At 40.7% G+C, this 60,948-nt stretch overlaps 1 protein-coding gene across 2 annotated transcripts; it reads right to left on the bottom strand.

Moving 5' to 3' along the window:
- Positions 1 to 4,528: 4,528 nt before the first annotated feature.
- Positions 4,529 to 41,550, bottom strand: DIPK2B (divergent protein kinase domain 2B). Of its 2 annotated transcripts, XR_009155460.1 has the most exons (6): positions 41,228 to 41,550; positions 31,710 to 31,974; positions 17,060 to 17,233; positions 14,246 to 14,534; positions 12,045 to 13,226; positions 4,529 to 7,419 (listed from the first exon to the last, which is right to left on the bottom strand). XR_009155460.1 is itself a non-coding variant. In XM_058186117.1 (5 exons), exons 1-5 carry the CDS (start codon positions 41,431 to 41,433, stop codon positions 12,886 to 12,888), a joined length of 1,275 nt encoding a protein of 424 aa, XP_058042100.1. In that variant the 5' UTR covers positions 41,434 to 41,550; the 3' UTR covers positions 11,922 to 12,885. The 2 variants fall into 2 exon arrangements, 1 of the variants encoding a protein (XP_058042100.1); XM_058186117.1 differs by lacking the exon at positions 4,529 to 7,419 and having other exon boundaries at positions 11,922 to 13,226.
- Positions 41,551 to 60,948: the final 19,398 nt, after the last annotated feature.

The following is a 60,948-nucleotide window of genomic DNA, read 5'->3' as shown; positions in this document are numbered from 1 at the left end:
AGCACTACACCCAGATAGAAAAAAGCAAGAGTGGCCAGTGGGCTGCAGAGGCGAAGGTGAGCTCTGGGGCAGTGGCAGCACTCCGGGAGAGAGGGCAGATGTCCTGGGGCTACATATGTAGTGCTGCCACCACTGCCCCTCTTGGCCCCAGCGTAGCAGCTGTGTCTCCCACAAGGCGTGGCTGCCCACCTGCTGGCCAGGCCGGGCCAGGCCGGAAGTGGCACGTCTCCAATCAAAGGCTGGATGTGGGACTGGACCTCGGAAGGCAAGCGAGCATGGGGGAATGCTGGGAAGGCTGTGTGAAAGGCAGGCAGGTAAGCATGGCAGGGCTGCGGAGAAGGGAGTAGGCTGCTAGCTCCCTTCAATGCGGCCGGGCAACCCTGACATGCTTGCTTGCCTGCCTTCCATGGAGCCTTACTGGTGGTCCCCATGGCCAGCTTGCAAAGGCAGGCATGCACCCAGGAGAGCAGATAGGCACCAACCAGGGGTTCACATGCGCTTGGACCCTCTGCACATGTGCAAAACTTTCAGGAAGTAATGACGTCTGGGTGGGTGGGTGGGTGGAGCCTTGCGCTGCTGCCACTACCAGTTCTCTAAATCACATGCCACCGTCGCTACCGGTTCAGCTGCACCGGTCTAAACTGGTAGCATTACACCCCTGTTCTAAAGTCAATATTCTTTAGTTCCTCAAATTAACCCATTGTTTCATGTACTGAGGCCTGGTAGTACAACTGCAAATCAGATAACCCAAATTCCCCCTTATTTTTAGCTTCCTGTAGCATTTTCAATTTTATTCTTGCTTTTTTCCTTTGCCAAATAAACTTTAAAATCAATTTGTTTAAATCCTTAAAAAGCTTTTTTTCTAGTTTTATCAGAATTGTTTGAAACAGAAATAACTTCAGCAAAATGTTCATTTTATTGTAGCTATTCTTTCAACCATCGACAGCTGTAGATTTTTCCATTTTTCCAGGTTATTTGTTGTATTAATTTAAAATAATTATCCTCTTTAATGGTTGCACATCTTGCTGTTAACCAAATTCCTAAATATTTTACTTTTTTGTTATCTGAATGCCATCTTTTCCATCATTTCATTTTTCTGTTTATTTGTAAGATTCTTTATCAGCATCTTAGTCTTTTCTTTGTTTATTTTTAATCCTGCTACTTCACCAAAATCTATTTTTTTTATTAATTTAGATCCCATTTCTAGTGGTTCTTCTGGGTTAAATACTAGATTGTCCACAGACGCCTGTAATTTGTAATTTTCTTTTTTTATGTCCATACCTTTTACTTTTGGGTCTTGTCTGATCTTGCTAATCAAGACTTCCAAAGTTAGTATAAATAATAGGGCGGACAGAGGACATCCTTGTCTCACACCCTTACTTATGTTGAAATTCTCTGTCATATCCCCATTTACTATCACTTTTGCCATTTGTTTAGAATATATTGCTTTAATCATGTTTATACATTTTTCACAAAGTCCATATATTTTAGTTGTAGTATCATGAATCACCAATTCAGATTATCAAAGGCTTTTTGTGCATCTAAGAAAATCAGTGCTAGGTGTTTTTCAGAGTGTACTTCATAGTATTCCAATGTATTCAAGATGATTCTCATATTTTTAATTTGTCTTTTGGGTAAGAAACCATTCTGGTCTGGGTGTCTAAATTCATTCAGGAATCTTTTTAGTCTCTCTGCTACTACTGAAGCATATATTTTGTAGTCTACATTTAATAATGATATTGGTCTATAGTTTTTTATCTGCTGTAAATCTGAGTCTTCTTTTGGTATTAGGTAATTTTTGCATTTTTACTGTATCTATAGTCTAGTTTGACATCCACAATTGCATTGAAGTCTCCTATCATACGTACATTTTCCTAGTACTTTTTAATTATCTTCTTATAGAGCTTTCAATAAAATTCTTGTTTGTTATTTGGTGCATATATTGTGATCAAAAGAATCTGTTTCTGATTTATTACAATCTCAACCATCAATATTCTCCCTTCTTCATCTGAATATACTTGTTTGGCTTTTAATGTTTCTTTAATTTGTAATACCACCCCTCTTTTCTTTTGTTGTGCTAATGGAGAATATAATTTCCCAATTTTGGGGTATTCCAATAAATTGCCATGTTGTTTTTTAGTATGCACTTCTTGAAGACAAATTAGGTCCAGTTTTAATTTTTGTAGTTTCATAAAAAGTTTTTTTCCTTTTCATAGAGGGTTCAATCCATTTATGTTAATTGATAACATCTTTATTTCTTCTTCCATCACTTCATTTATATATAGGTTTTACACTCCTAGTTGTTCTTATCTCTCTGTCTCTGTTATTTTGCTCTTGCATCTTCTCATTCTGCTCATTCTCTTTTTTCATTTTCAATCTCTTCTTGTTGCGAAGTCTTTTCTTCTGCTTGTATTTCTTTTTGTCTTTTACTTTCTATCTCTTCTCTGCTTTCCTGTTCTTCACTTGCAATAAAATGATGATCAAAAAATTAATATGCTTTATCTAGTGAATCCAGTCTAAATTTTTTATCTTGCCAGATAACCAGGATTCCCTCTGGTATCAGCCATCTGAAAATCACATTATATTTGATCAGTTGTGTTGTCAGAAATTGATATTATCTCCTTTGATCTCTAACTCTCTAACTCTCATACGGATCTGTTTCAAAGTCAATTTGAAATTTCTTTTCCTTTATATTTCAAAGTCTCGTTTCTTGATCTTTTAAGTATTTCATCTCTCAATGTCTTTTTAGTAAATCTCACATACCTCTCTTAGGAGTTTATATCTTCTTGCATAGTTTGTATGAATTCTAAATATTTGATCTATCTCCCCTTGAACCTCTTGTTTAGTTTTCTATAGAGCTCCAGCCAACATCTCTGTCATCACGTCCATCAGGTCTTCCCTTTCTCTTCTTCAATATTCTGGAATCTCAGGAAGTAGACTGCCTTTTCCATCTCCAGGGCAATTACTGTCTCCTCTAGGCCTTTATTAACTTATTTATTTATTTATTTATTTATTTATTTATTTATTTATTTATTTATTTATTTTTATACTTTTATACCGCACCATCTTCCGTAGGACTCAGGACAGTTCACAGGCATATTAAAAATACAACAATAATAAATAAGCAATTTAAAACCCAATTAAAACAAAATATTATAATCGCCAAATCACTAAAACGGTAAAAAACCGGTTAAAACCCATTAAAATTGACTAAAATATTTTATTCTAAATAAATAAAATATTTATTTATGTCTATTTTAAATATTCGGCCTATTTAATAAGTTTTTTAGATTAATGTTTTACTGTGTATATTTATGTTGCTTTTAGCTGGCTGTACACCGCCCTGAGTCCCTAGGGAGATAGGGCGGTATAAAAATATGAATAAATAAATAAATAAATAAATAAATAAATTCTTAGGCTAGTCCAGCTCGTTGAAATAATAAAGTCTTCAGTTCACGCCTGAAGGTCCAGAGGTCAGGGAATTGCCGTAACCCTGGAGGAAGCTCGTTCCACAGGGCCGGTGCTGCCACAGAGAAGGCCCTCCCCCTGGGGGTCGCCAACCTACATTGCTTGGTCGATGGCACCCGGAGGACGCCCGCTCTGTGGAAGCGCACCGGTCGTTGGGAGGCTATCGGTGACAGAAGGCGGTCTCGTAGATTCCCCCGTCCTAAGCCATGGAGTGCTTTAAAGATGGTGACCAGAACCTTGAATTGCACCCGGAAGGCTACCGGCAGCCAGTGTAGGCCGCTCAGGATAGGTGTTATATGGGAGCAATGCGGTGCTCCCTCTATCACCCGCGCGGCCGCATTCTGGACTAACTGGAGCCTCCTGGTGCTCTTCAAGGGGAGCCCCATGTAGAGAGCATTGCAATAGTCCAGGCGGGAAGTGACGAGGGCATGAGTGACCGTGCGTAAGGCATCCCGGTCAAGGAAGGGGCGCAACTGGCGAATCAGGTGAACGTGATAAAATGCTCCTCTGGCGACGGCTGTCAAATGTTCCTCTAAGGACAGCCGATCGTCCAGGAGAATGCCTAAGTTGTGCACTCCTCCCCTGGGGGTCACTTCCCCCCCCCCCACAGTCAGTGATGGTATAAGCTGACTGTACCGGGACGCTGGAACCCACAGCCACTCTGTCTTGGAAGGGTTGAGTCGGAGCCTGTTCCTCCCCATCCAGACCCGCAAGGCCTCAAGACACCAGCCCATCACCTCAACGGCTTCGTTGGGGTGGTTCGGGGTGGAAATGTACAGCTGTGTATCATCAGCATACAGATGATAATCCACCCCGAAATCACAGATAACCTCACCCAGCGGCTTCATATAGATGTTGAACAGGAGAGGCGAGAGAACAGACCCCTGAGGCACCCCACAAGTGAGGCGCCTCGGGGTCGATCTCTGCCCTCCTGCCAACACCGTCTGCGAATGTCAGAGAGATAGGAGGAGAATCACCGATAAACGGTGCCTCCCACCCCCAATCCCCCTAACCGCCGCAGCAGGATACCATGGTCGATGGTATCAAAAGTCGCCGAGAGATCTAATAGCACCAGGACAGAGGAACAACCCCTGTCCCGGGCCCTCCAGAGGTCATCCACCAACACGACCAAAGCTGTCTCGGTGCTGTATCCGGGTCTGAAACCGAACTGGAACGGGTCTAGATAGACAGTTTCCTCCAGGTATTGAGGAAGCTGATATGCCACCACTTATGCTACTTCCTCCAGTTTTTTCTGTTTGTTCTGCTTTTTTCTCCATTTTCTTTATCCTCTGTTCATTTTTTGCTATCATTTGCTGAAAATTTCCTATTTTTTCATCCATCTTACATATCTCCCCCTTCATCTCCCCCATTTCATTTTTGATCTCATCATGATTTTTTGCCATGTCTTCTTGGTTTTCAACCATAGCTTCTTGAATCGATTGAAGCATCAGTTGCTTATTCTGAAAAGAGTTTAATTTCTCCAAACCGAACATACTTTCTATAGATCTTTGACTGGATGGACTGGCTGCTGCTGCTGCAGAAGATGGTGTAGATGAGGCATTCTTTCTTATCTTAGATATATTTGAGGTACTTATCATTTCTGTTGATCAAAAGGTCTTAAAAGAGGGAGAAAAAAAATTAATTTTATCTAGACATCAATGGATCAATGAAGATATGTCTAATTTTGTAAGGACTATAACAGAATTTGTCTCCTCCTTAAATTTTTCTGGCATAGTACCCTGAGACATTAGCTAAAAATCTAAGATTCCCAATCACCCCTGTTTTACAGTCATATGTCTGCAATATACCTCTATAATCCACAAAATTAATCAATAATTAATCAAATAAGTCCATCAACAATTTAAGATTTCTTTAGGAACAGCTGTTTTCCTCTGTCCTCCTTCTTTTAACAATTTAACTTTGTAATCCACATTGGTCTATCAGTTCTCTAATTTATTGTAATCCACAGTATCTGACAGTGTCTGGGAGCCCTAAATGTCTGCCCAGGCTGAAAAAAAGAGATATTCCACTTGTATCCAATGTCAGTCCAAGCTGTTTCTTGATTTCGCCTTACCAGACGTATTTGTATTTGTAAGTCCCCTCATACAAGAGTCAATGTTTTCACAACCTGTGTTTATATGTCCAGTGAAAGCAGTTGCAAATATAATCTTAGTTTCTTCTTCTTTGTACTTTATACTCAGTGACCACCACTATTTTCCTTTTGCTTTGACAATTAATATTTGTAATCCACCAGGGCCCCAAATCCCACTGTATATCCAAATCTATAGACTTTCACTTCAAAACCATACCAAGATGAAAAGACTGCTTTCAGGTTCACAATATTCATTACTCCTTCTTTTTTCAGTATTCCACAGCTCAAGGTATTTAGTGTTCTCACAGCCTGTCTCTAAACATCCCACAGTTATGAATAGCCAGCTGTAAAAAAACACTTTGTAACTAACAGTTCCCAAGGGCCTCTGTAGTCATAACAATAGAGGGCACCCTTGCTCTTTACTTTTTTTTGGCAGCTGTGTTAAAAGTTGTTTTCTTGATGATTTCAAATCAAATAACACTCAAAAAGCACTAAAAGATATATTCTAGTAATCTTTAAACAGTTAAAATCCTTTAAAAATAACTAGTCCAGACTATTCTTTAATTTAAAATTAACTCCTTTATAATCATTTCTTCCATTCTTTTCTGGATTGGTCAATGGCTCTGAAACTTAGTCACCACTACTTTCGAAGAGCAGTAAATCCTGCTCCTCCCTTTTCTTTTGAGTTCCACTTTTCCAAACTCATTATAATTTAAATCAGGATAAATTCCACAGCAGAAAGTTTAAAAAGTCTCACCCAATACAGCCATGCTGCTCCTTGATTTCCCCCTTCCTTTCTCTTTCCAAGCTGTCACAGCTTTGGTTCAGCCTTAATGGCCGTCTTCTCTCCCGCCAGTTTCAAGGGGCTTTCCCTGGATCTAATGGGAGATTGCACTTCTCCTCAGGATCTACGGGGCTTCCCCTCTATCTTCATCAACCTCTCCAGGGTTAACTTTGGCCCTTGAGGCCATCCGGACAGCCAAAATTGGATGGGTACAATGGAGCTCCATTTTCCCCGCTCTGCTCTGCTATGATATCAGCTTCCTTCAAGTGTATTCAAGTTACTAAAGACTTGGAAAGCCAACAGGACCAGACTACTCTATGTAAGAATATTTTTCTGAGAAGTCAAGCTTCCTTTTTGAAATCAGCAAGATGTTTACATCATGTAACTGTCTTTGAATTCCAAAGAGTACTAATTTTAGCATGCTTCAAAGCTTTTCCCAAAGCAGTCTTGGAGGACTGATATAAAGAAGTTCCCTATGAGCTACAGTTGTGCCTCTGCAGACAAGGGGGATATTAAAACTATACCTCATGTCTTGTTATACAGTATTGTACCCTCTGTAAGGATCCTAGGACTCATCTTGCAATTCCTTACCTGATAAAACACTCAGGAAATCCTGAGCATTTTTTCTGTACAATTATTGTTATCCGATTAGTATGATTTAGTTTCCTTGAACACAGCCAAATTCTGTTATACTCCTTATAAAATTAGACATATCTTCATTGATCCATTGATGAATCCATCCCCAATTGTAACATGCTTACCCTGTTTTTATTTTATTTTATTATTATGTTTTATTTGTAACTCTCATCTGGGACCATAATAAAATTCTCTCTCTTTCTCCTCCATACTTATGTTTCTATTTGTGTACTGTCTCTTTCCTATCTTCCAGAAGAGCAGGACTCAGAAATTTCATTTCCATACATTTTGTGATTGAAATAAAATATTTGTTATCAGAATTTGGGATTACATTTGTAGATTTCATATGTTAACAGATAAATAATATATGCATTATCTAATATGTTAAAAGTGAAGAAAAGAGTAAGAAGAACCCTGGAAATGTTTAATAATGGAAGACCTCTGTTATGTTTGGGTATTGACGAGGCAGGAGACCAGGTTAGTGACAACAGCTCTTTAATATAGTGTGACCCAGCAAAACTCTGGAGAAAAACCTCTCCTTATATACACTTCAGCCTGAGGCTGCATCCAATCAGAAACGAGATATTTCCCGCCTAAAACTCCCGCCAAAACTTACAGTAATACATTACACTCCTTCCCTCCCAGAAGGCACTTTGCCAATATTTGCATATTACTTCTCTACGTAGTCCTGCAGGTACGTGGGGCGTCTCCTGACTCTCCCGGACCTGCGCAGTTCACTTTCTGGAGTTGAGTCGAGCTTGCCGGAGGGACTTTTCGTTCCTCTGAGCTCCTCCTCCCGGCCATCCGGCCCTGGATTATTCGCCGGCTCGGACCTGCTGTCCTCTAGAGGGACCGGAGGGTGTCGCTGGACCTCGCCTGACTCAGATAAGTCTCTGTTTGGTTCTTTGCTTACGCTTTCTGTTTGTTCTTGGCGCCGGTCAGCTGTGGGGTTAATTAAATCATAGTCAGGGCTGTTCTCGCCTAATTCTGCCTTATCGCTCAATCTGTTTCTTAATTGATCTATGTGGCGCCTCCAGATTCTGCCATCGTCTAGTTCCACTAGATAAGATTTGGGGCCCGTTTGTCTATGACTATCCCCTCTTCCAGTTAGGGCCGTCGCTGTAATTATGTGCCCACACGAGTCTCCTATGTTTAACTCTCGGATTCTATCTGGTTTTGTTTTGAACCCGTCCTGTCGTAGTTGGTGTAGCCGGTCTAGCGGGCACCGTAGCTTCCGCCCATTAATAGCTCGGCTGGGCTGCGGCGGTGGCCACACAGGGGTCCTGTGTTGACGGTTAGGAATGCGTCGATTTGTGCCTGCCAATCGCCGGGCCGCTTCGTGATAGCGCTTCTTCGCACTCCGGACAAAACGTTCAGCAAGGCCGTTCGGCGCAGGGTGGAACGGCGCTGAGAGGGCATGTCGGATGCCCTCTTCAGCCAGGTACCCTTCAAATAATGCTGCGGTGAACTGTGGGCGTTATCGGACACGAGGGTGTCCGTAGCCCGTGCGTGGCGAAAAGGTGTTTTAGTGCTGAGATGACAGCTCCCGCGGTTGTGGATTTCATTAGGATGATCTCCAGCCATTTGGAGAATGCATCCACCACAATTAGAAATGTTTGGCCGTGGAAGGGGCCGGCAAAATCAATGTGTATGCGGGACCAAGGGCCTTGGGGTTTCTCCCACTCCAAAACTGGGGCCGTAGGTGGTAGTGGTCTGGATTCCTGACATACTTGGCATCGGCCAACCCTGTCACTGATTTCCCTGTCCATTAGGGGCCACCAGACATAGCTCCTAGCCAAACCCTTCATCCTCACAATTCCTGGGTGACCCTCATGCAGGAGTTCCAGAACTTTTTTTCTCAGCTTCTCTGGAACTACCACCCTATCCCCCCAGAGCAGGCACCCCCCTTGCACGGACAATTCCCCTTTTTTCTTTACAAATTCCTTGAAACGTTCGCCCGGTAGCGGCCATCCCCTTTGAACCCAACTGATTACAGTCCTTAAAACAACGTCCCGGTAGGAGGCCCGAGCCACTTCCTGCGATGTGACTGGCCCCGAGTCCAAAGAGTCAATTAGTAGAACGGGTGTGCCCGGGGTGGGGTCCTCGATTTCCCCTGGCAATGGGCATCTGCTCAATGCGTCCGCATGCCCCAGCTCCTTTCCAGGCCGATGCTGCAGCTTGTAGGAGTATGCGGTCAAAAAAATAGTCCATCTGGTCAGTCTAGGTGAGAGTGCTACTGGCGTTGGGCGGTCGCCAGCCAGTAACCCCAATAGCGGTCTGTGATCAGTAACAATTTCGAAATCACGCCCAAAAACGTATTCGTGAAATTTTTTCACCCCTGACACTATTGCGAGAGCCTCCCTATCTAGCTGGCTGTAATTCCTTTCAGCCGGGGACATCGTTCGTGAATAGAACGCTATAGGGGCTTCAGTGCCGTTTGGGAGTCTGTGGCTAAGTACCGCTCCTACTCCATAGGGGGACGCATCACAAACCAATACTAATGGCAGTCTGTTGTTGTATTGTATTAACAGGCTATCGCTTGATAGCAAACTTTTTACTGCCTCAAATGCCCTATTCTCTGACTTCCCCCACGACCAAACAGTGTTTTTTCCAAGCAATTTATGCAGCGGTTCAGCAACGGTTGCCTTGTCTTTTAAAAACACGGCGTAAAAGTTTACCAGACCCAGGAAAGCCTGGAGTTCTGTCTTGTTTTTGGGTGCTGGGGCTCTCTTTATCGCCTTGACTTTGCTCTCAGTGGGGTGAATCCCTTTTTTGTCTATTCTATAGCCCAAAAATTCAACAGATTCGACCCCTATCTGACACTTGCTTGCTTTGACTTTTAATCCTGCCGACCTAAAAATGGCCAAAACTTTCCTTAATCGCTTCCCCAGTTCTCTTAAATCTTCCCCTGATACCAACACATCATCGAAATAGGGTACGACTCGGTAACCCTTGTAGGAGCCGCTCCATCAAATTTTGGAATAGCCCGGGCCACACTCACCCGAACTGTAACGGGTGCACTTAAAGGCACCCCGGTGCGTTACAATGGTCTGGGCCTCAGCTGTGCTAGCATCTACGGGTAGCTGTTGGTACGCTTGTGCCAAGTCTAATTTGGCGAAAACTTGCCCGTGTCCTAGTGAGTGCAATAAGTGTTGCACTACTGGAACTGGGTAGGCGCTCTTTGCAATGCTTTGTTCAAGGTAGCCTTGTAATCAGCGCAAATCCTTATGGACCCGTCTGGTTTTATAGGGGTGACGATTGGCGTCTCCCATTTGGCATGGTCAACTGGCACTAGTATCCCCTGGCTGACTAATTTATCTAACTCTTTGTCGATTTTAGGTTTGAGTGCAAAAGGAACCCTCCTTGCCTTTAACCTAATGGGAGCTATTTGGGGGTCTAAATTGAAGGAGATAGGGGTCCCTTGTACTTGCCTAAACGGTCCTCGAATCGTCTGCGAATTCCTCCAGTAGGGCGTTTTGCAGGTTGCATCCGCTCCGGTGGACGCCAGTCACCCCATTCCCAACGCCGGAACCAGTCTAGCCCCAGCAAGCTTGGCAAGGTTCCTCGACTAACGTGATGGGCAGGGTCTTTTCGTATGTCCCGTACTTGACCTCGACGGTCGTTGTCCCTCGAACAGGGATGCGGTTGCCCTGGTAATCCTGCACCCGGAGCCGTTGTTTCTGTAGCTTGCGCTTTGCGATGTGCGGCAAGGCTTTCACAAAAGTGTCCCAGGACATGATTGTGATAGCTGATCCTGTGTCTACTTCCAGTCGGCACGGTACGCCTTCAATTGTCGGGTTTGTGAAGATCTTTTCTTCGATGCGGGTAGCTGCGTGGTCTATGGTAACAGTCATTCGGTTTGACTTCGCGCTCTTTCTTTCCTGGCCAATCGCGGTCGCCTCGCCGATCTCGCGCTCTGATTGGCTGGTTTGAACTTCCGGCGGGAATGTGGGGTTTGCATCTCTGACTCAGAGCCGCTCTGATTGGCCGATTTGAATTTTCGGTGGGAAGGTTGGGGTGCTCGGCAGACTTGAGCCAGGTGCCCCTTCCTTTCACACCGCCGGCAAATGGCGTCCCTGAACTTACATCTTTGGCGCTGATGTCGCCCCCCGCAACTTCCGCAGTCCTCCGGGTCTTCCCTTGTCGATTTTCCGGTGTAGTGGACTTCTTCCTCCTCTTCGCTGGTTGACTCACGATAGGTTTCTTCGTGGTGGACTGTGCTCGGCTTTGCGCCCGCCATCGGCGTGAGTCGCTTTTGTAAGGTGTCTGCTGCATGGTTGGACATCTCATGGGCTCTGGCTTCGTCCAGAGCGTTTGCCAATGTCAGGTTGCTCTTGGCTAGCAACCGTCTCCTCAAACGGATGTCTCTGACCCCCCGTATAAGTTGTTCCAGCAGCTCTTCGTCCAGATCGCGGTACTCGCAATGCTTGGAGGCTTGTCTCAGGGCTGCCATGTAGTCGCTGATAGACTCGCCTTCTTGTTGCCTGCGCTCCCCAAACTCGTACCGTCGAACGTATTTGGACGGGGCTGGTGCGTAGTGATTCTTCAGGAGGGTCTGAAGGGTCTGCCACGATACGGAGTGTAGCGGTGTTGGCTCCGCTAGGGCTTCTGCGACGGCGATGACTGCTGACCCACAGTGGCTTATGAAGTAAGCCCGTTTGCGGTTGTCGGAGACTCCCTGTAGCTCGTTTGCCTCCAGGAAACTTTCGAAACGGGTCATATATATTCCCCATGTCTCCTGGGCAGGGTCAAACGGAGTGGGTGGCGTGTAGCCGGTCATCGCTGCATTCGCCGTCACCTTGCTGGGTTTGATTCTCGTAGTGAGTTCAGCTCTGTTCTGGTGCTCTGCCTCAAGATCCCACCTTCGTCGCCAATGTTATGTTTGGGTATTGACGAGGCAGGAGACCAGGTTAGTGACAACAGCTCTTTAATATAGTGTGACCCAGCAAAACTCTGGAGAAAAACCTCTCCTTATATACACTTCAGCCTAAGGCTGCATCCAATCAGAAACGAGATATTTCCCGCCTAAAACTCCCGCCAAAACTTACAGTAATACATTACAACCTCAAGGACATCTAGATAAATTATCTAAAATTCCTCTTATTCCTCATCCCCTTTGAAAAAGAACTATTTCAAATACACTATTTCAAATTCAAGGTAGCCCTTGAATTACCATCACAATTGGAACTGGAAAATTCATTGTTCAGTGATGCATGTGATTGTTAAGTGAGATATCACATGACCATGACTTGCAATCTTCCCTGACAGCTTCCCCATTGACTTTGCTTGTCGGAAGCTGACTGAGAAGGCTGCAAGCGACCCTGGGACACTACCACTCTTGTAAATGTGAGCCAGTCGCCAAGCACTCATATTGGCCCTGAGAATGATGCAATAAGTATGAAGTGGATTGTTTTATTGGTGCTGTTATAACTTTGAACAAGTACTAAATGAATGGACTCCCCCCCCTACTTTTATAAGTAGAATGGGGAGGATGCTATCCTGAATATAATAAATGATCTTGTATAAATCATTTGGAATTGGGTTTTGAATTGTTGAATAGAATGGATAGGAAGCAACTTAAGAAAGAATCAATATTTCTTTTAAAATATGTTGGCTCTCTAAAATACCTTGTGAGAAATACATCTTCTTGAAATAATTCAATAACAGAGATAAATATGAAATGAGAGAATAAGAACAATAATATGTAGGCTTGACATATATAATCATATGATACTACAATTCTTTATGAGTCCTCAAAAAGTAAAGCAAATAGCAGTAGAGTTTTAATCTGGAAGACACTCAATGTCCAATACAAGTCCTAGTGCTAATGTTCTGAAGAATTTGCTGGTTCCAGAGCAGAAGAAGCATGTAGTTTATAGCCCAAAGATTCCAAGAAAATATTCAGTTACCGTTTTGTGCCATATTTGCAGTCAGGATATCGGTAAACAAAACGGGAATCGCAAATCTGCAGAGGTTTCAAAATGTCTACTAGCAGTTGAGTTGTTGTGATAATCTCTTGATCAGAAAGAAAGCTGTCTGCACAGATACTTAAAGCACTGTTAATCTTCTCCTGCAGAGGTGATTGGAATTTTTGTTTTAAGAGATTGGGCAAAAGTTTCTCACATACCATGATGAGGTTCTGGCTTTTCTTGATGGAACTACAGGAAGGGAGCACAGGCTCACAATCCACAGCTAAGCAGCTAAATATATCCTTGTATTTCTGTTGTCTATTCATCAAGTCTCTGCCTATTAAAAAGAATGAAAAAAATGTGCTTAAAACATAATTGTATTGTTATTATATTTACTAGGCAGTCAATAATCAATTTTCTGTGGGCAAAGCACATAGAAATTTAAAATATAAAAATAACAGTAACATGATAATAAAAGCGTGGTGAATAAAATTGAATTAAATCAGAAACAAAGAGTAAAAAAGTAATGCAGTACAATATAACATTAAAATAAAAGCCAGCAACAAATAAATAAAACAATACAAAAATCTAAGAGCACTCAAAAGTTTTTAAACTATTTGGCAAAAAACATATCCACGATATCTATATTGCTAAGAAAATATGGATCGGAGTTGGCTATAACAAGCAAAGAAATAAATTAAAATATCATATTGTAAGGAAATTCTTTCATTATAACCATATGCAGTGTTGACTTTGATATTGCTTCAGTTTTCTCATATTTATTTAACAAATGACAAATTTAATTATTTGTCTTTTATCATTAATTTTTGAAGCGTAATTATAAGAAAACTTTATTAAAGATAATATACAATTCCATCTAGTTTGACAATCAGTTCTTCAGTCTGGCTTCATCAGAAATATTTATAATCTGTCACATGCTCATTTTAACACTGTTTTTGCCTATGTAGTTAGTTAATTGACCTATCATTAAATGAGTTAAGCTGAAGGAAAAGTGAATTGAATGTATTTTCAGCTCACCTGTCAGTTCTACCAGATCAGGAAACTGATTCTACAGGAAAACTAGCATTACCTTTGTCAAGACTGGCTATAATAACAAGTCTGATTGCCGTATACACTCCTCCCCCCCCCCCGCCACCACTTCTTATATTTCAATGAATCAGGGAGGTGACTGTCTGCTTCACTTCTGAATATTATCTTGTTTCTCAATGTTTTAAAATGTTTACGCCTCCTTTGCTTGCATAATGGTTCTTGCGTATCTCTGTTAGTCATTTTCATCCCTCTCCATAGTGCCTCCTAATTTGTTGTGACATATTATTCAGATTTGCATCTGCATACCTTCTTGTTTGTCAATGACTCCTAGCATGCTGGCATCCTGGATAAAGAGTTGTCCATTGTTGAAAACACCAAAGGTGTCAGCATCAACATGAGTAAAGTAGAAGAAATAGTTCAGGTCATTATTCATCATGAAATCAATAATAGTGAGGAGCTGAAGAGCTAAATCCACTGTCACATCAGAAGATGAGCCATAAAATTCCTTCAGAGGTCTAGTACTGGCTGTTACTATTAGTCGGCCACAGGATCCCAAATATTTTGGAAAGGGCCATCCTTCTGCTCCAGGGAAAATCTGCCAAAAAAAGGAAATGTGAAATGTATCCATGATGACATGGAATTATTTTACTAGCTTTCCCCTTGCTAATAGCCTCCTGATATCATGCACTTCCACTCCATTGCCCCTCTATTTAAAGAAGACTAATTCTAGTGAAATCAAGAAATATACTGGTTATTCCTTGGGTATAATTTTATTAGGGCTACCATGGCTGAGTGGTAAAACTCCAAATGATCACTAGATTCCAGCGCTGAAAGAAGAAAGTTCAGCACTACTGCAATTTAGGAGTTATTCTTTTTCAGATTTGGTCTTTTCTATATGTTTTCTATGTCATTACAAGCTTGCGAGAAAATCAAGCAAACTAAAAGACAGTGTAAAGTGCAAATTCAAAATTTTTCGAGTTAAATTTGTGAATAAAATATTATTTACTCACTTATTCATTAAGAATAAAATTATGCAGTATGCTAATTACCAAAGAAATATAGGTTTGGAAAAAAGTATTGCTTAAAATATTAACATATTTAGATATGTTAAAACCATTAATGTTAAATCATTAATCAAATAAGTCAGTGTCAATATTTAGTTTCCATACAAACTACAGTGTAATACTAAATTTCAATTAAATCATACTAAATTATAATTCTTTATTATAATACCATGTGGAGCATGCTCTGAGAAAAACATTTGATACGTTACATGATTTTAGGTTTCTCATCCTTGAAGATTTGGACTAGTTCCTGATATTCTGCTCTTTGCATTTTTAAAATGTATCCTTTTTGTTCTTCAGTTTATCAGACAGATCTTAGTGCAGCCATGGTGGTTTCATCAGGTCTCTCTTTCTCTCTCTCACTCATATAGTTTGGGTATATCTTAATTATTTCTTTCTTAGAATTTCTCAGGTACCTTTATTTGTTTTTCCTTTCAGGATTTTCACCCATGGACTTCTTCCTACATTTCTCCTTAGCTTTTTAAAGTCAGCTTTCGTGATGTTTAGAGCACTTATTCGGCTGCCTTCAGTTCTCCCTGCCCACTGTATGATAAAATGATTACTCTTTCCCCAAATTCCTAACATTTCCATTTCTTCAACTACTTTCCCCCTGTTTTTAAGTACCAAGTCCAATATAGTTGATCCTCTAATTTCTTTTTCTCCCTTTTGAAAGATGAAGTTTTTTGCAAGGCCAGGCAAGAATCCCTGGCATATCCCATTGATTCCCAGTTGATGTCAAGATAGCTAAAATCCTGCATTATTATATTATGTAATTCTGGAACATTCTGGCCATTGCGGATATGTCATCTATAACCTTTGATGGGGTTATGGTTCTACATTCAAGGATGGTGTGCAGTCTGAGAGCCCCGAATCTTCTTTAGTGCATTTTCCCTTTCTTGAGAGTAGTAGCAGTAAATGAGCCTGCTGTCAGGATTTCATCCAGGGTTCATCAATACATCTCTCAGTACATCTACATTCAAGAACTAGTACTTTTTCTGGAGGTGGGTGGGGATATTAAGACCTAATAATGAAGATCAGCTATTGCAGAGTCAAACAGTCAAGTCCTCTATTTATAATAGCCCCAAGGTTTAAATCTTACATCTCTTACTTCAATTAAGACTCCTTGACCCTTTAATAATGCTTGCCTGGTCTCAGACAATTTAATAATTTCCATTTCTAGGCAAGAGCCATGAAATCATGCATGGTTGTAGAACATTGGTCCCCAGCCTTTCTGGCTCTGTGGACCAGCAGCAATGGCAGCAGGGGGAAGAGGGAAAGGTTTCATGTGCACACCCGCTGCTTGTACAAATGGAGCTTTGCATGCTTGCACACTCACACACTGTTTGCATGACCCAGTTCCCAATGGGGCGCAGCCCAGTACCAGACTTCAGATCGGGGGTTGGGGACCCCTGTTGTAGAATATGAATACAGTAGAACAGTGGTTATCTATCTGTAGTCAGCAGTCTCCTGGGAGGGGCCACAATGTTGTCACAGGGAGTCTGTGAAAGCTTGAAGAAACATTATGATTTAAATCTTTAATGAAGTCTTGGGGGTCCATGGCCACAAAAGGTATTTAAAGGGGTCTGTGGTGAAGAAAACGTTGAGAACCCTGCTGTAGAATATGACTTGAACATTAGCTAGAGCAGACTTAAGCACAAATCCATCCATTAGATTAAAAACAATGTTGGTTTCCATTTAACTCTCAGAGCATAGACATGATTTAACACAGTTGCTGATCTACAACTCTGATTGCCTCTAGTAATTGACCATACTTGCTGTATATTAAAATTTGTAAATCTGGTTCCTTAAGGACTCAAATCTGGGGAGATCTGAACTTTGCAAGAGTCAAAGTGGGTGGGGTTTAATCGTGTAAATGAGTAGCCATTTTTAACTTAAGTACCACAAAGAGAGTAGAATCTCATGCCCTAGAAAAAAAAATCTGGATCCAGCACAAGGATTCTCAAACCAATTCATAACTTTTCTCATACCTCAAAGTGAGTTGAAATCGGACTTCCAAAGGATGAGTTATATTACATGAAAGCAGATGACATTATACCTGTAAAATAATGGGATGAGTGTTAATAGACAACATGTAGAGGAGACGCAGTTTATCCCGGTCTGTAAAATGGTCCATGTAGACACTACCAGCATCTGGAACTTCAGCATATCGCCGCACTATTCGATCCAACAATCTTTGTGATGGACAGCGAAGCATTGGTGTACGAAGGCCCTATTAAAAAAAAGTTGAGAAGCATAGTCTTTTCTCTGCTTTTTTCACAAGAACTTAGTTAAAATAAGACTGCCTGTTATTAATTTCCCTTTTGCACATTCTGGAATAGATTCTCCAAATGAGTAATTTAATAATTCAATATAGACTGTCCTTTTTAACACCCACTTTTTCATTTATTTTATTTATTTATTTATTTTGTCACAACAGTATATATAAGCATAAGCATGAAAGTAACTATATAATATATAAGCATATATATATAAGCATAAGCATGCAATAACTATATTAATTGGATATAATGAAAGAAAACAATAGGACAGGAACGGTAGGCACGTTTGTGCTCTTATGCACGCCCCTTACGGACCTCTTAGGAATGGGGTGAGGTCAATAGTAGACAGTTTTTGGTTAAAGCTTTGGGGATTTTGAGAAGAGACCACAGAGTTAGGTAGTGTGTTCCAAGCATTAACAACTCTGTTACAGAAGTCATATGTTCTGCAATCAAGATTGAAGCGGTTAACATTAAGTTTAAATCTATTGTTTGCTCTTGTATTGTTGTGATTGTAGTCTTTAACAGGAATCAGTGACCATTCAAACTTATGATGGTGCTGAATAAATGGTAACTATGATCAGACCTCATTTTTATGACCATTGCAGCAGCCCTGTGATCATGCAATAGTGATTTGCAACCTTTTTTGCCAGCTTCCCACAGGCCAAGTTAATAGGGAAGCCAACAGGAAATCAGAAGTTGTGATTATGTGAGGTATTCATTTAAAGACAGCAACCAGGACTGCTAAAACTGCCATCAATAAATGGCATGATCAAGTGATTTTTTGACTTATGACCTTGAAATGACAATTTTCAATCCCACTAGTATAGTTAAATGAGGGCTACCTATAAAGTATTGAAAATATACTTATAGAGTAGTACTTGTGTTTTGCTATTAATTATAATAAAAAGTGCAATCATACTAATTTGTCTATATAAACAAGTATGAGTATGAGAAACAGGTATAACATTTACTAGGAAGAAATTCCTCCAAATGATAGAAAGCCAGATAGCAACCCAACCCTAAAACTTTAGAAAAGTCTACAAAAAGGACCTTTGCATAGATCCCTGAAGATTCAAGATGTTGCAAGATAAAGGAATCAGCAGAGTAGACAATATACCTTTTACTCAAGCAGACATTTATCCTGGTCTAGAATAGATATGATATGGATGACAACAGAAATGAGCTTCAATATAAAAAATTTGATTTAGAAGTCAATACCTGGGCAGACCACAGCCCTATGATGTTGCTATGGAAAGGCCAAAGGAAAAGATCTAGATGGACTTTAAATACGATGATTCTAAAAGATAGAGAACTTATACAAAAAATAGAGAAGAAACTGACCTATTTCTTTAAAGAAAACAAAAAGGAAGATACCTCAATACAAAACCGTTAGGATGCAATGAAAGCATATGTAAGAGGTTTGTTCATAGACTATGTAGGGAAAAGGAACCGTAAGAAAAAACAAACTTTTAAAATATTAGAAAATGACTATAAAAAATGGGAACAAGAATTACAAAGATTTCCAGAGAAGATAGATATTAAAATGAGAATGGATTTAATTTAACACAAACTTTTGATTGAAAAGGAAGAGTTAGCACCAAAAATTAAACGGGCAAAACAGAATTATTTTGAAAATGCTAACAAACCAGGTAGATGGCTAGCTTATAAACTTAAAAAAGAGAAAGAAAAACAAAGAATTTCACACTTAGAAGATTGTAACGTCCAGATTCAATTTATGAATGAAGAGAAGAAAAAAATTGTTCAGAACTTTTATACGCAAGTATATAAAGAAGAAGGAATTGATAAGGAAAATGTGAACCAATATTTGAATAAAGCAAATTTATCTCAAATTCCTAAAGACATTGAAGTTATGTTGGAGGGAAATATAACAATGATGGAATTAAGTCAAGCACTGGAAAAAAAAAAAGGAAAGCTCCAGGCCCAGATGGACTGCCAGTTGAATACTACATGACCTTTCAAGAACAATTGGGTCTCCCATTTTTAGAGATTACGAATGAAGTGATGCAGAAAGGGAAAATACTTGAGACCTGGACAGAGGCTTATGTTACTTTGATTCCGAAAGAGGACTCTGACTTAAATCAAGTTAAAAATTACAGACCTATATCCCTGTTGAACTCAGACTATAAAATATTTGCTTTAATACTTGCAGAACATCTTAAAAGATGTTTGAATGAATTTATACATTCGGATCAAAATGGATTTCTGCCTAAAAGACAATAATATAAGAATAGTCTTGGATACCTTAGAATATTATGAGGCTCATCCCAAAAAACAGATGGCGTTGATCTTTTTAGACGCACAAAAAGCATTTTTTTTTTTTTGTTTACATTTATACCCCGCCCTTCTCCGAAGACTCAGGGCGGCTTACAGTGTATAAGGCAATTTGACAATTTTAATTGGCATTTTATCTTCCTACAATTGAAGCAAATGGGCTTCAGTGAAAAATTCATTAAAGCAATAGAAACTATATACTATAAACAGTCAACCAAGATAATGATAAACGGTGAATTGATGGATGCGATTTGAATTGGAAAAGGTACAAGACAAGTCTGTCCACTGTCACCGCTGCTGTTTGTGTTGACCTTGGAAGTATTTAATAGAAATATTAGAGAGGAAAGAGGAATAAAAGGCATGAAAATTCAGAAAGGAGAATATAAACTTCAAGCTTTTGCTGACGATCTGGTTTTTATTATTGAGGATCCTTTAGAATCCATAATTTGTTTGTTAGAAAGAATTGATGAATATGGGAAAGTGGCAGGCTTGAAAATTAATAGAGACTAAATGAAAATTTTGACAAAAAATATGTTGATGAAGCAAAAAAATGAGTTGGTAGAATATTCTGGGATGCAGATTGCAAATAAAGTTAAATATTTGGGGATATATCTTACCTCAAGGTGTATCACTTTAAAAGAAAATAACTATGGCAAACTCAAACAGCAGATTGTGTCGGATTTGATTAAGTGGGAACATCTAAAATTGTCTTTGTTGGGAAGAATATCAACAATTAAGATGAATATATTACCTAGAATTTTGTATTTGTTTCAGACTATACCTATTAAATTGACCAGAGGGTACTTTGAGGAGCTGAATAAAGCGATGCTGAAGTATATTTGGCAAGGGAAAAAGCAAGGATAAAAATAAAACTATTACAAGACAAGAGACTTAGAGGAGGTTTTGGGCTACCCAATTGAGAACTATTGTTCTGTTTCCCTCCCCCTAATACTCCCAGCAAAGAGTCAGTCAGAGGCCTTCTTTTCTCCTTTTATTTACATAGATACATGTCCTGGCCACGTCTACCCACGGGCCTGCCAAGTTTCTGGAGATAACGAGGAAATTATAGATAAGGCCAGAATTACTCACGAATATATTCTTCCCTCCATTGAGACAGTTAGCTCGCGCCAATTCATTGCTTTGTCCAAGACAAAAAACCAGGAAGTCCCGCCTCCTATTTATAGTCTCTGCAGATGTCACTGCATGACAATTATGACTTGGCTTTGTCCCAACTCTTCCGCTGCTGCGCACGCCGATCACGTCTACGTAATCTTGCATCACTCCAAAACTGTTCTTGGGGCGTTGCCAAATCAGAAGAAGGCTCCAGAGAATCAGGCCTTGCCGGCCCCTCCTCCTCCCTTTGAGTGGGTGCCAGGGAGGGAAAGGGCTCAAGAGAAGCAGGGCTGGCCAGGTCTTCTCCCTCACTTTCTGAATCATCCGAGTCCAGGAGTCCGGGTCCAGGGACCTGGGTCACAACAACTATATTATCAAGCAGCGAATTTGATGTGGATTAAAGAATGGATAATCCTAAAAAATAATTGAATATTGACTCTGGAAGGCCATGATTTGTTGTTGGAATGGCACGCCTTTTTATGGTATGAATAAGCTAAATCACAGGGCTATTTTAGAAGACATATAGTCAGAGAAACGTTGTTGTTAAACTGCGAAAAGATTAAGAAAAATCACTTCTTAAAATTTCCAATGTGGGTTTCACCTATTGAGGCATTCTCTTACTCAATAACATTTAAAAAGGAACGTATTGTTAAATATAATGAATTGTTGAATGAAATTGTTGAATGAATTGTTGAATGAAATGAGCCAGCAGTGTGCAGCAGCTGCCAAAAAAGCCAACACAGTTCTGGGCTGCATAAACAGGGGGATAGAATCAAGATCACTTGAAGTGTTAATGCTACTTTACAATGCCTTGGTAAGGCCACACTTGGAATATTGCATTCAATTTTGGTCGCCACGACGTAAAAAAGATGTTGAGACTCTAGAAAGAGTGCAGAGAAGAGCAACAAAGATGATTAGGGGACTGGAGGCTAAAACATATGAAGAACGGTTGCAGGAACTGGGTATGTCTAGTTTAATGAAAAGAAGAACTAGGGGAGACATGATAGCAGTGTTCCAATATCTCAGGGGTTGCCACAAAGAAGAGGGAGTCGGGCTGTTCTCCAAAGCACCTGAGGGTAGAACAAGAAGCAATGGGTGGAAACTAATCAAGGAAAGAAGCAACTTAGAACTAAGGAGAAATTTCCTGACAGTTAGAACAATTAATAAGGGGAACAACTTGCCTGCAGAAGTTGTGAATGCTCCAACACTGGAAATTTTTAAGAAAATGTTGGATAACCATCTGACTGAGATGGTGTAGGGTTTCCTGCCGGGGCAGGGGGTTGGACTAGGACTTCCAAGGTCCCTTCCAACTCTGTTGTTATATTATATTATTATATGTTATGTTATGAAAAGGGTGAGTTAAAATCTAAATTAGAATTAGAGGCAGAGGGTATAACAATGAACTGGTTTGCATACTTGCAAATACAATTCAGATATGATAATGATGTTAAAACAGAAGGCTTTTATAATAACTTAATGAGTTTTGATGAGATTTTAACACGTTCAGATGACAACCTGATAAAGAAACTGTATGGATACTTATTAGAGATGAAATTAGAGGAAGAACAAGTTAAAGAGACAATGATTGCTTGGGGGAGGAATTTTGGTCATGGGATAGACCTAGATGATTGGCAGAAATTGTGGATGTATAATTATAAAATGACGATGTCTACAGCATTTAAAGAAAATTTGTATAAGATGTTTTACAGGTGGCATCTACCCCCGACAAGAATTGCTAGAATGTCTAAGGACAAATCTGAAAAACGTTGGAAATGTCATCAGATACCTAGATGATATTACCACATGTGGTGGACATGCATTGAAGCTAAAAGATATTGGACTAAAATACACATGTGGTTGGAAAAAATGATCAAAAAGCATATTGACTTTAAGCCAGAAATCTTTCTGTTGAGAGTTATACCAGAGATATATACTAGAGATATAAAATATTTGATTGTGAATATTATTACAGCAGCTAGGATTGTATTTGCAAAAAATTGGAAAAATGAAAATTTATCTTCGCAAGATGAAATAATTAAAAAAATGTTGGAATGTGCAGAGTTGAGTAAATTAACATTTGAAATTAGAGAGCAAGAAGATAAGCAATATTATAAAATATGGGATTTATTCTATAACTGGTTAAATGGAAAGATATGTTAGGAAAAATGAGTATAAGATATATGTATGAAAGAGATGATTATTTTGTGAATGCACAGAAATATATGTTAACACTCTTACAGCACGTTGTAATGGAATTGATTTGATGAGGGGTTTTTTATTCTATGTTTAAAAATAAATAAAAATTTTCAGAAAAAAAGTTGCAAGATGTAGTGCAGTGCCGTGTTGACAGCATCATCTGCTGATATATTTGCTTGGTAGGCAGACTGCAAGGGGTATAACAGAGGATCCATGATGATTTTCATGTGGGCCAGCACTAACCTCTCAAAGGTTTTCATAGCTACAGATTTCAGAGCAACTGATCTGAAGTCATTAGCTCCTTGATGAAGGGTTTCTTGGGAACTGGGATGATAATAGAGCATTTGAAGCAAGAGGGACATAACACATCTCTAGTGATTTATTAAAAATGAGGGTGAAGAAGGGGGGCAGCTGTTCAGCACAGGGTTTCAAATAGGAAGGAGTTACTCCATCTGGCCCTGGTGTTTTTCTGAACATTTGTCTATTAAATAGACCTCATAGATCTTTTTCTAAGTTCACCAAAGGTGATGGGCCAGAAAGATAGATGTAGGATTTTGGCTACTATTGGTCTATTTGAGGTGGGGAAGGTAGCGGTAGATGATAGTGATCTCCTGTCAAACCTACAGTAGAATACATCAGGTCATCTACCAGTTAATGATTCTCTTCAGTAAGGGAGGAATAAAAGTTCTTGGAGAGATACAAGGCAATGATAAACCACTTCTGAACTTGATAGACTTGCCTATGTCAGCTAAGACTGACACAGGGCATCAAAAAGGAAGTTTTGCCTGCATAGGTTGTAATCATTTGATATTAGAAACAAGTAATAATTATTAAATTTTCAGATTGGCAGAAGTGCCCTCAGGAAATGTTTGGTTCAGTTACAGAAGGGCAATCATCAGCCAAAGAAACTTAGATGGAAAAAAGTTGTTGCTAGGAAGGTGAAACCGTAATAATAAAAGATTTATAACGATTATGGACTGCTACCACAATGAATATGATAAATTGCACTGATATATTGTGTTAGCTAAATTACTGTATAAAGGAATGAAGAGCCAATTTCTATATTTCTGATTGTTTTTATTTGCCATATTAACTGTCAAACTCTGATTCAGCATTACTTGGTCTGTTGTGTGGATGTTTGGGTAGCTTGGGGCAGGGAATTTGTGGTGGGTGAGTGGGTGTTTGGGGATTGTTAGGTGTGTTGGACCTTGTCTTTGGGTGTTAAGTGAATTGCGTGGTATGGATATACTGTGTATATACATACAATGAAAATAAAATTATTATTATTATACACAGAATGACAGTATACACAGCAAACGAGATATCTATGCTGGATTTCGTATCACTAATCACTAGTCGAATACTTCCCCAGCATTTAAGACTGTGTGATGTATTGGCGGATTTTGCAAGCAGATCCCAGTAAGGTGGCCTTCTGCAGCTGACCAATGGTGATCTTGTCAGCGCCAATTGTCTTTAAGTGCTTGCCTAGGTCTTTAGGCACAGCCAGTGGTGGGATTCAAATAATTTAACAACCGGTTCTCTGCCCTAATGAACAGCTGGGTAGGTGTGGCTCGGTGGTCATGTGACCATGTGGGCATGGCCAACTCAATGTCATTCACATCGAAGGGCGCTTCATCTTAGCTACAATGTAACAAGGGTTAACCAGAGAGGCAGTTTCTGTAAGCAGGCAATAAAAATTAGGCTAGAAATACCACCAGAATGTTTCCTTCCTGCCTTCTTTATAGGATTAGCCCTGTAAAGTGGACAAAAACAAAATAAGATTTCTTCCAACAACCGGTTCTCTGAACTTCTCAGAAAGTTAACAACTGGTTCTCCTGAATAGGTGCGAACTGGCTGAATCCCACCACTGGGCTCAGCCTCCAGTGTGCCGAGTACCCCTGGAACCACCTAAACAAGCCATCAGAATGAATGTAATCAAAGCCAGAATAGAAAAATCTGCTTTTGACCCCAATGCAGACTCTGCAAAGAAGCGGATGAAACCACTGATCACAACTACCATCTGCCTGTGGCAAAGAACTGGTGGGACCATAAGCCTGAAAAAGTGATCGAAAATGAGCATGCAAAACTACTGTGGAACTTCCAGATTCAGACTGACAAAGTTTTGGAATACAATACCCCGGATATTACGATTGTGGAGAAGAAAAAAGTGTGGATCTTTGACATTGCCATACCTGCTGACAGCAGAATCGACGAGAAACAACTTGAAAAACTCACCAGATATCAGGACTTGAGAATCAAACTGCAGAGACTCTGGCATTTGAGTCAAAAGCCTCTCTCTGTTGCTTATCATTTCAGTAGTTATTTTCATTTGGTCCATTTTGTTTTTGGAGAATTTCATCTCAAAATCTCTGATCCACCCAGCATTTTTGTTATAACCTTTCTCAGTCTCCCACAGATCTTTCCAAAACTGAGTAGTTGCTGTTTTCTCAGGTTTTTCAATTTTTGTATTCCCTGTCTGATTCAGACTCTGAAAGAACCGACTTTGATCTGATTTGTTTGTACTGGATGATTCTGGCTTCGTATCTTTCAATTTTTCTTGCTGTTATCTGCTGCTTCAGAATTTCCAATGCTTCATCAATTTTTCTAATGCAGAGCCCATATTTTTTTATCAGATGTTTCTTGATCTTGATATTCTTCAGCTTTTTCTCCTGCCAATTCTTCAAATTGCTTGCGTCTGCTCGCAGGCTCTTGATTTTCAACTCCAACCTAGTTTTCCACTGCGGTTTCCCAGTTGATTTTCTAGGGGGCTGCGGCTGTCGAATCCCCAGTTCTTCTGTTACTATCACTGCTGTACTGTAGGCAAGCTGATTTGTTTGTTCAATTGATGTGATTTGGACTGCTGCAAGTGCATAGTTCATATCTATCACCAATGGCACCAAATATTTTCTAGGCACAGTCTTCAATGTTGGAAACCTTCTTCTTTTTGCATTTGTTGCAGCATGTGCCAAGATTTTAACTTTCAGTTCTTGCTGCCTGACATTGAATATTCCTGGTGTTTCAATGATGACTTCAAGTCCTTGCTGATCCTGTTCTTGCAAAATATCTGCATTTTCTTCAAATTCAGGCTGTTCAGTTGCTCCAGATGTTATTGGAGCATTTTCTGCTGCCACTTCATCAGTCTGCTGTTCAGTAATCTGTGTTCCCATTTCACAATTTTTCTGTATTTCTTCAAGTTCGACTTCACTGAGCACTTTGTTCTGAGTGATGAATTGGCTAATCGTAATTCAGTTATTCTTGAGTCTGGGTATTCTTGTTTCCATAATTTGTACATCCTTTTTTGGTAGCTTCATTTTTCTGGTTCTGCTTTGTGATAGTATTTCATTACATTGCGGTTCTCTGACATAGTGTATTTCTGCCACTTTTGAGGTTGTTCAGCTTCCAGTATCTCTGCAGGCCCATGCCCTGGTTGCTCAGCTATGGGACCCATGGCCTGTAGCCCACTTGTCAATGGATGCCCAGGTTCCCCAACATCCGATGCAGTCCTTGTTAACCCGAGTGACAACCGAGCCAGTATAGGCTTTGTTCGGTTGTGTTTCACCATGAATGGGTTGTTGGGTGCACTCAGTTCTGCTCCTTGGCCTAGACCTCTCTGGCATGGTTGGACCTACTGGTAATTTACACTACTGCCAGCACAGCTCTAAGCTTTATTGGAGCAGTTAAGCCCCCCACCATGTCAAGGCGGCACCCCAATAAAATAATAATAATAATAGTAACAACAACAACAACAACAATTAATCTGCACATTTTAGTTCCCAGTTGCTGTTGCTATTCTGTCACCTACAGCTGAGTTGCTATGAAGTGATAATTGAAGTTCTGTAATCAGTGAAAAAATGGACAGGCATTTGAACTGGTTAAGTATAAATTCAAAACAAGATCAGCATAACCTTCCTTGACTGAAGAAGTCTGGTTTACCTATTTAGGATTAAATTAGACCATCTTTCTATATTTTTGCTACCAATTGCTACTAACCTGCCTGCCTTTGAGGACCTGTATACTACACGTGTCAAAAAGAGGGCTGTGAAAATATTTATAGACCCCCTTGCATCTTGGACATAAACTGTTTCAACTCCTACCCTCAAAACGATGCTATAGAGCACTGCACACCAGAACAACTAGAGACAAGAACAGTTTTTTCCCAAACGCCATCACTCTGCTAAACAAATAATTCCCTCAACACTGTCACACTATTTACTAAGTCTGCACTACTATTAATCTTCTCATCGTTCCTATCACCGATCTCCTTCCATTTATGACTGTATGACTGTAACTTTGTTGCTTGTATCATTACGATTTATATTGACTGTTTCCTAATATGATTTGATTGCTTATTTGTACCCTATGACTATCATTCAGTGTTGTACCTTATGATTCTTGATGAACATATCTTTTCTTTTATGTACACTGAGACCATATGAACCAAGACAAATTTCTTGTGTGTCCAATCACACTTGGCCAATAAAAAAAAATTCAATTCAATTCAATTCAATTCTATTCTATTCTATTCTATTCTATTCTATTCTATTCTATTCTATTCTACTTGACCCTATGTTTACTAAATTGTTTTTATACTGTTATGACAAAGAAAACTTTTCAGCTTTTCATTTCAACAGGGCTCCATTAGACCACATAGGCAGAGGTTACATACACATCTCTAAAACACGTTCACTGAATCCTGAATGAGACTAATTGTTCTTACATTACGGTATATGATATACTTAGCATCTCTTGTTTGTTATTAGCATTAAATCTTTTGCTCTGCATGACAATATTTGCTAATGTCAAATGCAGACACTTTAAAAAATAGTTCAGGGAGAAGTGTCAGCTACTGCAAACTGAAATGAAGGCAGCCTGGATGATATGGTTGGGGAGTAACATTTCTCTGCCAGTGACAATTTTGTCAAGAGATGCATATAAGCACAAATCTCTTGAGCAGGCAAGGTTAGTAGGCAAGGTTTTCAGTTTGGACTATTTGTAATTTTCAGTAAAGATTTCCACTGTGACACACAAAGTAATCATTGTGGCAGCTGCTGAATTGGTAGTTGGTTCAGGTAGGACCATCCACATGAAGTGAAACACTTTATTTCACAGTCTGTCATTTTGATTCAAGTACATTAAGACAATGCCATAATTCTCTGGTCTATATAAAACAATTACTTCAGCCCAATAATTTGAGTCAAGTCACCTATATATCCAAAACCACATAAGAGAAGATGCAGTTATTGGAAAAGTTCAACTGATTTGATGCAGAAGTGGGAGTTCGTGCTCAAAAAATGCCACTCTTGACTTAACTTGTTGGTAAAGATGATTAATTATTAGGTAAAGCAAAGGCAACAGTGCTTTTTTTCAATAAGTTTATTAAGAGTTACAAGTAGAAAATAATAAACAAATACAAACTACAAAAAATATAGAAATATAAAAAAGAAATTAAAACGTAAAAAAAGAAAAAAAAATTAACTTCCCCCTTCATCCCAACAAGTAAAAACAATTTTAATAGCTTATCACAATTTATTAATACAGCATGTATTCCCTTCATCCCATAATTCATCTCTTAACTAAAGAACAAAATCAAAAAGTCCTGTCATTTTTTTCTTTATCAGCAAAAATCCATTAAGGGAAAAAAATCTAATTTTCTATTTTAACTTTGAATAAGCTGACACTGTATTTCTTCTCTGAATTTTTAATGATCTTTATTTTTAACTCCTTCAAATGAAGTCCCAGGACCTGTTTTCTGATCATCTTTTTTGTAACCCAAAAAACTTTCAAATCTTTATCAGGCTTCTTTTGTACATCCAGTATTCAAAACTTGCTCTTTTTCACATCACTTGTCATAAAGTCCTTCAAGACTTTAACAATATTTCTTTTATAAATCCAGTAAGAAAAATAATATCCAAATCATTGCTTGGTTTAATAATTTTTTTAATCTCTTTTAAGCAGTGAAACATCTACAGCAGTGATGGTGAACCTTTTGGCACCGAGTGCCCAAACCGGAACGCACATTCATGCGCATGCATGTGTGCGCACCGGAGCACCAGAAACCCGAAACGGCCAAAAAACAGCCATGCATGCCGGCCAACTGGTCTTCACGCACGCCGGAGCACTTAAAACCTGAAGACCAGCTGGCCGGGCAGGCATGCCTATTTTTTGGCTGATTTTTTGGCCATTTTCAGGCCATTTTCCAGCGCTCCGGTGCCCACGAAGACCAGCTGGCTGGTGCCGGAAACCAGAAGAGCAGCTGGCGACAGCACGCATGCCCACAGAGAGCATTCACTGATCATTTATCAACATTTGGGAGACATACATACATCAGTATTTTGGACTCTCTAAGGTTAAAGAGTACCACCCAGAACCTTCTATTTCCTAGCTTACTCCACAAAGTGGGTATTAAGTTAATTATCTGTGTACAAAAGGCAAGCAGGCAATTTTGCACAAAGAAAGGACCCTGACTGGAGAATGATATACCATAAAAGTGAACGCTGCTTTAGAGAAAGGATGCAGAATTACTGAAGTTCTGGCATTTTGAAAGAAAGACAAGGACTTTATATATCCAAATAGATCAAGATGTATCTCATATGAAAGGAGGAGGCCAATGGGTAACCTGACTGGTATAAGACAGACAAATACACAGACTGGAACACTCAGGATTAAGAAGAGGAGGAAGGCATCTTCTTTTGACCTGATCATATCAAAGTGAATCCTGCCAAATGACAGAGCACCAAGTTATATTTAAACTCACTTTGGAGTAAGTTTGTGTAGCAATAATGTGATCTCATCCACAGCGAAAGACCACAGATCAAATACTTTATTGTATTCTATATGAAGTTTCTTGGTATACATTTGAAGGAGGCAGTGGTGAGACCTCTCCTCAAGAAGCCTTCCCTGGATCCAGCTATTTTGGGAAATTATCGTCCAGTCTCCAACCTTCGCTTTGTGGCGAAGGTTGTAGAGAGTGTGATTGCATGGCAGCTTCCCCGGCACCTGGAGGAAGCTGTCTATCTAGACCAGTTCCAGTCCGGCTTCCGACCCAGTTATAGCATGGAGACGGCTTTGGTCGCGTTGGTGGATGACCTCTGGAGGGCCAGGGACAGGGGTTGTTCCTCTGCCTTGGTCCTATTAGATCTCTCAGCGGCTTTCGATACCATCGACCATGGTATCCTGCTGCGCCGGTTGGAGGGATTGGGAGTGGGGGGCACCGTTTATCGGTGGTTCTCCTCCTATCTCTCTGACGCAGACGGTGTTGACGGGGCAGAGGTCGTCCTCGAGGCGCCTCACTTGTGGGGTGCCTCAGGGGTCGATTCTCTCGCCTACCCTGTTCAACAACTATATGAAACCGCTGGGTGAGGTCATCAGTGGGTTCGGGGTGAGTTATCATCTGCAGCATCCGCAGCTGACTGTTGGGGGCGAGTTAGTGGCCCCAAAGGAGGTGGTTCGCAACTTGGGCGTCCTCCTGGATGGACGGCTGTCTTTTGATGAACACCTGGCGGCCGTCTCCAGGAGGGCCTTTTACCAAGTTCGCTTGGTTCGCCAGTTGCGTCCCTTCCTTGACCGGGATGCCTTATGCACGGTCACTCACGCTGTGGTTACGTCTAGGCTGGATTATTGCAATGCTCTCTACATGGGGCTGCCCTTGAGGTGCACCCAGAGGCTGCAGTTAGTCCAGAATGCGGCTGCGCGAGTAGTAATGGGAGCCGCTCGTGGCTCCCATGTGACATCGCTGCTCCGTAGCCTGCACTGGCTTCCTGTGGTCTTTCGGGTGCACTTCAAGATTTTGGTTACCATCTTTAAAGCGCTCCATGGCTTAGGACCCGGGTACTTACGAGACCGCCTGCTGTTACCTTTTGCCTCCCACCGACCCGTACGCTCTCACAGAGAGGGTCTCCTCAGTGTGCCGTCCACCAAACAGTGTTGGCTGGCGGCCCCCAAGAGTAGGGCCTTCTCTGTGGGGGCAGTGATGCTCTGGAATGAACTTCCCCCTGGCCTGCGTCAAGTGCCTGATCTTCGGACCTTCCGTCGTGAGCTCAAAACATATTTATTCATTAAAGCGGGACTGGCATAATTAGCGATGAATTTTAATTGGGTTTTCTTAATATTTTAAAATTTTAAATCTAAATTTTTAATTATCAGCCTTTATAATTTGCTTTTTTTAAATGTTGTTTTAACTGTATATATTTTGTTTTTATTTTGGCTATACACCACCCTGAGTCCTTATTATTAATAAATAATAATAATAAATAAATAATAATAATACATTTATGGATAAAGAGACAAAATGAAGCTTCAGAAGGGTTTGGGGTTTGTTGGTTTGTTTAATTGTCCAACTTAGTTTTTTACCATTGTGTCTTTTTTACTGATCAGCAAGTCAAAAGTATTTTTTCTGCTGCTTGCTTTACAATAACTTCTAGAGTAACTTCTACAGTAACTTTTAAGTCTTCAAGACTGTTGCAGAGCAGCCTATGGTAATCACATATCAATATAAGATGAAAAGCATGCATAGTCATCAATGATAATAACAACAGAATCCATTATACTCCATAGTTTCTTACTGTATGAAAGTAGTCATGTGCTAGAGAAACAGGGCTATTCAGCAGCTTGTCACCTTACTACTTGTGACTTATGTGGTTTGCCTGTATCCACATGTGTAGGGAAGGAGGAGTAATAAGCAAGGATGATCCAAAATCTGTATTACAATTGTTGTTTTCCACCCACACTTTCCCACCCACAGTTGTTTCCCACCCACAGCACCCACAGTCTTTATACAAGACTGTGTGTTACATATCAGTTGGGTATTACAGAAGACTGTGTACAGACCTGGACCAAGAGAGGGGTCAGGCGCTTTGCTTTGAGCCATTTCTGGAATCTTTCTGTCTTCCATAGAGCCCTCTCAATGCTACATCTTTTAGCCTGGGTAAGGGAAGTGCAAATTCTCTCATCAGACTCGTCATGTTGGTATTTTGTGGTTAATCGGGAGATCTCAACCAGTCGCCAACTTTTGCTGTCATCTGAATAGTTCCCAGGGTAACGGGAGAGAGAGCTTGGAGGGAGGGTTAAATGTGAGGAGAGCCAACTGTCAAACCTGTCATCAAAACACAAACATAAAAGCGTGTTAATCCACCTTTACCCAGTTTAGCATGGGAATGTTTTCCCATACTTTAAGAGATCTATAACATGGCTAAATAAAGGCCATTTTTGGAAGAATGTTAATCTTATGGCAAGCACTCCATGTTATTGTCACTGGAAGAGTCTAATACATTTCCCCCATTCCGTACTTTATTGATGAGAAAAGAAATTGTAGAAATTATAGAATACAATAACCCTACAATAACCCTAAGAGTACTTGTAGTTCAGTACATCTGACTACATCCTATTGGGTTCACAACCCCTAGTAATCAAGAAAAGGAAGTACAAGACCTATTTCACAGACAAAAGCCAGGAAAAGCTCCAGGCCCAGACAAGATAACTCCTTCTTGCTTAAAAGTCTGTGCTGACCAATTGGCCCCCATCTTCACCCAAATCTTCAATAAATCGCTAGAGATGTACTATGTTCCTTCTTGCTTCAAATGCTCTACTATCATCCCAGTACCGAAGAAGCCCACCATCAAGACTGTCCAAGACTGAGTGGCTGTGGATGCCGGCATCCCGCTATAATCAGTTGATTCCATCACTGACCGTGGGGGGCGAGTTGTTGGCCCCCATGGGGAAGGTCCGCAATCTTGGCGTCCTCCTGGATGCACGACTGTTGTTAGAAGACCATATGACGGCCGTCGCCAGAGGGGCTTTTTATCAGGTTCGCCTGATACGCCAGTTGCGTCCCTTCCTGGACCGGGATGCCCTGTGCATGGTCACTCATGCCCTCGTCACTTCCCGTCTGGACTACTGCAATGCTCTCTACATGGGGCTCCCCTTGAAGGGTACCCAGAGGCTTCAACTGGTCCAGAATGTGGCCACACGGGTGATTATGGGAGCGGCTCGAGGCTCCCATATAACACCTATCCTGCGCGGGCTGCACTGGCTTCCGGTTGTCTTCCGGGTGTAATTTAAGGTGTTAGTGACCGTCTTTAAAGCACTCCATGGTTCAGGACCGGGATACTTACGGGACCGCCTGCTGCCACCGGTAGCCTCCCATTGACCAGTGCGCTCCCATAGAGAGGGTCTCCTCAGGGTGCCGTCGGCCAGACAATGTTGGCTGGCGACCCCCAGGGGGAAGGCCTTCTCTGTGGGGGCCCCAGCCCTCTGGAACGAACTACCTCCAACGTTACGCCAACTCTCTGACCTCCGAGCCTTCCGGTGTGAGCTGAAGACTCTTTTATTTCATCGAGCAGGACTGGCCTAATAGTTTTTAATAGTTTTAATTAGTTTTTAATGGGTTTTAGCAAATTTTTACATTTCGGCCAATTTAAAATTAGTTTTTTAAAATTACTCTTAACTTTTGTATTATTGCTTTTACTTGGCTGTAAACCGCCCTGAGTCCTTCGGGAGAAGGGCAGTATAAAAGTTGAAATAATAAATAAATAAATAAATAAATAAATAAATAAATAAATAAATAAATCAATCAATCAATCAATCAATCAATAAATAAAGGAACTGAATAACTACAGATCAGTTGCTCTAACATCTGTAGTCATGAAAACTTTTGAAAGGCTAGTGCTGTCCCACTTGAAAACCATCATGGATCCGCTGTTAGACCCCTTGCAATTTGCATATCAAGCAGATGATGTGGTTAATATGGCTCTGCACTACATCCTACAACATCTTGAATCTCCAAAGACCTACGCAAGGGTCCTCTTTGTAGACTTCAGTTCAGCATTCAATACCATCATTCCAGACACTCTTCTAACTAAGCTAAACCAACTACAGGTACCTCAACACATTTGTAAATGGATCATAAGCTTCCTAACAAACAGGAAGCAGCAGGTGAAGCTAAGCAGAATCACATCAGATACCTGTACAATTAGCACAGGGCCCCCCCAAGGTTGGGTGCTCTCCCCACTTCTCTCTCTGTATACCAATGACTGCATCTCTAACAATCCATCTGTTAAACTACTGAAGTTCGCAGATGACACAACAGTGATTGGTCTCATTCGAGACAATGATGAATCCGCATACAGACGGGAGGTTGAACAACTAGCCTCGTGGTGCTACCAGAACCATCTGAAACTGAATTCACTCAAACCATAGAAATGGTGGAAGACTTTAGGAGAAACCCTTCCATACTTCCACCTCTTACAATACTAGACAACACAGTATCAACAATACAGAGCTTCAAATTTCTAGGTTCTTCACAAGATCTGAAATGGACACTTAACATCAAAAATGTCATTAAAAAAGCACAATAATTCTGCGCCAACTCAGAAAGCTCAAACTGCCCAAGGAACTGCTGATACAGTTCTACAGAGGAATTATTGACTCTGTCATCTGCACCTCTATAATTGTCTGGTTTGGTTCTACAACCCAACAAGACAGACACAGACTTCAGAGGATAATTATAACTGCAGAAAAAACAATGGCTACCACCTGCCTTTGAGGACCTGTATACTACACGAGTCAGAAAGAGGACTGTGAAAATATTTATAGACCCCTCGCATCTTGGACATAAACTGTTTCAACTCCTGCCCTCAAAACGACACTATAGAGGACTGCACACCAAAACAACTAGACACAAGAACAGTTTTTTCCCAAACACCATCATTTTGCTAACAAATAATTCCCTCAACGCTGTCACGTTATTAATCTTCTCATTATTAGTCTGCATAATAATAATAATAATAATAATAATAATAATAATAATAATAATAATAATAATAATAATAATAAATAATATAATAGTAATAGTAATAATATAATATAATAGTAATAATAATATAATATAATAGTAATAATAATTATAATTATAATTATAATATAATAATAATAATGCATTATTAGTCTGCACTATTAATCTTCTCATTGTTTCTATCACCCATCTCCTTCCACTAATGACTGTATCACTGTAATTTTGTTGCTTGTATTATTACGATTTATATTGATTGTTTCCTAATATGATTTGATTGCTTATTTGTACCCTATGACTATCATTAAGTGTTGTACTTTATGATTCTTGATGAAAGTATCTTTTCTTTTATGTACACTGAGAGCATATGCACTAAGACAAATTCCTTGTGTGTCCAATCACACTTGGCCAATAAAATTCTATTCTATTCTATTCTATTCTATTCTATTCTATTCTATTCTATTCTATTCTATTCCACATCCAACATTAGACATATTTATGCTCAGCAAAACTGCTATTGCTCTTTTGCATACTCATTAATACCATCTTTGCTATTTATGTTGCATATTCGATTTGGAGGTCTTTGAGCTTTCTCAGTCATATTCTTGGGTGGGCTGGGGATAGAAAGATTCCATTATTTTGACAGAACAGCATAGGTCAGAATGAAACCATTGGACCTGACCCCTGAAGGAAAGGAAATGATGGATGTAAACAATTAACAGTGATAACATATTCTGCAGATATTTATTTTTTGTTAATAGTTATTTAAATTTCATAATCATCGAAAACATTTGCATTTACAAAGATGGCTGAATTTCTTCATCAACCTTTAGTATTAGTTTTCTTTTCATCCCATTATAGAAACATAAAAAGGTATATAAACACGTTTGGTGTAGCATCCATTTGGCATTAAAACTGAATATCATAGCTTGCTTTCAAGATTGTTAGGCTGTAAGAAAGGCTCTTCTGTGAAGTTTGTCTAAAGCATAAAGAAAAAACCCCAAAGTTTGTTATAGAAGATTAGTTTCAGTTTCCTCTAAGCCCTAAACTTGACTTCCCCTAGGAAAGTACTCCAGGAGAAGAAAATATCTCTTAGAATCAAAAGCAAGTGTACAGTTTTTATAATGTATGATTCTATATTTCAATCAGTGAATGATTTTTTCCAAGGGTTTTTTTTTTTTTGTGACAGTGCTTTTGTAAGGAATGTTGGAAATAATTTAACAGAGGGAAGACACTTATAGCTCTACCAGTGTTGGTGAATAAAACTCCCAGTGCTAGTTGTTGCTGTTGGGGACAAATGCCTACTTCCTAGAATATACATTCGTAAACATTCTTCCTCATTCTGCAGTTACTTATCTACCATCTAACTTGCTTTGGTAATTCAGAAGGAATTATTTAGAGAGATGTCATCAAAATCTTTCCAAAGAATCATAAAGGGCAGCTGGTATCAGTGAAGAAGATATCTGGAGCCTTAAAAACAGGCATTATATAGATCTACTGTATTTATGTGGTCGCTAAGAGTTGACCCCAACTGCATGGCACCTACCAATCACCAATTAATATAAAGTAAAAACATAAATGTAAAGGAAAACAAACTAAAGCTCCATTGTAAAACCAAATTTAAGCAACAGGCAGACCAAAATTATTTTATAAAGTATATCCTCAGGACCTTTTTCATAAACCTTCATGCTTGGGGAATGTTGTGAATTTGGGCTTTTTCTATTTTGTGCCTCTCTTGCAAACTGTTATATTTATAAAGCTATAAAATGTTTAAATAATGTTGACAGAATAGTGCTCTAACAGCCTCCACAGACATACAACATACATATGCTCACATACACACTAAGTGGCAGACATTCACAAAAATGTCCTAAATGTTGCAATACTTCCAATCAATCAAGGGAACCTATTGCAATTTTCTCTTATTATAAATATATTCAAACCTGTAAACATTCAAACCTGAAGCTTTGGCAAGATGATCAGGAGTGCACAATAAAAACTACTTTAAAATTGATATGACTTATGATTCATTTGAGTTGAATCACTGAATGATTTTTAAAGTGTATTGAAAGATGCATATGATTTTGAAGACCGCCTTAATAATTCCAAGCAATGTATTTCAAAACTGATTTAAGAACCAAGCCTTGGGCTACAATGTTCACTTAGAAAACAATTCCAGTAGAATCTTTTCAGAGTAGGTGATTTGATCAATTGATTCATTAATGCTAAATTTATTTAAAAGTGTAGGGGGTTTCACCCTCTAGCTCCAAAAGAAAATGAAAACTCTGCAAAGTCTTTGACTTTCAAAAAGTGCTGGATTCTTAAATGATGTTTATGAATGACTATTTTTGATAGTACAATCCTGTGTATATTTACTGAGAGATAAATCCTACTCTTTGTAATATGTGCAATTATATGACAGCAAGATAAAAAATGGTCTCCCCAAGGGGGTTGCAATCAGACATTATTTTATGTGGTGTAAGAATTTTCAAGTTCTGTTCTGACACTGAAAATGTCCTGGTCTAGACCATGTAGTTACCGGCTTTGGGATACAACAAAGAGGATAATTTGATATTACAGAAAAAAAAGCCATGTTCCTGAGTTTAAGCGGTGGATCCAGCAGTGGATCCAGCTGTTGTCTATGTTTGAAAAGTCTTTGCTCTAAAAATGAGGAAGAGGCCTCATTGTTATTTTATATGATTCAAATTTTAGCTTAATGTTTGAATTAATCTTGTATAATCCTGTATTTGCACTTATTTTATGTATCACTATTGTTGCTCTAACTATCCTGTTCACTTAACAACGTGTTACTAACTTAACAACTGCACTAATTCACTTAACAAAAGTGGCAAGAAAGGTCATAAAATGGGACAAAACTCACTTACAAAAACTCGCTTAGCAACCGAAAATTTGGCCTCAATTGTGGTCATAGGTTGAGGATTACCTGTAGACAACTCTCAGCATCACATGACTTACTGCTCTTTTGTTTCAGTCCCTAAAGTTCCCCAGAATTGTGATTCTTCATGATTATTTTAAAAGAAGTAGTAGTAAAATATTTGGTTTAACCCTATTCCTAAATGGGATCTTAAAAAGTTTGAGAGCAGGTTTTGACTTTGTTTCTCCAGTAATATTAGCACACTGCCACCATTTCTTCCTATGTCCTTTGGAAGCTGGTCCTTGGAAGATAACAAAAAAGCAACCACAAAAAAGTTGTCCAACTCTGGCATATAAATTTTTAATAATATACTTTCTATTTCCGCTTCTTCAGTATGGCAAAATTAAGCAACCTGGTCCCCTCCAAATGTGGTCTGCAATTGGTAGAGTTCCTAATTGTTATTCCGGCCTCATAATAATTGAAGTCCAAAATATTTGGAGGACCCAGAGCACTGAACCTAGTAACCAGACATACAGTTACCTCTGTGAAAATTTCTCATACACTTTATTATTTTTTATAATAAAAAATCTTTATGAAATATACTCATTTGTTTAGCTATATGCATGATTTCAGTGGTGGGATTCAGCCGGTTCGCACCAATTTGGGTGAACCTTTTGTTAAATTACCCACCCCCCACCTATCAAAGTGGATCCTGGGTGCTGCACTGCAATGGAGAAATGGGCAACTGAGTGGCCAGTGTGAGGGAAGGAGAAGGCCGTTTTCCCTCTTTCTTTTCCCTGCCCCTCCTCCTTCCCTCGCTCTGGCCACTCCGTTCTCCGTTTCTCCATTGCAGCGCAGCACCTATGATCCACTTTCATAGCGGGGTGGTGGTGGTAATAATTTGCCTGGTCAAACTAATCCCACAGTCTCCCTTACATTGGACCCAGCTTCAAATTGTGCTGCCAACTTAGTTCCTCGCCCCTCTCACTTTTTCCTGCAGACTGACCAACACCCCCTGCATGCAGCTCCATGGTCAAGAAGGTGAAGAATTGGGAAGAATTGGGATTCCCCCCCTCCCTCCACTTCCCAATTCTTCACCTTCCAGTGTGAGTTCTTGGGAGCATCAATTCCTTATCTCTATGGTAACCCCCCCTCCTCATTCCTTGGAAATCTGACCTCTTAAAGGAGCCATCCAGAAGGCTGAAACAGCTGCGAGACCAATGTGCAGACAAGCACCCTCAGAAAGAAGCCTTTTGTCAAAGGGTGGAAATTTAACAACCGGTTCATCCAGGGTCAGGTTGGCTGTTGCAGGAGGCTCGTCCCACATTATCAGGGTAATGATGATTTAAAGCTGACCAGCCCTTTAAGACTGAAAATGAATCAGCAGGGTTACTGCCCTTTAAGAAGCTGTCTATATAAAGGAGGCCATTAGAGGGCGTCTTTCTCTCCTCATGATCTCTGTGTCCTGTATTTTGCTCCTGGGTTGTCCCAAACTGGTAGTCATGCTGTACACACTCTGACACACATGTGCAGCGGAGCTGAAGGATGGGGATGGGCCACACCTCCCAAAACAGCCAACCTGACCCTGGGTGAACCAGTTGTTAAATTATTTGAATCCCACCACTGCATCAGTTTCCATAATGAAATGAAATGAAACAAGTATACACCACATCTCATTGAAGATCAGCTAAAAATCTGGTGCAGTTTTGAACAATGCAGCAAAGCAGATGGTGGTGGTTTTTTTAAAATATTCACTTTCCATCATGCTGAATTTCTTGGAAATTTAATAGCTAACCTCAATATTCCTGGAGATTAAGGGAAAAATGTTTTTAGAGTATCCTTTCCATCTTCACTGTCTTGCTGAATTTATTAGCATTGATCATAGAAATCTAGTATCATTTCACAAATTCAAGGGAACTTTTGAAATGCATTCTTATTGGAAGGAAGCTTATTTGCCTTGATGATCCTTGGTATCCCAATATAGTTGATACCCCTGTATAGTTGTCATTGTTGCTAGGATTTGTGACCATAAAGTAAATCTGAAGAATGGTTGTTGCCAAATAGTAATAACATTTTTTGTAAGGTTTTATGAATTAAGTTTTAATTCATCCCAAAGGCTGACTCAATTGCCACAAAGTATTTAGAACCTGAAAGTAATATTAAAAGTGGCTATCGTATGTGTGGTGGGACACAGTGGCTCAGGGGCTAGGACGTTGAGCTTGGCGATCGAAAGGTCGGCAGCTCAGTGGTTTGAATCCCTAGTGCTGCTGTATAACAGGGTGAGCTCCCGTTTCTTGTCCCTTTACCAAGGCTGTCATAATTATATTATATTACCTTCAATATGAGAGCAGAGAAAAATAAGGCAACGTATTTATCTTGTTCAGTAGCAATAAGCATCAGATAAAATTATACTGTAGTATAAATCATTGGAAAAGAATGAGCATTTCTCTCGGACCTCTTTCAGTCTGCTATATTTTTTTTCTCTTAGAAAACCTGAAATTGAACAAATCATGACAAGAGCACTAATAATTTCTGCAAATTAGAAAAATATATTAGGTTAAATTGCCATACTCCTTTAGCATAGCTCAAATATGATAAAAGTACTTGAACCTGATTCATATTTTAGGTCATTCAAAATTATGTGAACTAAGCACACATTGATTTGGGAAAAGCTCAACTACAATAGTTTCAAAAATGCTTATTCCAACACTAAAATTGCAGTAAGTCCCTCTGGTGAAAATATGCTATCTTCTTACATTCTCTGTGTTCTTGAACTTAAGATGATGAGATATAGTTTATCTTGGTATCACCATTACAGAACAGTTCAGCAGTTAGTTAGCCAATGGTTTCAGCCTTTCAGGCCTTCTTTGTTGCAGAGTCCCTTTGAATGCCATGTCTAGAATCACATCAAGCCAGCCTAATGTTAATTTTAGAAGTGCTAACAAAACCTATTTATTTGAGGGACCATTTGAGTCTGAAATTAATTTAGCATCTGTAGCTCTTGGCTAGATCCAAATATATATTCACTATATTTAGATAAGCAACAACCACATAGCTGGAGCTGCTTTCAGAGTTCATAAAATTAGTAAAAAAGATATTAATCAAATAAATAAAATAAATTACATTGATTTCATTTTGAAAGAGTTAACTATGTTTGTGAAATTAATTGGACTCAAAATACATGATAGCAATCTGCCCTATGTCATTTCCTTAGCCAAAATGTTCGAAATGTAAAGCAAACAGCAATCAAAACTTAAGGCATATTGTACTGATAAGTTTACTTATATTTTATGATACAATTGTTAAGGTCAAAACTTGCTTATGCAAATTATAAGGAACTTTTTAAAAAGCAATTAAGCTTTTGAAACAATATTGATGTAAGGTCTTTCTATGGCAAAAATGGATGCTTGCATCTTTAAATAATTTAGTGATTTATTAATAATTTCAGTAAAATTATATTTGTTGCTAGCACATAAATGTGTGACAGTTTGCGTGATGACAAAACAAATTCCAATCACACTTGGTCAATAAAATTCTATTCTATTCTATTCTATTCTATTCTATTCTATTCTATTCTATTCTATTCTATGGCAAATGAATATATTTGAGGGTTTTTTCCTCCTCCAAAGAAGTAAATCCCATTTCCCCTTCATCCCACCCCAAATATGGTATGGAGATTCTGACCTTATTTCTTCTTTAAAGAATTTCTTGCAAATGGATGTTCCAATGCAGGCATTGCACTTATCAAGTCCCAAAAAGGTCCGACCAAAAGTATAGCTGGATTTGACTCGGGGCCCTGAAGAGGGGGAAACTGTTGCTTCTAAGAACAGGTTGCAATTCACAGTGAAACTCAGAAGAGAGAGCAGGAATTTGGAGCCAAGGTGATACATCTCTAGGATCTCTTAAGTCTACCTAAGTTCTAATATTCTCACTTTAAACTGAACAGCATTTACAAAAGAAGAGAATTTGATCCAAGAGACTGGAATGTTTTTCTCTTACCAACTAGTTGGTAGCTTTAGTAGAAGGAGTATGAATTAGGGTGGGCACAAGGAAATACATGAGGATGCAGATAACATTTGTTGCTATAGTTACCTTTCCTCTTCTAGGAGCAGCTGCTGACCCACCCATCACAAAACATAGCATGCAAAAAAGCTTCACTCATCATAATATTCATGGAGACAAATAAAGGATATCCTGTTGAAGGAACAGAAGTCATTCAAACTGAAAACCCCAAAGGCATGGCTTCAAATATAGGCCACATTTATAGCCAGGACATATAAAGTAATGAAAAATTGCACTTCAGTTTTGCCCTATTTTGTACAATACATGTTATAACTCAATTCCATTTCACTGATATTTGTGTTTGCAACAATTTAATCTCAGAAAGCCTTTCTGTGTACTTGTGAGTCTGTATGATTTAATAGATATATTTTCCCATAGTGCTGAAAGGATGTGATTTTTTCTGAAAAATAAGGCTTCCTCATTTCTCTCATTCTTGTTCCAGGATACAAATACTGGAAGCAGTGAAGAAAAACTATTGGGGAAAAAAACCTTATTACATAAGAAATAAAAAAGAAACATTTTTAAATAGAATGTCAAGGGGAAAAACTTAGTTAAAGGTTATAGTTAAAAGTAAAGGTAAAGGTTCCCCTTGCACATATGTGCTAGTCATTCCTGACTCCAGGGGGCGGTGCTCATCTCCATTTCAAAGCTGAAGTGCCAGCGCTGTCCAAAGACGTCTCCATGGTCATGTGGCTGGCATGACTAAACATCAAAGGCGCATGGAATACTCTTACCTTCTCATCAAAGGTGGTCCCTATTTTTCTACTTGCATTTTTTACGTGCTTTTGAACTGCTAGGTTGGCAGAAGTTGGGACAAGTAATGTGACCTCGCCTCATTACGTGGCACTAAGGATTCAAACCACTGAACTACTAACCTTTCAATCAACAAGCTCAGCGTCTTAGCCACTTAGTTATGATTACTTGCTATTTAATTCTTCAGGCTGAAACATTAACTCATAATCATGATTATAATGAGAACAAATGCCAGTGATTCTGTAACAACTTATACAAAGCTGAATGGATTGAAAATGCAAATTTATGTCATGTTCTTTTCAGTTAGATAATCATCCAATTAAATGTGATAATTCCTTAAAGAAGTGAAGTAGGTTGTAGGAAGCCTGGTTTGATGATTGGTCAGTCGTTAACTAACACAGAGATTTATTAAATGAACTTTGAAAATAATTTTTCAGTAATGTTTCCTTTTATTTCCCTGGAGAGAAAAAATATTCTTTTTTTTTCTGGTTTCATTTCTCATTAATTAAGTAAAACAAACAGCAAAAAAGTGAAAACAAAAAAGGGAAAGAATAAATATACATACATAAAATAAACTTTATACTAAAATAAAAGTTGAAGTGAAACTAAGATTATAATTTAAAAAAAGATTAAAGTCAAAAAAGGCAAAACATTTTAAGGAAAAAATTCTAGAAGCCGCCATCTTTTCTTTTCTTTTCTTTGCCTTTTCCCCCCTAATTGGTAATTTACACCAAAGTACAAATATTTTGTACTATGCTTTGGTTATCTACAGTTATTGTTATTTGTTGACCTGCATTGTTCAATTCGTTTGCTAAACAGTTTTTATTTTTCTACAAAAACCATATTCTAAATATTTGGAAACTTCTCACAGCCAATTCACCATGGCCAACGCACTGTGGCCAATTCCCCATGGTCAACTCACTGCAGCCAACTTGCCAGGGCCATCTTGCCATGGGCAACTCACTATGGGACAAGAGTTACACTAATATTAAAGAAATGGTGGAATAGAATCATTAAAGAAAAGATGCAAAAGGAGGGACAAAATAAAATGTGAATGACAAAAAAAATTTTTTTTAAACTATTTTAAATAATTGAATTGAATTGTTGAATTGTCCTGTGGCGAAGTGGATAATTGGCAGCAGAAAGTTGTTCCATTCCGTGTTGTATATGAGAGAACCATTCCTGCTTGATTTGGTTATCCTTCTGCTGTGAAGATATACTGTCAATTTTTCCATTGTCATATATTCTCCAATTTTAATCTCCCGGTCTTGTATTGTCGGCAAGGTTTCTCCTTTCCAATGTTGTGCTGTATTGATTTTTGCTGCTGTCATTGCAATGCTTTTCATTTATATTCTCTGGGATCATATCTGCGATATGTGATTTTAATTTTATTTTCAGGATTTTCTGGATATTGGTGTGAAAAAAAAACTATTTACCTTATAGCTGTTACTTAAAGTCTTAAAATGATTTATATACACAAATGGCTTTGAGTATTCTTGTCATCTCAGAGATTGTTCAAATAAGGTTTTGTTGACTTTAAAATATGTTCAGAAATTAGAAGAAGAGCCATCAAATCCATAGTGAAGGAAGTTAACACCCACCCCTTAGAAGAATGAAATATTCTAGGAAATATTAAAGAGGCAGAATATTATATTTCCCTGGGTAAGAAAAGAAGAAACATGTTTTTAAAGACAAAGCAGCTCCCTGCAGCTCCCTGCCCCTCACTTCAGCTACAGGGTGATGGGATTAAGACATGGCCTGCAGGACATGATAGGATTAGCCCTCTACCCATTAGCAGGGCTCACTCCATTGTGAAATCACCTAGGGACATTATATCAGCCCACAGTTCAACCAGACTTATATCAGATCAACTCCTAGGATTTGCACATGACCCCTACAGCAACCAATGGGACACCTGCCGTTACACAGGAACAGGAAGCTCCAAGGTGGGGCCCAAGAGAGGGTATAAATCTCTCTCACACTTATGTGTTCATTTGCCCAGAACCCCAAAAAAACAATATGGACCTGTCCACCATTAAATCATCTTTCCAAACCGCCTCCATGTTTCCAGTGTCTTTCTCCCCACTTGGAACTGAACCCATATGGACATTTCTTCCAACAATAGTTTTGCTAAATTGAAATGTCAAATCCAGGGCTAATTTGAAAATATATAAATTGCTAACATGGTTAATCATTAATCTTAATTACATGTGTGTTTTATTTACTACTTGACTCACTGCGTCATATTCTGTGGGCATTCTATGGTACGAGCATAGCAATGAATCAATGTGAATTTTAGCCATATGTGGTCAGGCTTGATTATTTGAAAAAAATAATATATGATTTTTGGAGATTAAACAATTTTGAGGTGAGAAAGTTACAGTGGAAGCTTTAAAGTAGGCTTTTTTTTTGTTAAAACAAACCTCTACAATCTTTCTACCATGAGTCCAGGAAAAAAAAACACAATCTTGACCTTGTTTGCATGCAAAACGTACCTACAGGAACTTGTCAGTATTGGCAAATTTCTACCTATTAAATATTTTTTTTGCCTCTAGATTCTTGCAGAATGTCTACCTTAGCCATATTTTTCTGATGAAAGCCTTCAGAAAACTCTTCACTATTTTTAAGTTAGCTGTTATGCTAAATTAGGTTTTAGCACTTAAGTGTACTATTACAGTATTAATTCTTTTCTTTGTTACACTTTCCTGGATGTATATTTAGACCTACTCGTGCTGTGTGATAAGAATAGTCAGTTTTTAACAAAATATATTGACTTTTATGTAGGAATTTAGCATTCCAATTATTGGAAAATATAATGACTAGGATATAACTGATCTACTCTAAAATTAGTCATCCCTACTAATGCTTAAATGTCAATAGACAGAGCAGGACAGGAAAACGATACTGTCAATAGCAATCAAGAACTGAGGCTTTTTTATGCTCCTGCTTTAAAAGAAGTCTGATTCTCAGACCAACTGTAATTGATGTTTGAAACAACATTTAACACAATGTTTCTCAATCATTCTGGTAAGCCTAGAGAAATCTGCAGCCTTTTCAAGACGAACAATCGCACAAAACCATATAAATATCTACTACACAGTAGCAGTAATAATGCACATGATGTCTGTGACATTGTAAACTTGGGTTGACAAAAATGTAATGCACATACCTAGAATGTTGAAGGCTTTTCATAGCGTTTCTCATCATCAAGCTACCCAGAGATCTTCCACAATGACCCCAGATGGATTTTGCCTCATTTCAAGAGTTCAAGCTTGTATAGCTCTTCCCAGCTATACTTGGCTATTGTCTTATGCTCCAGAAATAACCCTCTTGGTACTACTTAAGGCAAAAATGAATTCTAATCTAAATTATGTTAATTAGCTGCAGTTGATATGAATATTCTGCTGCTAAATTTCAAATTGTTACACAGCAACCACTTTTGAAAGCATTCTTTTACTCAGGGGAAGGGGAAATTTATAATTCTATAGTTATTTAAAAAATGAAGGGGCTCAAAATGAATCTTAAACAATTAGAAAACTTGGCCAAAAGTAGGCTGAATGGAATGCAGTATTGACAAATGCAGTCCTATAACAGGTGAGCAGTGAGGAGACATGGTTGCCATTGTCCTTCTTGCCCATTTCTCTAACTCCAGTGGTCTTGTTTCCTCCCACAATCTGCAATGCACCAAACCTACTATGCTGGCCCAGAAATCTTGCTTCCCTAAAAGGGATGTCTTTTCTAATAAGACTCACTCTATACCTAGAAAGGAACAAATTGTTAGATATAAAGAATTGTTAAATGAGAAGGGAGAACTTAAAACAATGCAGGAATTAGAAAGTGAAGATATAAAGATGAATTGGTTTTCTTAATTGCGAATGCATTCTAGATATGAGAAAGATTCCAAGACAGAAGGTTTTTATAATAATTTGACTAGCTTTGATAAAATTTTGTCAGGGACTGATGACAAACTAATTACGAAGTTGTATGGATATCTTTTAGAGATTAAACTAGAAGAAGAACAAGTCAAGGAAACAATGATTGCTTGGGGGAAGAATTTTGGGCATGGGATTGACTTAGAGACATGGCAAAGATTATGGACATATAATTATAAGATGACAATGTCTACGGCTTATAAAGAGAATTTGTATAAGATGTTTCATAGATGGCATTTACCCCCAACAAGAATTGCTAGAATGTTCAAGGATAAATCCGAAAAATGTTGGAAATGTCATCAGTCACCTGGATCGTTTTATCACATGTGGTGGACATTTGTGGAAGCTAAAAGATATTGGACTAAAATACATACATGGTTGGAAAAAATGATTAAAGAGCACATAGATTTTAAACCAGAAGTTTTTCTACTTGGGATCACACAGATATTTATAATAGAGAAGTGAGATATTTGATGGTAAATATTGTAACAGCAGCTAGAATAGTGTTTGCCAAAAATTGGAAAAGTGAGAAAATACCTTTGCAAAATGAAATAATTAGGAAAATAATGGAATGTGCTGAAATGAGTAAATTGACATTTGAAATAAGAGAACAGGAAGAAAAGCAATACTATAAGATATGGGATATATTTTATCAATGGCTAGAAGGGAAGATATGTTAACAAAGATTGGAGAAAAAATATTATTAATTGAAATATTAAATGAATGGCGTAGAATGATAGAATTGATGATGTTACCAGATAAATACTTATTAGAGGATATGCATATGGAATGAGAAAAATAAAGGTTATAGCCATTGGTTAATTTAAAGTTCTGGATACAAGATGATGACGATATAAATTTAGATAAATTATTTTTATGTTTGTTTTGTCTTAAAAGAAAATAAAAAAAATATATTAAAAAAAAGAGTCACTCTATACCTTTCGGACATATATAATTGTATCCTACCTAGTGTTCAAGATAACCACATATGGCTTGATGGAAGAATAATTAAATTCCCACACTAGAGGAATGGGTTGTCAGAATTTGCAGACATGGCAAAACTAATCGGAGAACAAACATTTTTTCTCAAGGATTGGAAACTTTATGTGGACTTTTTTCTGAAAGAATAAAAAAGATGAATGGATCTGTTCTGATCCAGCCTTAGCAAGTAATGATAAGCCACTTACTCATGAGTAAACACAAACCCCTTTGCAAACAGGGTAGGAACAGTTTTTTATTCATGTGGATAAACAAAAAACCAAACTTTTCTTCCAAATGTTGGAAGAAATGTCCATCTGGGCTCAGCTCCAAGAGGAGAGAAAGACACTGAAAACATGGTGGCTGATTGGAAAGATGTTTTTAATGGTGGACAAGACCACATGGTTTTGAGGTCCTGGGCAAGAAAAAAAAAGGGAAGAGATACTTTGTCCCCCCTCGTCTGCGGTGCCGGTGGTGTGAGCAGCCTGGCCTTTTCCAACAGTGGCGGCGGCGGCCGAGTTCTTCGGTGGCGGCGGCGGCCTGGCCTGGAGGCTCTTTCCCCCCGGCAGCGGTAGTGTCGGTGTCGGTGGCGGCGGTGGCGGCGGCCTGGCTGGACCGGCTTGGCCAGGGCCTAGCCTGTTGGTGGTTGACTGGGTCCGGCGAACTGTGGCATGACCCAGCAAACCCGGCGGGTGAGTGGCCTATTCCAGCTGGAGGCCTGGCTTAGCGGCCACGAAGAGGCCCGATGGTCGCCTTCTTTGTCATCTTGAAGGTTGTCCACGGGTCCAGGGGACGCCCTCGCTACCATCTAGAGGACGTCTATGGACCGTCTATGGGGGCTTTTTGAGTCCTTTGCCCCCCCCCGGACTTTTGGAGAGAGATGCCTCGTCGGTGGAGCAGCTTGGCCCATTAGGCGCGTGTTTCGTCCTCTTTGTCAACTTGAAGGACGATCACGGGCCATGTAGGCACCTTTTTACCATCTTTGAGGATGCCCATGGGCTGGCTGCAAGGGGATCTTCTGAAGACCTTTGGTCCCCAGCTGGGGGAACTGAGGATGGTCCTGGACAATCCTAGCTTGTCTATTGTAGGACTATATCCTCTCCCCTCGGCCCATAGACCACCCCTCGGGACTGGAGATGAGGGTTGGAGCTCTGACTGAATCATGGCGGTTTGTTCATCTACCGCCCAAGACCTATATCCCGCCTGTCTTCTACTCGGAACTACTGGTGCGTCAATTTCCATCTTGACAGGTCCAGGATGGGTCTGTTGCGGACTTTTATCATGCGGACATTTACAGCGGCTGACCTTCTTGCCCTCGAGATTCCTCTCTCGCGGGTCTGGCCCCCACATTATCGAGGGCCCATCTTGAGGACGGGTTTTGGAACCCCGAGATGGCATGCCAAAATAGGAGACTCAGGGATTTTTAATTAATTATTTTAATAGGGTTTTAAGGGAATTTTAATGGGAATTTTAAGGGAGGTGGGAACTGACGGGTCTGGGTTGGAGGGGGAGGTAGTGTCGGGTGGGGTGGAGGGTTAGGGCGGGTGAGGGGTAGCCCGTCGAGGGAAACCAGTTCCAGCGCATGCTCGTGGCGACTATCAAATGGGTTCGGAGGTTATGGGGGAGTGTGTTCCTTTGTGTGAGGTGAGTCTATTTGCACGGTAAGTGGGAGGGGCAGATATGGCGGAAGGGGATCGTATCGACATAGGGGTCACGCGTTCGATGTCTGCAGGCGATCGCGTGCCCGATCCCCTGACTTCTCCGTTCCCGGATGGTCAAGACCCTCAGAGCCTGGGCCTTCGTCTGATCTAATGCAACGCACGGTCCATGGCCAATAAGGCCCCTAATACATGATCTGATTCAGGGGTGCCGGATATTATAGGCGCACGGAGACCTGGTTGGGCACTGAAGGGGTGTGCCCTGGTCGAGATGTGCCCACCGGGTTTCCGTGCATTCCATCAGCCGAGGCCCAGGGTAGGGGTGGAGGGTGGCGGTTGCTATTAAAGAGAGTCTAGAGCCGAGGAGACCACTGTACCTCAGATTGCCGGGTGTGAATCCTCTTTGTGAGGTGGGGTCATAGATGTCAGATGGGCTTGCTGGTGGCGTACCTGGCTCCTTGCTGCGTGACAGCTGCCCTGCCCGAGCTCCTGGAGGTGCTTGCCGGGTGGCAGTGGAGACCCCAGACTTTTAGTCATGGGGACTTTAACTGCCATCTGCCGGCTCGCCATCGACGGTAGCTCGGGAGTTCTTGGCCTCCATGACGGCCTTGGACCTGACTCAAGTAGTGGATGGCCCCACTCACATCGGGGAGGCACACTGGACCTGATTTTGTCTCTGGTCAGTGGTTGAGAGATCTGGACTTAAAGGAAATAGTCATTGAACCTTTGTCATGGTCAGATCACTCTCTCCTTCGCCTGGACTTTCTGACCGCTACCCAACACCGCAGGGAGACGGAACCATTACGGTGGTACCGTCCCAGGCGCCTGATGGACCCAGAGAGGTTTCGGACGGAGCTTGGGCCACTTCCTGAGGGTCTGGCTCACGGCACGGCAGAGGAACTAGCTGCAGCCTGGGAACGGGCTGCGGCTGGGGCTTTAGACCGTGTCGTGCCTTTGCGGCCTCTGACCCGGCGCAGATCCCAACCGGCTCCTTGGTTCCCCGAGGAGCTGAGGGGGATGAAACGCCGGAGAAGACGCCTAGAGAGTTCCTGGAGGTCCAGCCGTTCAGAGGCTGATCGGACACTAGTTAGATCCTATACTAGGACCTACCTAGTGGCACTGAGGGAAGCGAGGCGCTACGCCTCCTCCCTCATTGCGCCGGCAGATAACCGCCCAGCTGCCCTGTTTGGTGACCCGCTCCCTCCTTCACCAGGGGAGCGGGATGACCCGCTATGGGACGTGCTGAGGAGTTTAATGGTTATCTATACGATAAAATCGTTCAGCTTAGGGACGGTCTGGACCAAAATTGTGGCGATTCAGACGGGGTATCTGAGGCGGTCTTGGTGATGTTGTTTGGGATGAGTTTGACCCTGTGACTCCGAGGACATGGACAGGTTGCTGGGTAGATTGAATGCCACCACGTGTTTACTGGACCCGTGCCCTCCTGGCTGGTGCTGGCCACTCAGGAGGTGACACGAGGCTGGCTCCAGGGATTACGAGTGCTTCCTTGTTGGAGGGAGTCTTCCGCCGCCTTGAAAGAGGCGGTGGTGAGGCCCCTCCTCAAGAAGCCTTCCCTGGACCCGGCTGTTTTAGGTAATTATCGTCCGGTCTCCAACCTTCGCTTCGCGGCGAAGGTTGTAGAGAGTATGGTGGCATATCAGTTTCCCCTGCACCTGGAGGGAACTGTCTATCTGGACCCGGTCCAGTCCGGCTTCCGACCCGGTTACAGCACTGAGACGGCTTTGGTCGCGTTGGTGGATGATCTCTGGAGGGCCAGGGATAGGGGTTATTCCTCTGCCCTGGTCCTATTAGACCTCTCAGCGGCTTTTGATACCATCGACCATGGTATCCTGCTGCGCCGGTTGGAGGGATTGGGAGGGGGGGGCACCGTTTATCGGTGGTTCTCCTCCTATCTCTCCGACCGGTCGCAGACGGTGTTGACGGGCAGAGGTCGGCCCCGGCGCCTCACTTGTGGGTGCCGCAGGGCCGATTCTCTCGCCTTCTGTTCAACATCTATATGAAGCCGCTGGGTGAGATCATCAGTGGCTTCGGTGTGAGGTACCAGCTGTACGCTGATGACACCCAGCTGTACTTTTCCACACCGGGCCACCCCAATGAAGCTATCGAAGTGCTGTCCCGGTGGTTGGGAGCCGGACGGGGCTGGGTGGGGGGGAACAGGCTCAAGCTCAATCCCTCCAAGACGGAGTGGCTGTGGATGCCGGCATCCCGGTACAGTCAGCTGAGTCCGCGGCTGACTGTCGGGAGCGAGTCATTGGCCCCGATGGAGAGGGTGCGCAATTTGGGCGTTCTCCTGGATGCACGGCTGTCTTTTGAAGATCATTTGACGGCCGTCTCCAGGAGAGCTTTCCACCAGGTTCGCCTGGTGCGCCAGTTGCGCCCCTTTCTAGACCGAGATGCCTTGTGCACAGTCACTCACGCCCTTGTGACGTCTCGTCTGGACTACTGCAATGCTCTCTACATGGGGCTCCCCCTGAAGGGCATCCGGAGGGTGCAGTTGGTCAGAATGCAGCGCGGGTGATAGAGGGAGCCCCTCGTGGCTCCCGAGTGACACCTATCCTGCGCAGGCTGCACTGGCTACCTGTGGCCTTCCGGGTGCGCTTCAAGGTGTTGGTGAATGTCTTTAAAGCGCTCCATGGCATAGGGCCGGGTTACTTACGGGACCGCCTGCTGCTACCGAATACCTCTCACCGACCCGTGCGCTCTCACAGAGAGGGACTCCTCAGGGTGCCGTCGGCGCGACAGTGTCGTCTGGCGACACCCAGGGGAAGGGCCTTCTCTGTGGGGCTCCGCCTCTGGAACGAACTCCCCAGGACTTCGTCAACTTCCGGACCTCCGAACCTTTCATGAGCTCAAAACTTACTTATTTATCTGCGCTGGACTGGGTTAGTTTTTTAAGTTATGGGTTTTTAATGGGTTTTATCTCCAAATTTTAATTGTGGCCAATTAAAATAAGTTTTTTACTAGTATTTTAATTGTATTTATAATGTATTGTGCATTTTTTACCTGGCTGTGAACCGCCCTGAGTCCTTCGGGAGAAGGGCGGTATACAAATTTAAATAATAAATAAATAAATAAATAAATACTGAGAGGGCCTGAGTTTTATGCCCTCTCTAAGTTTTTGAATTTGAGCTTGTTTTCTGATTGTTTGTCAGACTCCCATGGGGCTACACAGGGGTAACTGTACGTTGTCTATGTCCCAGGCTTGGTTGAGCTTTGCTGGGTGATGCAATGAAGGGCAGTTAAATGGTTTTGCCTGAAGGAGGTAGATCTTTGTTATGTAGAATAGACTGGCCCAGGCCTTAATGGCCCATTAACAAAGGTGAAGGGGGGTGAGTTTCTGCCTCCCTTTTAGGGGAAATATTCTGCCTTTTAATATTTCCTAAAATATTTCATTTTCCTAGGAAAGGGATGAGTTTTAACTTCCTACAGTAATTAGTCCCAACATACCTTGTTCTGGCCTAGAAATCTGAATTTCTTGCTGTATCCTAAAAGTGAATGGCTGTCTGCAACAACCGGCCACTCCCAAACCCCTACTATTTATTTCTCAGTCAGGGAGGGGCTGGCTAACATCCACATCTGCTTTTCCTTGAGAGACAACTTATTGTTTTTCTTTGCTCTCCTCTCTGCATATGCACACATCTGGGATGGGCCCCATCTGTTCCTCCCCCTCACTCGCTCAGCCCCCAAAGACAGCTGCCTCGCCACCTGGGGAAGGATGGAAGGCCCTGGCTCTGCCTCTGTCTCTGATGCTGTTTCCTTATCAGAGCCTTCCAAAAGGACTGAAGCTGGCCCAAGCTCTCCCTCTCCCTCCTCCACATCTGACTCTGTTACTAGCTTTGCAGGCAGGATCATTTATGGATTTGAAGACTAAGATGCAGATTAAGCAGCAGATTAAATGAGGGTGTGAAGGGATTTGCAAAATATTTAAGAGAGAGGAGGGACCTGGTGGCTTAGTGGGTAAGACGCTGAGCTTTTCGATCGAAAGGTTGGCAGTTCAGCGGTTCGAATCCCTAGTGCCGCATGACGGGGTGAGCTCCCGTTACTTGTCCCAGCTTCTGCAAACCTAGCAGTTAGAAAGCACATAAAAATGCAAGTAGAAAATTAGGGACCACCTTTGGTGGGAAAGTAACAGCGTTCCATGCACCTTTGGCATTTAGTCATGCTGGCCACATGACCACGGAGACATCTTTGGACAGCACTGGCTCTTCGGCTTTGAAACGGAGATGAGCACCGCCCCCTAGAGTTGGGAACGACTAGCACGTATGTGCAAGGGGAACCTTTACCTTTACCTTAGGGACAATAAGATTGTAATTATCTGTAAAAAAGAAAGTTGAAAGTCATTTTCTTAACTTTAATTTTCTTTTCATATACTTTTTATTTTCCTTTCTTTTCTTTGTTTCCTATGTCTTTTATTATATGAAAATTTTTTATATGTATAATTAAAACGATCTATGGCTTGAAATGAAAATGAAGAGCTGAGAAAAAAAAGGCACATTTTATAACACAAAACCTCAAAACCCCGCCCTTCCAGAACTTAACAGCAACTATTAATGAAATCTCTTCTACGTAGTCAGTTCAATAGTAATTCATAACAAATGGTGAGCTTTTAGACCAGTGGCTATGCAGTTAATTCCAGAGGGCACTCTTGACCTTAAAAAACCTGCAGTTTCTCTTCAAACTCAAGCTGTAGCAAGGCAGCCTTTAGGAGAACTTTTGACTCACATCCTCTGCTTTTGAAGTCAAAGGAAGGAGTGTGTTCCTTCATTCAGGTGTGAAGGGATGTTAGGGAGTTGGAAATCAGGTGGTCTTTCAGTTTGGATTATTCTAAATTCTGTTTCACAAAGCTCTGTTCTTGGAAAGGCTGACCTTACTTTCTAATCATGACTAAATATAGAAAGATAACTGAAATGGCAGAGCTTCTCTCTCTGTAACTGTATCAGTAGTGGGATTCATCCAATTCTGTCCGGATCACGTGAACCGGTAGGAGCAACTGCCGGAGGCTCAGCCCATCCACCCAGACATAATGCGTGATTACTGTGCATGTGTGCATGCTCCCATTTGCGAACTGATAGAGAAGGTAATCCCACCTCTGAACTGCATGATATGTCGCCATAAACTATGAGATGACATAAAAAGTTAATAAAAAATACAATGGAAAGATAGAATAGATGTCTATTTTGTAATCTGGCATATCTGATGTGATTCACTGAAATGGTATTTGATACCATTTCCATCAAGCATAGAAAAAGTAATAAAAATAGATTCAACCATGATATGATTTAATTGATGCACAATCAACATTTTGAATTTATCCATCTCCCTTAAAGGAGCTTAGAGCAATATTTTAAAAACAGAATTTTAACTGCACCAATTTCCAGAAAAGGAAGGAAGGAAGGAAAGGAAGGAAGGAAGGAAGGAAGGAAGGAAGGAAGGAAGGAAGGAAGGAAGGAAGGAAGGAAGGAAGGAAGGTGTCAATCATCTGACTAACAGACCCAATAAAAGCATCTTCAGGAACTTTAAAATCCCAAAAGCAAAACCTTATTGAATACATCGTTTTGGTATTGAAGAAAGCAAAACCAACTCTAAATTTCTCTACATAGTTAAAAGCCCTACATAGCCCTACATATTTAAAAATGAGTTTCATTCCCTCCTCCCATGGAATGGGTCACGTTGTTCGATTAAGAATCAGCATTTTGTTTTGATAACAGTCCACATCTTGGCAGACACCTCAGAAGTGTCCTTTGCTTTCACAGTTGAAGATTGTAGCCTCCTGCATTCCATCTCACCCTTCCCTTCCCCAAGTTCTTTGGCAAGTTGGAAAGTAATAATAGCCACAGAAAGCTTAAGTAGTTTTCAAACCTGACATGCAGACCTCCTGGGAAAAATGGTTACCTGAAAAATATTAAACACATGGTTTCATTCTCTCCCCCATGACATGCTTCCCTAATTTCTGAGGATACTGAGAATGGTATTTGCTCACTAATCAATCTGCCTTAACATTGTGGGGTTTGACCCATTCTGATATTGGATACCCTTTCCATTGCACTAGGTACTGCAAAGTTTCCTTGAAATATCTAGAATCTAAGACCCTTTTTATTTCATAGTGTTCTTCACCCTTACTATGATTGAGCCCTGGGTTCTTTTCCTATGGTCTCAACTTAGACCCCTGAGCAGGTTTTAACAAACTACAATGATTGTTGCTTCTGCCCTTCTCTTGCTTTCATTAAAGCATTCTTCACACTTCCCCAAACCCCCTTTAGGGAATCCATCCATTCCGTAAGAGTTACTGAAGAGGGAGGTTCCTTTGGTTATTCTGGCATAGGCATACATTCCATTCCTGTGGTTATTTTAACTGGGGTAAACCAGCGGTGAAATCTGGCCAGATCTATCTGGCTCGCATGAACTGGTAGGTTCACGTGAGGCTCCGCCCACCTGCCAGGACCTCATTACATCCGATTTTTGATCCTCTGCACATGCAGAAAAGAGGTGTGCGTGCTCACACTCCCAAACCGGTAGCAAAAGTAAGTGAATTTCACCGCTGGGGTAAACCCAGCACAACTACCACTGCAAATGGTAAGAGCTCAGCTCAGTTGGATTGCTAATAACAACATAGGTATTGCTCTACCACAGCATTAGCTCATTTTCTGGCTCCCATTCGTACTCACATAGAACCTGGAGTTAAGACCCTAGGAGGACCCTATCAGTTTTACAAATTAAAACCAAAACTTTACTGTGAACAGCACTCCTCAATTAGAGATAATGCACCATGCAGTCAGTAGATGTGTTGCACTAACATCTTGGCCAGTCTCTGGGCTGATGGGAGTTTGGGATGCAATGCAAAGTGGCCTGCTTGGAAAATAGATCCACAACAGTCAAATTATGGTGTTCTCCCCACTTTTTGGTAGCTCCACTATAAAATCCATAGTGATTTCCTCCCAATGTCTGGTTGGGTTGGCCACCTGCTGCAGTAGTCCAGAGGTCTTTCCTGGCCATTGTTTCATTGAAGGAAACATGGGGCAACTCGCCATATAGCTCTCTATGTCCTTTTTCATCTTCAGCCACCAAAATTGCCTTCTGGCCAAGTGTAGGGTTTTTAGAAACCCAAAGTGGCTGGCCTGCTTGTTATTGTGACTTTGCTGCAAGACTTGTGTTCACAGGTTGTTAAGAATGTACAATTTGCCTCCTTTCCAAGCCAGTTCCCTTCTCATTGTCATCTCTCCCTGATGGGTCTTGAGTTATGTGTCTTTTTGCAATGCTTCCTTCAACTGTTGCTTTAGGACATCACTGGGTGTCAGTAGGTCCCTCGTATCTGCTGTCTCATAGAGATTTCGTTCGCTAGCTGCTTGGAGGGCATAATAGGATTAACTATCTCTTCCTGAGTGGTCTTGTATTTGGGCCTCCGGGAGAGTCCTTCTGCCAAAAAGTTTTTTCCTCCCAGAATGTACTTTATTGTAAAGTCAAATTGGTTGAAGTATTGGGCCCACTGCATTTGCTTCAGGGAGAGTTTACAGGGGGTCCGCAGATACTCCAGGTTTTTGTGATCTGTCCATACTACAAAGTGGACCTTGCTGCTTTCTAGGAACTGTCTCCATGTTAGGGCCCAATGAACCGCAAACGCCTCTTTCTCCCACACACCCCAGCATCTCTCAGTCTCATTTAGTTTGCGGGACGTGTAAGCACAGGGTTGCAACTTTTCCTCTATGTTCTTCTGGAGCAGAACTGCTCCCACTGCCACATTGCAACCCTGTGCTTACACATCCACCTGTATTACGAATGGTTCATCTGGGTTTGGGTATTTGAGGACTGCCTTGGCTGCAAAAAGCCATTTGAGCTTCTTGAATGCCACCTGGCATTTCATTGTCCATTTTAGCAGCTGGCTGGACTTCGGCTTCACTCTGCCTCTATCCATCTTGAGCAGCACTGTGATCTGCAACGCGATCTGACTAAATGAAGGAATAAACTGCCTATAAAAATTGGCAAAACCTAAGAAACTCTGCAGTTGGGTTTGGTGGACTTGCCACTCTAAAATGGCTTTCATCTTCCCTGGGTCCATCTCTATTCCCTCATATGACACCCGGTAACCTAAGTAGTCCAGACTGGTTTTATGAAACTCTCATTTTGACAGTTTGGCATACAGCTTAGCATCCGGGAGTTTTCTAAGCACCTGGACCACCAGTTTCACATGCTCCATTATTTCGGAGTAGATGCGGATATTATTTAGGTACACAAGGACCCCCCTGTACAAATGCTCATGCAACACTTTTTATCAGTTGCATGAACATGAGTGGTGCTCCCTGCAGCCCAAAAGGCATCACTCTAAATTGGTAGCATCCAAAGGGGCCGTTAAATGCAGTCTTCCTCTCGTCCCATTCTTTAATTCTCACACAGTAATATGCCGCCCTCAGGTGCAGCTTAGTAAACACCTTTCTTTTGGACAAGTACTCCAGCATGTCTTTCATGAGAGGGAAGGGGTACATGTTTTCCATGCAGACCCCGTTGATCTGCAGAAGTGTTGTTGGCTCTCAAGGTTGAAGATTGTAGCCTCCGCATTCCATCTCACCCTTCCCTCCCCCCAGTTCTTTGGCAAGTTGAAAAGCTATAATAGTCACAGGAAGCTTAAGCTGTTTTCAATCTTGGCAGTAGGTCTATATCTGATTTTAGTTAAAATAAAGATTAATAATTTCAGCTAAGAGACACTATGTTGGATGTAAAGGAAGGAATGTAAAGGAAGGAAAAGAGTGATAATGAAACAATGTGAGTGATGCAATAAGGATATCCTACTGTCTGTCCTGTAACTCTGCCACTGCCAAGTTGCTATAATTAGGAATAGCTCAGAAATTTGTTCAGTTCTTTGGAACTTTTCTGATTTTATATTCTTGAATGAATACACAAACAGAAACTTATGTATCATTAGAAATGTAGAGTTCTCCAAATTGTGCAATAAAGCTTAGCTTTATATATATGTAAATAGATACACACACATATACATACATACACACACACACACACACACACACACACACAAGTAGCCCTCGACTTACAACCATTTGTTCAATGACTGTTCAAAGTTACAACAGCACTGAAAAAAGTGACTTAAGACCTTTTTTCATACTTACGACCATTGCAACATTTCCATGGTCACGTGATCAAAATTTGGATGCTTGGCAACTGACATGTATTTTTGATGGTTGCAGTGTCCTGGGGTCATGTGATCACCTTTTGTGAACTTCTGACAAGCAAAGACAATGGGGAAACCAGATTCACAATCGTGTAACTATTTTAAAATGGCAATGATTCACTTAATAACCTGGTAAGGAAGGTTATAAAATGGGGCAAAATTCACTTAACTGTCTTGTTTAGCAATGGAAATTTGGGGCTCAATTGCGATTGTAGGTTGAGTACTATTGGTATATAGATGAAAATAATATATACAATGACATAAACTAGGGAATTTATTTTCAGAAGAATTTATTTTATAAGCACACATACATATAAATGCATACATTTAGAGAAATATGGACCAGCATTCAGGTTCAGTAGTTTAGGGAATTCCTAACCTAGAAAGCAATGCTTTCTATTTATTGCAGGTCTGATAAAATGAAAACCAATGCTCAATTTTGCCTCAGAATTTAGGCTTTTGCCAAATCCCAAACTCCTGCCTATTTGACATGTCATCTAACATTGTTTTGTTATATTTTCACAGTTTCTGAGGTCATTTTCTACAACATGCGAACAGATGTCATTGCAAGGTTTTTAGGACTCTGTATTTAGCATATATAGGGACGCAGTGGCTCAGGGGCTAAGACGCTGAACCTGTCGATCGAAAGGTTGGCAGTTCAGCGGTTCAAATCCCTAGTGCTGCCATGTAACGGGGTGAGCTCCCATTACTTGTCCCAGCTTCTGCCAACCTAGCAGTTCAAAAGCACGTAAAAAATGCAAGTAGAAAAAATACTTGGTGGGAAGGTAACAGCGTTCCATGTGCCTTTGGCGTTGAGTCATGCCGGCCACATGACCACGGAGATGTCTTCGGAGTGCGCTGGCTCTTCGGCTTTGAAATGAAGATGAGCACCGCCCCCTAGAGTCGGCAGCAACTAGCATGTTTGTGCGAGGGGAACCTTTACCTTTTACCTTATTTAGCATATATAATAGTCTCAATCAGGTGGAAATAAAAACAATTAAAATAAAGGGCCTGTTGAAACAAACAATCTAATATTATTTTCCAAAGAGAGAATTTCTCTTTCTTATATGCATATAATTCTACAAGGTTGTCCCATTTGCTTGGCAGTACATTTGAAATAAATCAATTTCCAAACAAATGGGGGGGAGGTGGGGGGCATTCCTTCTTTCCTTCCATTGTATTTTTAACCGTTATAATATTCAATATTAACAATAAATAGTATTCTTCCTACCCCTTCATATCACAGCAGCTTTTATGTCTGATTGTCTACGTGCCTTTAAAAACAACCAAAACCTTCACTAAGCTAACATACTCTCTGATGACTGTTGACTGGTGCCTCTGTACCAGCCTTTGGGAGAACAGCTGTTACTAATAAGGGTTAGTAGATAAAAACATCTTTTCCTTAGGAAACATTTTGTGCAAATGTTGACAGTATTTATGTTCCTCCACAAACATTTTCAGGAAGTGTTATCTATGTTACAGCAAATCATTATAGGGATTGTTTATGTGTGATTAGCCCTGTGGGGATGCGGGGGAGTGGAAGGGTTTTCCTTTGATTTATATTTTGCTGAGGTTTAATTTAGTGCGCCTTACCTGATATAAAACAAATCCTATAAAGGCTGCTTTTACAGAATGTCAAGAATATTAATACCAAAATGTTTATTGTATTCTGTGCTTCGAAAAGTAAGAGCAAGATGGGGCAGAGAAGAGGGAGCCAATGCAGGGGAAAGAGAGTCTTTTCACACTTGGGAGATGCTGCCATGGCTTAGCAACTGGAAGGAGGGAAGGAGAATGACAAGGATGTATCTGGGCATCAGAAGTTATTGGTCAAATCACTGATTGCAGAGGGAAGCTGTAATAAAAGAAATGTATTAAAGTATCTATATGGTCTATTATCTTAAAACCAAGCAGCAATTTCATAGAATCATAGGGTTGGAAGGGATCTTAGAGGTCTTGTAGTCCAACCCCCTGCCCAAAGCAAGAGTCCCCACACCATCTTGTTGTCCAACATTTTCTTTAAAACCTCCAGCAATGGAGCACCTACAATTCCAGGAGACAAGATTTCTACCGCTTGAAAGGTTTCACTGTCAGAAAATTCCTCCTCAAATCCAGGTTGGACCTTCTTCTGACAACTTCAACCTGTTGTTTCTTGTTCTATCCACCGGTGCTGAGGAGAATGAATTGATAACCTCTTCCCTGTGTCAGGCCTTCCAGTATTGAAAGATTACTATTAGGTCTTCCCTAAACCTTCTCTTTGTTAAGCTAAACATGGCTATCTCCTTTAGCTAAGTTTCCTGACTCTTCTCCCATCTATCCCTCCCCTTCCCCATCATGGAAGGCCAAGTGGGGCCCCTCTAAAAAGTTCTTCTGTTTAGTTGGGAATAATTCTCCTTTCATCTCTATCAGGCCCTTCTATCTAAATGTCCTGCTCTGCAACATCCCATACCCCTCCTCCTCCTCCCAGGGTTTTGAAGGAGATAGATAAGAGGTTTTTTGTTGTAAACATGTTAACATATCTTCCTCAGCAGAGAAGAATATCAACATATTTTGTATTGCCCTGAGGCTGCACTCTTAGTGCAACAAGGCTTGGGAATGATCTTGTCTTTACAGCTTTACTGTGAGACAATTTAAGAGCATCACTTAATGGATTCCTCTAGCTTTTCCCTTTCCCTGCCCAGTGGGAAGCCTACACCAATTCCCCTCCCTCACATGGTGCAAGTATGGATAGAGGCTTCTTTTCTGGAAGATTGTAAAGCCATGTCCAAAAATAGTCTGGCTGACAGGTCAGTGGAATGAAGATGGGATATGAGGTGAAGGAAGAGG

Source organism: Ahaetulla prasina, chromosome 5 (assembly GCF_028640845.1).
Source record: "Ahaetulla prasina isolate Xishuangbanna chromosome 5, ASM2864084v1, whole genome shotgun sequence".
Classification (NCBI taxonomy): Eukaryota; Metazoa; Chordata; class Lepidosauria; order Squamata; family Colubridae; genus Ahaetulla; species Ahaetulla prasina.
This window is presented reverse-complemented; position numbering and strand designations above follow the sequence as displayed.

What these genes read in the sequence shown, in the direction of transcription:
- DIPK2B (XM_058186117.1), bottom strand. Translation starts at nt 41,433, where the DNA reads ATGTATCACCTTGGCTCCAAATTCCTGCTCTCTCTTCTGAGTTTCACT. An exon ending in TTCTTTAAAGAAGAAATAAG is followed by an intron (nt 31,975 to 41,227) that starts GTCAGAATCTCC and finishes TTTTGATGACAG; the next exon opens with GTTTGACAGTTGGCTCTCCT. An exon ending in CTCATCCCATTATTTTACAG is followed by an intron (nt 14,535 to 17,059) that starts GTATAATGTCAT and finishes TTTTTTTGGCAG; the next exon opens with ATTTTCCCTGGAGCAGAAGG.